General features: G+C 36.4%; 4 protein-coding genes and 1 long non-coding RNA gene across 17 annotated transcripts; 2 read left to right on the top strand and 3 right to left on the bottom strand.

Moving 5' to 3' along the window:
- The first annotated feature begins 24448 nt into the window (after nt 1-24448).
- Nucleotides 24449-25204, top strand: LOC110647319 (uncharacterized). Its single transcript, XM_021801090.2, has one exon. It carries the CDS (start codon nt 24785-24787, stop codon nt 25046-25048), a length of 264 nt encoding a protein of 87 aa, XP_021656782.1. The 5' UTR covers nt 24449-24784; the 3' UTR covers nt 25049-25204.
- Nucleotides 25205-26687: 1483 nt separating this feature from the next.
- On the top strand, nt 26688-43289 carry LOC110647327 (uncharacterized). 10 transcript variants are annotated; one of them, XR_009142058.1, is made up of 12 exons: nt 26688-27046; nt 27527-27615; nt 28410-28520; nt 31981-32181; nt 32312-32434; nt 32660-32697; nt 32773-32890; nt 34966-40332; nt 41083-41238; nt 41409-41507; nt 41586-41838; nt 42627-42765. XR_009142058.1 is itself a non-coding variant. In XM_058131307.1 (12 exons), exons 3-12 carry the CDS (start codon nt 28443-28445, stop codon nt 42907-42909), a joined length of 6606 nt encoding a protein of 2201 aa, XP_057987290.1. In that variant the 5' UTR covers nt 26692-27042; nt 27527-27615; nt 28441-28442; the 3' UTR covers nt 42910-43289. The 10 variants fall into 10 exon arrangements, 9 of the variants coding, with proteins under 9 accessions (XP_057987290.1, XP_021656808.2, XP_021656800.2 ...); XM_058131307.1 differs by having other exon boundaries at nt 26692-27042; nt 28441-28520; nt 41586-41728; nt 42627-43289; XM_021801116.2 differs by having other exon boundaries at nt 26692-27042; nt 41586-41728; nt 42627-43289.
- Nucleotides 43290-44206: 917 nt separating this feature from the next.
- LOC110647359 (membrane-anchored ubiquitin-fold protein 6) lies at nt 44207-47282 on the bottom strand. 2 transcript variants are annotated; one of them, XM_021801157.2, is made up of 3 exons: nt 46576-47282; nt 45432-45602; nt 44207-44456 (listed from the first exon to the last, which is right to left on the bottom strand). In XM_021801157.2, exons 1-3 carry the CDS (start codon nt 46703-46705, stop codon nt 44434-44436), a joined length of 324 nt encoding a protein of 107 aa, XP_021656849.2. In that variant the 5' UTR covers nt 46706-47282; the 3' UTR covers nt 44207-44433. The 2 variants fall into 2 exon arrangements, with proteins under 2 accessions (XP_021656849.2, XP_021656841.1); XM_021801149.2 differs by having other exon boundaries at nt 44207-45020; nt 46576-47267.
- A 3249-nt stretch (nt 47283-50531) lies between these two features.
- Nucleotides 50532-53042, bottom strand: LOC131171081 (uncharacterized). 3 transcript variants are annotated; one of them, XR_009141822.1, is made up of 4 exons: nt 52893-53042; nt 52350-52450; nt 52169-52257; nt 50532-51381 (listed from the first exon to the last, which is right to left on the bottom strand). It is a non-coding gene; the product is annotated as an uncharacterized LOC131171081 (long non-coding RNA). The 3 variants fall into 3 exon arrangements; XR_009141821.1 differs by having other exon boundaries at nt 50532-50784; XR_009141820.1 differs by having other exon boundaries at nt 50532-52257.
- A 2357-nt stretch (nt 53043-55399) lies between these two features.
- On the bottom strand, nt 55400-56363 carry LOC110645831 (uncharacterized). Its single transcript, XM_021799093.2, has one exon. The coding sequence runs from the start codon at nt 56199-56201 to the stop codon at nt 55527-55529; it is 675 nt and encodes a 224-aa protein (XP_021654785.2). The 5' UTR covers nt 56202-56363; the 3' UTR covers nt 55400-55526.
- Nucleotides 56364-71910: the final 15547 nt, after the last annotated feature.

Here is a 71910-nt window from a genome sequence, read left to right as displayed (position 1 = left end):
CTTCAAAGTTGGCTTGGTCATGCTGCCAGCAGCATGACCATTTACCCTACGAATTTGACTTCCATTCTAACAATTCCCACACATCTCCTTTGGTCATTATTGACCATTTTTCTCTTTACAATAGGTCAAAGTCATCATTTATGCATTTCTCCAAAATTTGCCTCAAACCCTAGGCCTCTAAACCCTAATCACACTAAAATGTTTCATTTATTCACATTTATGCATTTCCATCTTACTACCATTCTCATGCAAGTTTACTAACACATTTAAATCTATCAAACCATACAAAATCATACTCCCCTTCAACAGGCAAAAATTTCAGTTTGGTCTATCCACATATTTTCATTTCATTTTATTAGTTTCTAAGCTCATTTCAACAACTAATTATGCACTTAATTAACTAATTGATAGTTAAGAGACTAACCTTTGCTTAGATCCTCAAATCTCAATCTTTTGTGCTCCTTTCTTCTTTCAATCTTCTTCTTAAGTTGCAATAGTAAGCTCTAGTAAGGTTTTTAGGGGAGTTGTTAAGGTTGAGTGGAGGAATTAAAGCTTAAGTGTAAGCTTAAATGGATGAATTCTCATGGAGGGTTTTGGGAAAAAATGGGGCGGCAACAAAGGGAGAAGAAGGGTTTTTATTTTTTTTTTCTTTTCTTTCTTTTTATCTATTTTGCTTATGGAAGACCACAAAATCTAATTTAATAAATAAATTAATTAATTAATTTATGGCATCATGCATGAGGTCATGCATGATGTCATCACCTTTTTACTTTTTCATTTTCCTCTCTTTTTTTTTTCTATTAGTTCTTTAATTTAATTCTCGATTTCAAAATTTTTTTTTCCGTTTTTATTTGACAGTTAGGTCAGAAGTCAGCTCTCGGGGTCAATTGACCAAATTGCCCCTTGCCGGTTCATCCCGGTTTGCAATTAATTCCATATTTCTTCCGGCTCCCTGACCTAATTAGTTGACTGGCTTAACAATTCTTTTTCGTGATTTTCTCTTTTCCACTGTGTTCATAAGGGTCCTAAGGACCGCAGCGTCACATTTTACGGTTCGAAATTTGAGTTTAAAATGACTTCGCAGTTCTTCCCGAGAAGATCACCCATCGCTGTGACTCTCGGCTCGTTTAACTTCTTATGTTCTGTTTTTCTTATTTATACTTAACTAATTGAACATTACTAATTATTTGTGTTTATGGCTTCTCTAATTGACTTAAGTGTGGTTCTAATCTCTTTAATTGTTCGAACCGACACCGGTCACTGGAACAGTGAAATCTACCAGGCTATGCAAACGGGGGTGTTACAATTCTCCCCCCCTTAAATAAATTTCGTCTCGAAATTTTATCTGGTATCAATCTCTGAACAGCTGTGGGTGCTGTCTCCTCATGTCCTCTTCTCGTTCCCAAGTAGCCTCCTAGCTCGAATGATGGTTCCACAACACTTTTACCAACGGTATCTGCTTATTTTGTAGCTGCTTCACCTCATAAGCCAGAATCTCTATGGATTCTTCTTCATATGTGAGGTCTGGATTTACTTTAATTTCCTCTACTGGTAGTACATGAGATGGGTCTGATCGATACCTCCTCAACATAGACACATGGAAGACATTATGTATCTTTTCCAACTCTGGAGGTAGTGCCAACCGATATGCCAAAGGACCCACTCTTTCCAGAACCTCATATGGCCCAATGAAACGAGGACTCAGTTTCCCCTTTCTGCCGAATCTCATAATTCTCTTCCAAGGAGAAACCTTGAGGAATACTTTCTCACCCACTTCATACTCAATATCACTTCTTTTCAGATCAATGTAGGACTTCTGACGGTCTGATGCAGTCTTAAATCGATCTCGAATTACCCTGATTTTCTCTTCAGTTTGTTGAACAATTTTGGGTCCATTCATTTTTCTTTCACCCACGTCATCCCAACACAATGGGGTTCTACATTTTCTGCCATACAAAGCTTCATATGGAGGCATCCCAATACTTGATTGATAGCTGTTGTTATAAGCAAACACAATCAAAGGCAAGTGTGTATCCCAACTGCCCTCAAACTCAATCACACAAGCTCGTAGCATATCCTCCAAGATCTGAATTACCCTCTCGCATGGCCATCCATGCGTGGATGGAATGCGATCGAAGTTCAATCTAGTTCCTAGGGCTCTCTGAAGACTACCCCAGAATCTAGAAGTGAACCTAGGATCTATGTCTGACACGATGGATACTGGCACTCCATGCAGTCTCACAATCTCATCGATGTATAACTTGGCCAATCTTTCTAAACTGTAGCCCATCCGAACTGGCAGAAAATGAGCAGATTTAGTCAGTCTGTTAACAATGACCCAAACTGCATCATGACTCTTCTATGTCCTCGGAAGTCCCATCACAAAATCCATCGTTTTTCTCTCCCATTTCCACTCTGGTACTGGTAGTGGATGTAACAACCCAGCGGGTACTTGATGCTCTGCCTTTACTTGCTGACAAGTTAGGCATTTAGAAATAAACTCTGCCACATCTCTTTTCATACCCATCCACCAGTAATGCTCCTTTAGCCCTCTATACATTTTTGTACCACCAAGGTGCATGGCAAAAGGAGACTCATGTGCTTCCTTCAAAATGATCTTCCTCAATTCAACATCATTAGGAACACATATTCTGCCCTGGTGTAGCAGTAGACCATCACCTCTGATTGAGAATTATGGTTTCTTGCCCTGCCTGACTTCTTTCAACGACCGATACTTCGATCATTACGGCGACCATTCTAATATGATCAATCAACACTGGCTGTACATGCCATGCAACTGTTGTCTATCCATCATCATTAATCTCTAAGCTGGCATGCAATGATCTCAATTCATGTACCAAAGACAAAGGAGTAACCCGTAGACTTGCCATAGTCTTGCGACTTAAGGCAACAGCCACAACATTAGCTTTCCTTGGCTGATAGTCTATCAGACAATCATAATCTTTGATCAACTCTAACCATCTCCTCTGTCTCAAATTCAACTCTTTCTGGGTGCCCAAATACTTCAAACTCTTATGATCTGTATAGATGTAGCACTTTTCCCCATACAAATAGTGTCTCCAGATCTTAAGAGCAAACACAATAGCTGCAAGCTCCAAATCATGTGTTGGATAGTTCCTCTCATGCGGTTTTAGCTGGCGTGATGCATAGGCAATGACATTTCGATCTTGCATCAACACACAACCTAACCCATTGTGAGAAGCATCACTATATACTGTATATTCTTTACCCGGAGTAGGTAAAGTCAGGACTGGAGCTTCAGTCAAACATCTCTTCAATTCATCAAAACTCTGCTGGCATTTGTCTGTCCACTGAAATTTCACATCTTTTCTAAGCAGCTTGGTCATTGGAGATGCCAACATGGAGAATCCCTTCACAAATCTACGGTAGTATCCAGCTAAACCCAGAAAACTACGAATCTCTGTGACATTTCTGGGTGGCCTCCAATTAAGGACAGCTTCAATCTTACTTGGATCTACTTTAATGCCCTCTTCTGAAACTACATGCCCCAAGAAAGATATTTTCTTCAGCCAAAATTCACACTTCGACAATTTGGCATATAGTTGTTTCTCCCTTAAAGTCTGCAGTACAATCCGTAGATGTCTATCATGCTCTTCTGCATTCCTCGAATAGACCAATATATCATCTATGAATACCACAACAAACTGGTCGAGGTATGGTCTGAAGATAGTGTTCATCAGATCTATAAAAGCAGCCGGAGCATTAGTTAGCCAGAATGGCATAACTAGGAACTCATAATGGCTATAGCGGGTTCTGAAGGCAGTTTTAGGAATACTCTGCTCTTGTACTTTCAGCTGATAATAACCTGATCTCAGGTCAATTTTGGAGAACACAGCTGCACCCCTCAACTGATCAAACAAGTCATTAATGCGGGGCAATGGATATCTATTCTTTATTGTCACCTTGTTCAACTGCCGATAATCAATACACAAGCGGAGAATGCCATCTTTCTTCTTTACAAACAATACTGGCGCTCCCCAAGGTGACACACTAGGGCGGATAAAGCCCTTGTCAAGCAGTTTTTGCAACTGCACTTTCAACTCTTTCAATTCTGCAGGTGCCATTCTATATGGTGTTACGGAGATTGGATCCACACCAGGCATAACATCAATCTCAAACTGCACCTCTCTTTCTGGAGGTAATCCTGGCAATTAATCAGGAAACACATCCGGAAAGTCACATACCGTAGGGATGTCCCTCAGTGTTGGACTCCCTACTTGGGTGTTTATCACATGTGCCAAGTATGCTTCACACCCCTTTCTGATCATCCTTTTGGCTAGTGCAGCCGAAATGATGTTTGATGGCAGTAAATGCCTCTCCCCGTGTATTACCACATCACCGTACAGAGGGAGAACAAAAGTGACTGTCTTCAGTCTACAGTCAATCATGGCGTGATGCCTGGCTAACCAATCCATGCCCAAGATAATATCATACTCTCTGAAGGGCATTTCAATCAAGTCTGACAGGAAAACATACCTTGGATCACCAAAGGACAGTCCCTATAAATTTTGTTGACCCGGACCTCTTGTCCTAACGGACTAGTTACTAGCACTTCAAAATCCATTTGCACACATGGAACAGCAAGTGAACTGACTATGCTAGCACTAACATATGAATGGGTTGAACCCGGATCAAACAACACAAATACTTCTTGATCAGAGATAGAGAATGTACCAGCTACCACATCAGAAGTCTCAGCCTCTTCTCGCTGTCTCATTGTGTAGATTCTGGTTGAAGCACTTCCTTGTCTGATCGACCAAGCGTGCCACATTGCTGAGCGGTGCCTCTACCTCTACCTCTTCCTCTCGCTAACCGACGGTGAACCTGCAGGAGTAGGACTCGAATAGATTCCTCGGTGAGTAGGAGTGGACCATATCTCGAAGACGGAGCACTAGTGCGATCTCTTGCTAAATGACCCTTGCCTCATGATTAAAGCGAGCTCGGTGGCCCAATAGCACTCCCCTCCATGAACCTTGCCATAAGTCTCACAAGGGCAGGCAGAATATGAATCCCTGCTCGACTGCTGACCAGACCTAGGGGGTCTCTGTCCAGAAAATCTGCCTCTACCAAATCTTCCACCTCGACCCCTGCTGGGTCCACTAAACTTCTTTTTCTTTCTAGAGGTAGCACCAGAACTGCATTCAACTGATTTTTCCCCTTGTCTTTTTCGATTTCTCGGCTTTTTACGATTTTTCTTTCATGGGGTTGCTTCGATTCAATTCTCTCGGTTCAAGTGCTTGAGACATAAGCTCGAGAAGTTCTTGTGTCGAAATCCCACAACTTGCATCCTTATCTGGACTTCAAACCCGTCTCAAATCTCTTGCATCTTGCCTTCTTTGGTAGTAAGGAGGCTCCCGATAATGACTTAGCGGGAGAACTCCCTCTCATACCACCAATGATCGATTTCCTTGTTTCAAACTCAAAAATTCTTGCGCTTCGATCAACATATGCATCCGGGATGTATTTGCATGCGAACTCTCTGATGAAGTCATCCAGTCGACCGTGGTTCAACCAAGCTGTGGGAGATGGTCTTCCACCAATCATACGCATCCCCTTGCAGTAGCGACACAGAGTATTCAAACTTCAGCTCATCTGGGCAGTGCAGTTTCTTAAACACTCTGTCCATTCTTTCAAGCCATTGCTCTGCCTCTAAAGGGTCTACTGTACCCTTAAATTCTGCAGCCTCATACTTCAATAACTTGTCATACTGTCTGGCTGGAGGCAATGGTTGTGCCACAGGTGGTTGTGGTGGAGTTTGAACAGGCATACCCCCAGCCATTTGTTGAAACATTATCGCCATCTGCTGTGCAAACTGTGCAGGAAACTGCGGCATTTGCGGGGCTGGTGTTACTGACCTACTGACATTCGGTAAAGCTGGGGCTTCCTCTTGTGCCTCAGCTTCAACAGACTGCTCAACTAAGCGATCCCCTTCTTCCATAACAGTCTGGAGTAGGGTATCTCCTGAACAAATAACAGATGGAGATTTCCCCCCGTTAGTTTATATTCATGATGTAATGCACTATATGTAACAATTATGGACATTAAGCAGTTGTACTTAACAAAGAAATGACACAAATTCATAGGTTAAAACATACTTCAAAAATTTGCTCTGATACCACTAAAACATGTCACACCTTACCCCTCTGTAAGGCATAACATGATCCCGTAGAATACCAAATGAACTACCGAACTTCACCCACCGATAACTCATTAAGTGCCCCACTAGGGATTTTAAACAATTTTCTTACTTTTGACAAGTGGTGAGCATTTTCTAATAGGTATTTAAAACATATGATTACAAGTAAATCTAATTAATATTTTTGGTCCATTTTAGTTTTCCGCAAATTTTATAAAAATTTTGACAGAGTTCTGTCTGTATTTTGAGAAACCAGTTCTTCAAATACCTGTAAAAAGCACTTCTAAAAGTTTTTCTCAACCACTCTTCGATTTCACAATCAAACTCAAGAATTCTCACAATCATTTCAATAAATTTCTTAAGTTCAAAATTCAATAATCCTCAGCATACTAGCAATACATTTCATTTAAATTAAATAAAATAGTTATACTTATATTTCATTAGAGACAATACAATTTATCTACATTCTTACAAAATTTACATCAAAAGAAATACAAACTAAACTTTATTATAAACTTCATACAAATTTTTATACAATCTGCTCAAGACCCATTTGTATGTCCATACATTTATATGCAATACATACATGAAAAGAAATATTTACAATTAGGGTATAAATTATACCCGAAGACTTTAAGCTGATAGCTCCTCACACCTCAAGACTCGATCCATCGCTCCTCTAGTCTCTGATCTGCATGACAATAGAAGCCATCGCTGAGTACTAGGACTCAGTGGTGCACAACATACTAAAATAATCTTTATGCAGAATATAATCACATTTATTCAAAAATTTGACTAAACACAAGCATTAAACGCAAAACATGAATTATGAAATTTTAATGCAAACCAAGTTCATTTCGAAGTATCAAAATACATTTTATAAAACCCACAGTTAGATCATGCCATTCGAAACAAATAGAATCTCAATAGCCAGAGGCTAAAGAGAAATCACATCACAAGGCTAGCTAGCTCAAATATATGGATATCCATTCACATCCTCTTCTATTGGCACACCTCAACACTTCTCCAGAGAAGGAATCAAAATTCGAAACTAATTACCCCCACTAGTCGTGCTAGTGAGGTGTTTAAATATATGGTCATGACATTGTGGTTTCAAAACTTATCTTAACAATTTGCTAAACTTTGTCATTTCAAATATACACAATAACTTTTACAATTTAAATCAAACATCATAAATAAGGTTACAATAAAATTTTAACAATTCAAAGCAAAAGTAAAATGCATATTTCATTCACTTTATCAATGAATTTTAAAGCATAGTGATGTTGTGCACAAACCTCAAGCGAGTCGCCTCTTGGCCTTGACTCGGTTCCTCGGGTTTTTTCCCGGTATTCTTTTCAACTGAAACACACAATTTTACAATGTTTCAGTACTAGAACTTAACATAAATCCCAAAATAAATTTACCTTCACATTTACCTAGTTCTAACGTGTTAAATTCGACGTTCTCGAAATTTTTGTGTTTTGGGTTACTATTCACTATACTATTCAAGTCAAATAATTGACTTTCTAAGGCTTAATAGGTATGGGAACTCCAACTTCACCCACATACCACATTTTGGTCACTAAACTAGTTGGTTTTGGTTGTTTACTCAAATCCTAAGTCTTTTAGGCAAATTTGGTAAATTTCAGTTTTGGAGTCCTAAGTTGCACTGTTCCATTAGTCACTTTATTGTTAGAATTTGGAAAAATTTTCTTCATAGAAAATGTTCCCCATTGTCTTAAGTTTATTCTCCTTTTTGAATCACCCCAATTGGAGTTTTGTAGCTCAAGTTATAGCCAAAATACAATTACTGTTCACGTGCACTGTTCATGTTGCAATTTTGGTTCTGGCAGATTTTTTATCCAACTTCGTTCAATAATTTGATCAAGTTAAGTCCGTAATTTGGTCTAATTTCCTTCATAAGAAATGTTCTACTATATCTAAGGTTTCCATCGGTTCAAGATTCACCTAAATCGGAGTTTTCTAGAGAGAGTTATAGCCATTGAAACCTTACTGTTCAAATGGAAATCCTACAGTTTTGCAGGTTCAGTAACTCAACTTTGCTCAATAATTTGATTAGGTTAATGGCATAATTTGGGTTGGTGTTCTTCATGAAAGTTTATACCTATATCTTATCTAATTACTGGTAAAATTTCAGGTCATTTTGACCTTCCTAGCTAGAGTTATGACCAAATGAACAAATACTATTCATTTAGTCAGTTTGTGCAGTGGCAGACTGCTCTTAACCAACTTTGGTCAATTGGTTCACTAGGTTTTGGTCAGTTTTTGGGCATGGTTCCTTAATGAAAATTGTGTCATTTTATGTCTATTTTCATCCTCAATTGGTGGCATATCAATTGGACTTGTAAAATTTCCATTTTGGTCCTTCAAAGTTGGCTTGGTCATGCTGCCAGTAGCATGACCATTTACCCTACGAATTTGACTTCCATTCTAACAATTCCCACACATCTCCTTTGGTCATTATTGACCATTTTTCTCTTTACAATAGGTCAAAGTTATTATTTATGCATTTCTCCAAAATTTGCCTCAAACACTAGGCCTCCATACCCTAATCACACTAAAATGTTTCATTTATTCACATTTATGCATTTCCATCTTACTACCATTCTCATGCAAGTTTACTAACACATTTAAATCTATCAAACCATACAAAATCATACTCCCCTTCAACAGGCCAAAATTTCAGTTTGGTCTATCCACATATTTTCATTTCATTTTATTAGTTTCTAAGCTCATTTCAACAACTAATTATGCACTTAATTAACTAATTGATAGTTAAGAGACTAACCTTTGCTTAGATCCTCAAATCTCAATCTTTTGTGCTCCTTTCTTCTTTCAATCTTCTTCTTAAGTTGCAATAGTAAGCTCTAGTAAGGTTTTTAGGGGAGTTGTTAAGGTTGAGTGGAGGAATTAAAGCTTAAGTGTAAGCTTAAATGGAGGAATTCTCATGGAGGGTTTTGGGAGAAAATGGGGCGGCAACAAAGGGAGAAGAAGGGTTTTTATTTTTTTTTTTTCTTTCTTTTTATCTATTTTGCTTATGGAAGACCACAAAATCTAATTTAATAAATAAATTAATTAATTAATTTATGGCATCATGCATGAGGTCATGCATGATGTCATCACCTTTTTACTTTTTTATTTTCCTCTTTTTTTTTATTTTTCTATTAGTTCTTTAATTTAATTCTCGATTCTGAAATTTTTTTTTCTCCGTTTTTATTTGACAGTTAGGTCAGAAGTCAGCTCTCGGGGTCAATTGACCAAATTGCCCCTCGCCGGTTCATCCCGATTTGCAATTAATTCCATATTTCTTCTAGCTCCCTGACCTAATTATTTGACTGGCTTAACAGTTCTTTTTCGTGATTTTCTCTTTTCCACTGTGTTCATAAGGGTCCTAAGGACCGCAGCGTCACATTTTACGGTTCGAAATTTGAGTTTAAAACGACTTCGTAGTCCTTCCCGAGAAGGTCACCCATCGCTGTGACTCTCGGCTCGTTTAACTTCTTATGTTCTGTTTTTCTTATTTATACTTAACTAATTGAACATTACTAATTATTTGTGTTTATGGCTTCTCTAATTGACTTAAGTGTGGTTCTAATCTCCTTAATTGTCCGGACCGACACCGGTCACCAGAATAGTAAAATCTACCAGGCTATGCAAACGGGGGTGTTACAACTCTAAGGTGACATTCACAATAATTTTATTAATTAAAATGCAATACAAGGTGTGCCTAATATTTAACTACATACATATATATATAAGTGATGCATAGACATGCTTTAAATCATAAAAATATATTGAAATTATAAAAAGAATCAATATCTACTCACAGTACACTAAAAGCCATTGTGGCAACTGGGTGGAGGAGGAAGGTTGACCCGGCTTGTAATACCCCTAATTTTTTAAATTAATTATTTTATGAGTAAATATTAATATTTTATTTTATTTAAATTTTGAGGAATTATTTAAATTTTTCAAATTTTTTAAATCGGGTTCGATTTTTAGAAAACATAAAACTTTGATGAATTTTAAAATTTTATTTAAAGACCACGTGGCAAAACTAAAAATATATTTAGACTCTAAGAATTTTTTTTAGTTTTCTGAAATCTTTTTGGAATTTTTGGGCCTCGTTTTCGGTCCCAAGGCAGAGTAAAAATTTAATTTTGGGTATCTCGAATCGAACTGGCCGAATAGAACTGGACCGGATCAGACTGGTCGAATTGAACCGACCCTTTCTTCTTCTTTTCTTCTTCCTCCCATGCGTCCCGACGCTCTCTCTCCCCCTCGTTTTCTCTCTCCTGCCTCCCCCTCTGCGTCGACCACCACTTCCCCACCTCTCCCCGCATCGTCGCCGACCTTCCCCTCCTTTCTCCCTTTGCCGGCATGAAATCTCTCTCCGGGAAAATCTCACCAAACTCCTCCCCTACACGCGCGTGACACTTCGACTTCCAGGGCCGATTTCGGCCTATCCGGCCACCAATCAGCCTAGTCTTGTTCCAAAACACATCTACACCTCGAGAGCTTTCCATAAACACCAAGAACACAAAAATTCATAGAGCTGTTTGTCCAATTTTTGCTCGAGAAGTTTTAGCCCATTTTCACTTTCGGGCTACATTTCTCGAAAACTGTAAATCCCACAAAAAATCCGAGAGTACCAGAGTGCTCCACTCGTCAAGAGTTTCGCGGCAATACCCATTTAAAATTTTTCCAATACCATTTTTCTGGTGGGTCCCGCAAAACTTCACAGTATTTTTTTGAGCATTAAATGAGTTTAGAAAATTCCTTAAAAATTATATACTAACCCCCCGTGTTATGGGCTTCGCGTAGGTATATTCAATTCGCGAAAATTCGACAGTTGCTCAGGTCTGCAATTTTGAGCCGGACAGACAGACTACCGAAAAAGCTTCAGAACTTAGTTAAGAGTATAGGCTACCCCACCATTTTTAGACGTCCCGGACGCATCTCCAGGGTCGGAATTGGCATAGGTAAATCCCAACCCTACTTTTTCTTAATTATCTAGTGCCTGATTTCGATTAAAAATCTATAAAATATTATTGGTAGGTTAGAAAAATATAATTCCTTTTGCATTAGCTTAATAATATTGCTAAGGACCACAGGGCAAAGTTTTAGAATTTTTAGAGCTCATTTGGGCAATTTTTGCCAAAAGAGGTAATTGTATGGACTAAATTATAATTTTTCAAATTGTGGTTGCTGACTGTTGGATGGGCCCAGGAGGGGCCATGTGATGTGATTGAGTTGTGGATGTGTGACATGTGGATATAGAAGTGCATTTTGAACCCTTTTGCAGGTTGGGTAGATCTTAGGTATAGGAGGGACTCTGCCGGATTTTTGGTACGATTTAGGATATTTTTGGTCTTTTCCAAACTTATATTGAGTCAAATACATTAAATAATTGCAATGAAATTTGTCAAGCGAGCCGAGACAGCCTTCCTCCTCCGCCCAGCTGCCATAGTGGTGTCGATTTGAGTCTGTGAGTAAAATATTAATTTTAATTATAATTTCAATATTATTATATGTTTAAGCATGCCTATACATCACTTATAAATATGTATCTATGTATTTAAACACTAGGCACATTTTATAATGCATTCTTAATTGATGAAGTACCATGGTTGTTGTTTATGATAATTTGGAGTAATGTGCGCGCGTTGGTGTGCGTGTGGTGTGTGGTATTGGGTATGGATAGGACGGGTAGACGCAGCTTGAGAGACACTCGCTGGAACCCAGTCCTTTATGGATAAGTAGGGGTAGGCACGGCTTGAGAGACACTCGCTGGCCCCCACATTTGATTTATTAAGCGAAAGTCCGGCTTCAGAGACACTCGCTGGCAGAAGTTGGATTAAGAGAGTTGTATAGGGGATCAGCTACCATATATGTACTGTTTGAACATTATTGGGTGTGTGACTAATCCAAATTGCCTTTTTACTGTTATGATGTGATTTGTATGAAATTTATGATGATGTTGCATTCCACTCCTTATGATGCATTAGCTTTAGATAGCTATAGAAATTGTGCTTAAAATTAGTATTTTACTCTCTGAGTCAAACGCTCACTCCTGTTCATCTTATTTTTCCAGGCTACAGGAGGATTACTTGTTGTGACTAACCTGGGTCTTTTTCTTCGCAGGTCAATTAGTAATATCTAATGTATTTTGTACAATTTAATCAAATTTTAGACTCCGCATGTGTTAGGAGAATTTTAATTAGTTTGGGACTGTAATATATTATTATATTAAATCTGTAAACTTATTAAATGCATGCATGACTGGATTGGATGAGGGAGCTGAGCTCCCATTGAATTTTATGATATTATGAGTATATGGAGGGTGAGTTGAGCTCCCCAAATTATTATATATTGTGTTTACAGGTCGGATGAATTAAAAACTCTCCGTTGTATGGTCCATTTTATGGCCGGACTCTATCTGAATGAATTCTTGAAATTGGACCCAAATGGGCCTTAGGATTGGGTTAAGGAATAGTTAGGTTTACTACGGGCCTTGGGAGCTTTAGGCTGACCCAGGTCTTAGTGCCGGTCTAGCCCATAGGTTGGGTCATGACAAATGTGGTATCAGAGCTTAGGCTCCAGATTCATAGGGAGTATATGTCTAAAGTTTTGGAAAGAATCTAATAGGAGTCACATGCAGAGAATAGGGTCCCTATTCGTCCTTGCATTGTCATCTTTGCTTCTAATTTTTGCTTTATATAATTGTGTGTAAATATGAGTCTATAGAGTTGTGTAATATGTTGTTTTGAATTTTTGTGGGCTAATGCTATTGAATTTCAGGAAAATGCATAGAAGTAGAAGAGCTGCCACTGCACCAGAACGGGATGTGCCAGATAAGGTGTCAGCACAAAATGAGGTGCCTGCCCCGAGGAGGCAGGGCAGGAGACCTAGAGCTGCTCAAGTAGAAGAGCAGTCGCCACCAGTTTAGGAATAGTCTTTTGTGGCCCAGGGTCCCATGGATCCAATGGCAACTACTCTAGCCGGATTGCAGAGAACCATCGATATGATGGCATAATATATGGTCCACCCTCCATAACAGCAGCAGCCCACTGCACCAAGAGGGGAGCCTTACAAACAAATAATTAATTTCAAGAAGTTGGTGCCTGGTACTAATGATGTGTCAGATGATGCCTATCAGTTTTTGGACTCCTACAAATAGGTAGGGATGGAGTTGCAGTTGACTGATAGGAGACTTATAGAGTGTGTAAAGCATGTATTAGGGCCAGTGCCAAGGCAGCGGATGACAGGCTACGTACTACCTCGTATTGAGGGATTATCTTGGACCCAGTTTGTGAAACTGTTCATCTATAGGTTTGTGCCAGAAAGCTTCAGAGATCAAAAGCAGTGGACCTTTGAGGCCATAAGGCAGAATGGTAGATCCGTAGATGAATATACTGCAGAATTTTTTGAACTGAGTAGGTATGCCCTCACAGCAGTGGCTACAGAAAGTATGAAGGTAAAGAGGTTCCTAAAGGGATTGAACAGAAGGTATGCAAACCTGGCCATAATGTTTAATCAGTCTTTTGATGTGGTAGTTGATCGAGTAGAGTAGAGGGTTCTTCAGGTGTTCCCTACATGAGTATCATAGACAGTGGAGGCCAAAGTTACTACAGAGGAAGGAGTAGAAACAATAAGAAGGGTGGTTTTAAACACAAATCTCGAGGATTCATACTAGGGTATGGATCCAGCAGTGGTCACAGTTTGGGTTACAATAGTTTTGGGTCTAGTTCAGGATCCTCCTTGACACCTTGCACGCAGTGTGAAAGAGGACATTCAGGACCTTGTATGATGGGCTCAGGAGTATGTTTCCAGTATGGCCAGCAGGGTCACTTTTCTAGAGAATGTTTCGCGTTCAGCGAGCCATAGATGGGGTCACAGGGTTCTATTGCAAATGTTCGTCGTCAATTATATCCTGATGCTTCTAGCATGGCAGACAGTCAGTTCAATGACCAACAAGGCTGAGGACAAGGAGGACATGGATTTGGAGGTAGGTCAGGAGGTAGAAGTCAATTTCAGGGTTCTGCAATGCAGGGTGGGGGTTAGGCTCGGGGTTTCACCTTGACGCACCAAGATGCTCAAGCTTCCAATGCAGTTGTGGCGGGTATTCTTCTAGTCTATTCCTATGAGGCTCGTGTTTTGATAGATCTGGGAGCTACGCACTCATTTGTCTCCCCTGTTTTTGTCATGAGATTGGGTTGGAATCCTACAACTTTAGAATGCTCATTGTCTGTAGCTACCCCTCTTAGTGACAATATAGATGTGGATATGATTTTTCTGGGTAGCCTAGTGGTAGTGGATGGAAGGGTCCTCCCAGCAGACTTGGTTCCTTTACCAGTAATGGATTTCAATCAAATTTTGGGAATAGATTGGTTAGTAACTCCTTATGCCATTTTAGACTACAGGAACAAAAGGGTGTACTTTCATATACTTGGTGTGAAAGAGTTTAGCTTTGATGGTGATAGGATCGTGGCTCCATATAACTTGGTGTCAGTAATTAGTGTTAGAAAAATGTTGAGGCATGGGTGTCAAGGGTATTTAGAATTGATGAGAGATATATCTGTAGAAGGTGTTAATATTGAGAATATTCCTATTGTCAGAGAATTTATGGATGTCTTCCCTAAGGAGCTTCAAGGGTTACCACCAGGAAGGGAAATAGAGTTCTGCATTGACATTTTACTAGGTACGAATCCCGTATCAATGCCGCCTTACAGGATGGCCCCAGCAAAATTGAAGGAACTGAAGGAGCAACTACAAGAGCTTCTGGACAAAGGGTTTTATCCGTCCAAGTACCTCCCCCTGGGGCGCTCCTGTTCTATTTGTGAGAAAGAAAGATAGGTCCTGACAGTTGAACAAGGTGACTGTGAAGAACAAGTATTCACTTCCTCGGATCGATGATATGTTTGATCAGCTCCAAGGGGCTAGATTCTTTTCCAAAATAGACCTACGATCAGGCTACCATCAATTGAGAATCAGGAATGAGGATGTGTCCAAGATAGCATTCAGGACAAGATATGGTCATTATGAGTTCTTGGTGATATCTTTTGGACTCACTAATATGCCAGCGGCCTTCATGGACTTGATGAATAGGGTGTTCAGGCCATTCCTAGACCGTTTTGTTATCGTATTAATAGATGACATTTTGGTATCCTCTCGGACCGAGGAAGAATATGTGTGGCATTTGAGGATGGTGTTGCAGACTTTGAGGGAGCACCAGCTATATGCCAAATTTTCAAAATGTGAATTTTGGCTAGAAGGCATCTCATTCTTGGGACACGTGGTTTCTAGTGAAGGCATTCAAATGGATCCCAAGAAAATTGAGGCTGTAACTTATTGGCTTAGGCCTACAACAGTCACTGAGGTGCCAAGTTTTCTGGGCCTAGCTAGCTACTATAGGCATTTTGTGGAGAATTTCTCCAGGATAGCAGCTCCCCTAACTAAGTTAACTCGAAAGAATGTTCCGTTCATTTGGACAGATGATTGTGAGGAGAGCTTCCAGAAGCTTAAGGAATGTCTAACTACGGCCCCTGTGTTGACATTACCGATGAGTGGTGAAGGATAGACAGTGTACTGTGATGCCTCCAGAGTTGACTTAGAGTGTGTTTTGGTGTAGCATGGAAAAGTAGTGACTTATGCCTCAAGGCAGCTAAAGAGGCAGAACTACCCTACCCATGATTTGGAAATGGCGGGCTGTAGTTTTTGCACTAAAGATTTGGAGATATTACATGTATGGTAAAGTATGCAAGATATACACCGACCACAAGAGTTTGAAGTACATCTTCCAACAGAGAGATTTAAACTTGAAATAGAGGAGATGGATGGAGCTTCTAAACGACTATGATTGTACCATCTAGTACCATCCTGAGAAGGCCGATGTAGTAGCAAATGCTTTGAGTATAAAATCTTCTGATAGCTTGGCCCACATATCAACGGAGAAGAGACCATTGATTCAGGAAGTACATGAGTTGATGGATTAATGTTTGATCTTAGATATTTCAGATGAGGGGGTATTATTGGCCCATTTTTCAGTGAGACCAGATCTGCGAGACAGAATCAGAGTTTCCTAGTACAGAGACCCACAATTAATGAAGATTATAGAAAAAGTACAGCAGGGTGAAGGTGGTGAGTTTGGATTTGCCAATGATGGCGCTCTTATGCAAGGTTTCAGGATATGTGTGCCCGACGTGGACAATCTCAGGAATTAAATCATGCGAGAGGCATACTATACACTATACAATATCCACCTAGGCTCCACCAAGATGTACCATGATGTGAAAGATAGCTACTAGTAAAATGGCATGAAGAGAGACATAGCAGACTTTGTGTCTAAGTACTTGACTTGTTAGAAGGTGAAGTTTGAACACCAGAGGCCGTCATGGAAGCTGCAAGAGCTCCCTATCCCATAATGGAAGTGGGAAATGATCACTATGAATTTTGTAAGTGGGTTGCCTCGTACCATGTGGGGATATAATTTGATATGGATAATTGTAGATCATTTGACTAAATCAGCTCATTTCTTGTCTGTGAGAACCACCTATTCTGTTGCACAATATGCCAGGCTCTATGTTCCTGCTTCTATAATATCTGACAGAGGGCCCCAGTTCACTTCTAAGTTTTGGAGAAAGCTACAAGAGGCACTTAGCATGCAGTTAAACTTTAGTACTGCCTTCCACCCTCAGACAGACGAGCAGTTCAAAAGGACAATTCAAACACTGGAAGACATGCTTCGTATGTGTGTTTTGGATTTTGGAGGTCAATGGGATGATCAGCTATCCTTGGTGGAGTTTGCCTACAACAACAGTTATCATTCTAGTATCGGGATGGCACCCTATGAGGCGCTATATGGCAGAAAGTGTAAATCTCCTCTGTGTTGGACGGAAATGGGAGAAGCAAAGGTGCATGATGTAGACCTAGTGCAGTACACTTCAGAGATGGTTCCTTTAATCAGGGAATGATTGAAAATAACTTTTAGTAGGCAGAAGAGTTATGCAGATCCCAGACGGAGGGATGTAGAGTTTGCAGTAGGCGATTACATATTCCTGAAGGTTTCTCCGATGAAGGGAGTCATGAGATTTGGAAAGAATGGCAAGTTGGCACCTCAGTATATTGGACCTTATGAGGTTACTGATAGAGTTGGAGCAATTTCCTATCGGTTGGAGTTACCACCTAACCTTTCTCATGTTCATCCTGTATTCCACATCTCCATGCTCAAGAAATACATACCAGATCCCTCTCATGTGCTACAACCAGATACAGTAGAGCTGAAAGAAGACTTGACATTTGAGAAGCAGCCAATAGCCATAGTGGACTACCAAGTGAGGCAACTAAGGTCGAAACAGATCCCTATAGTTAAGGTGTTGTGGAGGAGCCAATCAGTAGAAGAATGCACCTGGGAGTCAGAGCGAGATATGGTAGCAAGTACCCGTATTTGTTTAATATGTAATTCTATTCTTTTATTCTGCCTTGTGTAAAAATTCGAGGATGAATTTTCTGTAAAGGAGAAAGAATGTAATACCCCTAATTTTTTAAATTAATTATTTTATAAGTAGATATTAATATTTTATTTTATTTTATTTTATTTAAATTTTGGAGAATTATTTGAAATTTTCAAATTTTTGAAATCGAGTTCAATTTTCTGAAAATATAAAACTTTGATGATTTTTAAAAATTTATTTAAAGACCACGTGAAAAAACTAAAAATATATTTAGATTCTACTAATTTTTTTGAGTTTTCTAAAATTTTTTCAGAATTTTTGGTTCTCGTTTTCGATCTCAAGGCAGAGTAAAAATTTAATTTTGGGTATCTTAAATCGAACCGGCTCAATCGAACTGGACCGAATGGGACCGGTCGAATCAGACCGGCCCTTTCTTCTTCTTTTCTTCTTCCTCCTGTGCGTCTCGATGCTTTCTCTCTCTCCCTTGTTTTCTCTCTCCTCCCTCCCCTTCCCCGTCGACCACCACTCCCCTACCCCTCCTCGCGCTATCTCCGACCTCCCCCGCCCTTCCCCCACTGCTGGCAGGCCTCCAGGCCGACGAAAAATCGCCCCAAACTCCTCCCCTATGCGCGCACGATGCTTCGACTTCTCAAGCCGATTCCCATCGATCCGGCCATCAATCGGACCCAGTCTTATCCCAAAACACATCTACACCTCGAGAGCTTTCCATAGATACCAACAACACAAAAATCCATTAAGCGGTTTATCCAATTTTTGCTCAGGAAGTTTTACCCCATTTTGACTTTCGGGGTAGATTTCTTGAAAACTGTAAACCCCACCAAAAATCTGAGAGTACCGGAGTGCTCCACTCGTCGAGAGCTTCGCAACAATACCCATTTCAAATTTTTTCGATGCCATTTTTCGGTAGGTCCTGCGAAACTTCGCAGTATTTTTTTCGAGCATTAAATGAGTTTAGAAATTTTGTTAAAATTATATACTAACCCCCGTATTGTGGGCTTCGCATAGGTACATTCAATTCGCGAAAATTTGACGGTTGCTCGGGTCTGCAATTTCAGGCCCAGCAAACAGACTACTAGGAAAGCTTCAGAACTGTATTGAGAGTATAGGCTACCCTACTGTTTTCATATGTCCCGGACGCATCTCCATGGTCAGAATTGGCATAGATAAATCCAAACCCTACTTTTTCTGAATTATCTAGTGTCGGATTTTGATTAAAAATCTATAAAATATTTGTGATAGGTTAGAAAAATATGATTTCTTTTGCATTAGCTTAATAATATTGCTAAGGACAGCAATGCAAAGTTTTAGAATTTTTAGAGCTCATTTGGGCAGTTTTTGCAAAAAGGGGTAATTATAGAGACTAAATTATAATTTTTCAAATTGTGATTGTTGTTTGACTTTCGGGGTAGATTTCTCGAAAACTGTAAACCCCACCAAAAATCTGAGAGTACCGGAGTGCTCGACTCATCGAGAGCTTCGCAACAATACCCATTTCAAATTTTTTCGATGCCATTTTTCGGTGGGTCCCGCGAAACTTCGCAGTATTTTTTCGAGCATTAAATAAGTTTAGAAATTTTGTAAAAATTATATACTAACCCCCGTATTGTGGGCTTCGCATAGGTACATTCAATTCGCGAAAATTTGATGGTTGCTCGGGTCTGCAATTTCAGGCCCGGCAAACAGACTACTAGGAAAGCTTCAGAACTGTATTGAGAGTATAGGCTACCCTACAGTTTTCATATGTCCCGGACGCATCTCCATGGTCAGAATTGGCATAGGTAAATCCAAACCCTACTTTTTCTTAATTATCTAGTGTCGGATTTTGATTAAAAATCTATAAAATATTTGTGATAGGTTAGAAAAATATAATTCCTTTTGCATTAGCTTAATAATATTGCTAAGGACAGCAAGGCAAAGTTTTAGAATTTTTAGAGCTCATTTGGGCAGTTTTTGCAAAAATGGGTAATTGTAGAGACTAAATTATAATTTTTCAAATTGTGATTGTTGACTGTTGGATGGGCCCAGGAGGGCCCATGTGATGTGATTGAGTTGTGGATGTGTGACTTATAGATATAGAAGTGCATTTTAAACCCTTTTGCAGGTTGAGTAAGTCCTAGGTATAGGGGAGGCTCTACTGGATTTTCGGCACGACTTAGGGTGTCTTTGGTCTTTTTTAAACTTGTATTGAGTCAAATATATTAAATAATTATAATGAAATTTATCAGGTGAGCCGGGACAGCCTTCCTCCTCTGCTCAGCCGCCACAGTGACCTCGGTTTAAGTCTGTGAGTAAAATATTAATTTTAATTATAATTTCAATATTATTATATGTTCAAGCATGCCCATGCATCACTTATAAATATGTATCTATATAGTTAAATACTAGGCACGTTTTATAATGCGTTCTTAATTGATAAAGTGCCATGATTGTTTTTTATGGTAATTTAGAGCAGTGTGCGTGCGTTAGCGTGCGTGTGGTGTATGGTATTGGGTATGGATAGGATAGGTAGACAAGGCTTAAGAGACATTTGCTGGGACTCGATCCTTTATGGATAAGTCGGGATAGGCACAGCTTGAGAGACACTCGCTGGCCCCCGCATTTGGTTTATTAAGCAAAAGTTTGGCTTGAGAGACACTCGCTGGCAGATGTTGGATTAAGAGAGCTGTATAGGGAATCAGCTCCCATATATATACTGTTTGAATATTATTGGGTGTGTGAGTGCTCCAAATTGCCTTTTTACTGTTATGATGTGATTTGTATGAAATTTATAATGATGTTGCATTCCACTCCTTAGGATGCATTAGCTTTAGATAGCTATAGAAATTTGGTTAAAATTGGTATTTTACTCTCTGAGTCAAATGCTCACTCCTGTTCATCTTATTTTTCTAGGCTACAGGAGGATTACTTGTTGTGATTAACCTGCTCTTCTTTTTCGCAGGTCAATTAGTAATATATAATGTATTTTGTACAATTTAATCAAATTTTAGACTCCGCATGTGTTAGGAGTGTTTTAATTAGTTTGGGACTGTAATATATTATTATATTAAATCTGTAAACCTATTAAATGCATGCATGATTGGATTAGATGAGGAAGTTAAGCTCTCATTGGATTTTATGATATTATGAGTATGTGGAGGGTGAGCTGAGCTCCTCAAATTATTATATATTGTGTTTACAGGTAGGCGCAAGTTAAAAACTCCCAGTTGTATGGTCCATTTTATGGCTAGACTTTGTCCTACTGAATTCTTAAAATTGGGCCCAAATGGGCCTTAGGATTGGGTTGAGGAATAGTTAGGCTTATTTCGGGCCTCAGGAGCTTTAGGTTGGCCCAGGTCCTAGTGCCGATCCAACCCATAAGTTGGGTCGTGACACGGCTCACCTAAACAATTATATTACAAATTTATCATCATCAACTCAAAACAAGACTTTAAAGAGCCAAACACATCCTAATTTATGCTGAAAATCTGACAGAGTTCCCTCTATGCTTAGGGCCTACCCAACCTGTAAAGTGATTCAAATAACATTTCTGAAATCACATATCTCAATAACATCATATGGCCCCTCCTGGGCCTGCTAAACCAAGCAAACTCATGCAAATCAGAAAATTCAGCTATAAATTTTAAAACTAATATTTTTCAAAAACCAACCAAATTAGCTCTAAAAATTCTAAGATTTTGTCCCCCGGTTCTTAACATTGCTATAAGGCTATTGCAAAAGGAATTATAATTTTCTATGCACCCACGAATATTTTACGAATTTTTATTCTAAACCTGGTACTAGGTAAATAAGGAAACTTAGGGTTTGGGTTTATCTATGCCAATTTTGACGCTTGAAATGCGTCCGGGGCCTCTGAAAATGGTGGCGAGGACAATTATTTTGACTCGTTTTTGAAGCAGGTCTCGTAGCTCGTCTGCTTGGTCTGAAAATACAGATCCGGGCATCGTTAAAATTTCTACGAAATGAAGGTACCTACGCGAAGCCCACAACACTAGGAGTTAGAATATAATTTTTATGAAATAAAATAAGCTCATTTAAGGATCAGAAAGAACATTGCGAAATCCGTGAGACCCATCGGATTTTCAGTATCGAAAAATTTTATAATTTATATCACCGTGAAACTCTTGCCAAGTGGAGTACGTTGGTACTCTCGAAATCTCTGTGGGGTTCTCGGTTTGGAAGAAATTTAGCCCAAAATTCAAAATGGGCTAAAACTTTCCGAACTTAAATCGGACAATCTGCTCAACGAAAATTCATGTTCTTGGTGTATTTGGAAATCTCTCGAGGAGTAGAACACCCTTGGGACTGGACCTGGTCCACTTTGTGGCCGGATAGGCCAGATTTTGGCCGAGAAGTTGAAAAGTCGCGTTGTGCGTATGAGGAAGTTTCAACGCATTTTCTGGTGTCCTGGGGCGACGGATAGGGGTGTGGAGGGTTGCTGGTCGGTCGCGGGTGAGTAGAGAAGTGAGGGAAGGCAATGGCCAGTGGTGGGGGTGGGGTTGGGGGGGGGGGGGGTGGGGAGAGAAGAAAGAAAATGAAGAGAGAGGGGGAGGAGGTACTGCCCGCGGGAGATAAGGGAGGAGAAAAAGGAAAGGCCGGTCCGATTCGACCAGTCTGATCCTATTCGGTTAGATTCAGGGTATTCGAAATTTATTTTTACTCTACCTTGTAACCCAAAACGAGACTCAAAAATTTCGAAAAAATTATAAAAAAAAATTATAAAAAAGATATTATAGAGTCTAAATATATTTTTAAATTTATCACGTGGTCCTTAAATTAATTTTTAAAAATAGATAAAATTTATTATCTTAAGAAAATTAAACCCGATTTTAAAAATCTATAAAAATTCAAATTTAATTTCCATAATATTTAATAAAGAAAAATATTATAATTTACATATAAAATAATTATTTAAAAATTCAGGGTGTTACAAGTAGTGTCTAGGTGATGTAGAGGTAACAGTGGCTAAATGGTGATAGTGGTGATCAAGTGATGGTGATGGTGTAATGGTGACGAGGTAAGGGTAATAGTGATAATAACAGTAGTGATAGTTATAATAGTATTGACAATAAATAAATAAAAAATCAAAACAAGTAATTATAATTATATATATTTTTATATATCATTGCGTTACTTTAAGTATAATTGATTACATTATATAATTATCATTTCATCACATCAAATTTTTTTGTGTTGTGTTATAAAATAATATAATAACATATGTATTGTAATCATGATTACATTACAACTTTGATTACACCATACCAAACATGACTTAATTTAATTTGCATTAGCAAACCAATTTTCTAAAAAATACAACATTCTACTTCTTTTGTATAAGTGACATGACTTATTTAAGTGAGATTTAGATAAATTACCCTTCTTATAGGTATAATGAATTTATCAAATAATTCTTTAATTTGTTATTCTTTAAATTATTTTTATAGACATTATTGTCTTTTACTATTTATTAAAAAGTTTATTTGTATACTAAATACATTTATATCATACTTTACAAAAATAATTTGTTTGATAGTGTATTTCATATGAAACGTACTTTTTAAAAAGTATGATATTTTAAATAAAACAAGGTCTTAGTTAAAAAAAAAAAAAACATAGCATAAAGCTAGGAATCCTTTGTGTTGAGCCATGGGCTCTGTAATGTTTGTTTCTGTCGATGGAAATTGGAAATTGTCCCTTCCAAAAAAAAAAAAAAAAAAAGGAAAGGAAGCAAGGTTCGTCGGAGATAGCTATTTCTTCTGTGGAGCAGGGGAATCCATGGCGGTTTAGACATTAACCAAGAGGCTAGTGGCGAAGTATTGGTTTTCAGGGGTTGTTTGTGATGAAGGAAATTAAGAATCTTCCATATTTAACATTACTAATTAAACGCAACTCAACTCAACTAAGCCTTTATCCCAAAAATTTGGGGTCGCCTATATGGATTCGTTTTCTCCACTCTGAACGATTTTAGATTAAATCCTCAGAAATGTGTAATGCTTCTAGGTCATGTTGTACTACTCTCCTCCAAGTCAATTTAGGTCTACCTCTTTTTTTCTTTCTATATTCTAACCTAATGTGCTCTACTTGTCTAACTGGAGTCTCATTTAACATTACTAATTAACTACTAATTATAAATTAATTTTTTTATTATTTTTATGATCACTAATAATTAAACAATTAAATAAATTTAAATTTTAAAAAGAAAAAAAAATATAATAAAATAAATTCAAATTAAGTTTGAATTTTTTTTCCTCCCTCTAATGCCAGCAAAATATGGAGAAGGTCTACACTTGCAGTGGTGCTTCCCTAGTCTATTCGGCTGAAAGTTCCAGGGCCCTTCGAGCACCAAACAAGACCTGGTCAACAGCCAATTTTGGTTTGGAATTGGCTCTAAATTGACTGTTCTTATATATTGGAGATAAAATTGGAATTGGTCTCAAATTCCCTCATGATTCTGATTCAAATTTTAGTTGAATTAGATTTAATTTGGTTTTGATAAAATCCAGCAGACCCTTTTTTAATAAAAAAAAATAAAAAATATCAAATTTTCACTCAAAATAAAATCCATCAATTCCAATTCAATTCAGTCAAGATTTAAGTGAACCATAATTTTGAGCAATTTTAATTTGATTCCATTTGAATTAGTCGGTCTGATTCTAATTTTAACCCGACCACTGACCAGGTCGATGCCAAACGCGCACCCCAGTAACACTGACAAATAGCTGATCTAGCCATGCTTGACTTCCAAGAAAATGTCATTTTCCTGGAGAAGAAGAAAAAATGTCCACAGAATGGGAGTCGAAGAAGGTGGCTAAAGTAGGATAACGATCAACCCCAAAATCTGCCACATCCTTGCTTACGCAATCCCACACTCTAAACCACCAAATCTCACACGTTTGATTGTTTGCTACACCGAGGAATCTGCCTTAAAAAGACCAATTAGACCCCACTAATATCTTGGTCACTAAGCCAGCCATCAACGAAGGCAAACTCTATTTGAATTCCCCATAAATTCTTGTCTAATTACACATTCTATAGAAGCCTATAAATTCAGTTCCTCCAAACCTCATCTTCTATCTTCAACGAGTTTGATTATTAGCTATATCGATCCATGGCAACAGGAGCTGCTTTTGGAGGGTCTACTCTGGCGGAAGCTTATACCATGAGAAAGCTGTACAAGGAAAAGATGAAGAGAGAAGCAGCAGAGAAAGGGTTTGTTTCTGCTGCTGATTTAAAGGAAAGCAAGAACTCCTCATCCAGTGGTTGCTTCTTCCGAAGAGTGTTCAAGAAGGGTCATTCTGCTAAAGTCTCGTCGTCCTTCGATTCTCAAGGAAATCACGTTCAAGAAAAAGAGAAATGGGATGATCAAAGTTAATTAGTCTCATGAAAAATTCAAAAAGAGATTTTGTAATTTGTATCTATGTTCTTTTACACTGCCAGTGCTGTGTTGAAGACATGTAGTTTAACTTTAATTAGTATTAAAAAATAATTTTTTAAATATAATAAAATAATTTTATTTTATTTATAAAAATATGAGATTTTTATTTATAAGAGAAAAAATATATATATATTGAGTACATTTAATAATCTTCTTAACTTTAAGCCTACTCATGCATGAAGAATAAGAATCATTGGGCCTAAGGTCAGCCTATCAACCATTGGGCCTAAGATAATGAACAAAAAGAAATCTTTAACATAATATATTTTTTTAATTTTTTGAATACTAAAGTTGGTTTTTAATTAAAAAAATCTCATCCATACACAATAGAAACTAAGATAAAAAAGGGTACTTATGAGTAATTAATTTATTTTTGGAGGGTCTTAAAGTGGAGTTGTTGAATGATTAGTTCACTTTCTTTATGCTTGGATTGCTTAAGCAATGGGTTGGACCCATAAGATCATCATATGGAATATCAAAAACACAAATATTAAAAAAAATGATGAAATTTTATGAGAGACAACCTTAATTAGTAAATTGCCTTTTCTCTTTCTTTTGCTTTGTGTAATTTTCTCCTTTTATTCATTGATCTTCACAAACTCATTTGCTTAATCACAAATTCAATAAAATTAATTTAGTTGATAAAAATACAAGTTTCAAAATTTTCATTAATTAAAGTTTGATTTTATTTAAATTATTTAAAAATTATGAATAGGCCATGAAAATTGGAAAAAAATTAATTTGAGTGAGCATAAATTAATAAAAAATGTTTTTTTTTTTATGGTAAGTAGAAAGAAAATATTAACAATGAATTTTAACTTTTAGATAATGGGATATTGAGTTAAAATCTTAGTCAGATTCAGTTATTAGAAAAAAAATATTGGTGTCACGTGATAAGAAAAGTGAACAAAGGTGAGCTGTGACAAATCATGGCAATCTGACTGTAATAGAAATCACTAGATAAAGATAATGACTCTCTATCGCTACCAGACCAAACCCATGTGATTAGGCCAATCCAAGTAGACCCCATGATCTCAATTTTCCACATCCAAATCCCCATTTCTTCAATTCTTGAAACACTCTACAAATTAAAATAAAAAAAAAAGAGATTCCAAAAAGAGAAGCTAGACCTCATCATTAAGTAATGCTGTTGTAAAATTGCTCTTTCCCTTTGCTGGAAGGAAAAGAAAACTCTATGATTAATTTATATATTTAGATTTTAAATCTTATATGCTAAGTATGAAAATCCAATTAGCCTCTCTGATAAAGATTCTGCAACAGTCACAAAAATCCAACTGCTAAGTCTGGTCCAAAACTTGTCAAAAATCTTCCAAGTGGAAGCCAGTCAGTCCCCTCCTCCCCCACCTCTTTCTGCTCTGTGGTGGTCCTCCTGTAGCCCAAATGAATAACCCAAATGCCCATTTTACTAAATTTTAATTTTTTTTATTAAACTCCAATTAAAATTTGAATTTAAGAAGTTTGAAGGCCACTTTAATGAAATTCATCATTATAAATTGAATTATTTAATAATAATAATAACAATAATAGTAATAATAATAAAATCATGATTAATCAAGAATGAGAAGGAGAAGCTGACAAGAACAGGGTTCCAGGCTTTGGCGGGATGTCTCTTTTCTTCTAATACTATATTAATCTTCTCTAATGTTAAAAGTCATTCCTATTTCTAGTCTTCATTACCCTGAAAGCTGAAGTTTCACCTTCAATCTCACCTTATTTATTTAATTCCCATATTCAAATAAATCTCTTAATTATTCCATAATCTCTTCTCTAATTTAAGCAACAAGCGTCACTCTCTCTCAGAAAAAGCTATCATAAACACTAAACGGGCACTCCCTCTCTCTGAAGCTTGACAAGGAGAGAAGACACAGTCTCTGCTTTCGCTTCCACCTTAAGCACCTGCAGATCCGCCAGTTGGTATCTACCCTCATCTATTATTTGTTTCAAACGCTAAAATATGGTTCTTTTCTCAAGTTGTGATTTTTTTTTTTTCCCGTAACATAAGATTCCTGTGATCTAAATCTCAAAACTTTCAATCGGATTTCTCTGTTTGCTATCCTGCATTTTTTTAGGTTCTGCATTTCTTTTCTTGTTTTGGCGTTTTCTCCATTTTTCTGAGCTCTTGAAAGTTATAATCTGGTAAATGCATACTGCTCTTTGGCTTTTCTTTAGTTTCTTTACTCATTCGGTGGTTGTATTTTCTTTTGAAAAAAAAGAGTTTTCCTGTAATAGACTTTATAGGGTGCATTTTTTTCCACATTTAGCTAAACATTTGGTTTTTGGTTTCTCTCACTCCTTGCTCTTTTGTGTCAGTCTTTTTGACCTCTTGTGCCTTTTTCGGTGCTTGTCTGTCAATTATGGAGTTTAAAATTTTGAAAAATCACTATTTTCTTGTAGGGTTTGGATCGGGCCGTTTTCTTTGGCGTGCATTTCGATATCGTTTCTGGGTCTGGCGTTTTAGGGAGGTTTCTGCCTCATTGAAGCAGGTATGAGCCACAAGTCGCTTTGTTTCTGTTTTTTTTGTTCTTCTTTCGCTTAAAATTTGACTTGCATTCTTTCATCATATGTTTGGTATGGAAAGTGAACGAAACTTACGAAAGGAATGGAATATGTTCTAGTTTGAGTGCGGGTCAGTGATAGTGGCTGGCTTGACGATTATCTGTTTGCATTTTGGTTTGCTTCTTCTTGCTTTTGTATTTTGTGGTTTGTGCTAGTTCTTTCCTGATTGCTATATAATTCAAGTTAAGAGATTTGAAAGATATTAGAGCTGGGTGGCACTTTCATATATGATTTTTTTCTCTTTTTTTTTTTTTTTCAAACGTTCTCATGCATTGTTCCTTTGCTGCTGTATTAGCTTATAACACTGCTAGTGCCTGAGACCTTGGTGGTTGCAGTTACATGTGTATTTTTGTGTAGTTTACTGGTTCTTATACTGCCCCATTACTGTGATCTGCTTTGTATTGCTAATAACACAGTTAAATTTTCTGAATGAAATTTTGGCTATCCATTTGCAAATAGTGAATCTCTGATAGTAAATCATCGTCCAGTCTTCATTAGTTGATTGCTACAAGTTCACGTCAAGTTCTCTTTCCTTTTTTTCATTTTCAAAATTTTTCTTGAATAACCTGTTTGATGAGAGTCTTTTGAATCATCACAATTCTTCATGAAACTTGTTGATAGTTGCTTCCTAAATAGAATATCATTCTATTTAAAGCATCAATTCTTCTTTCTTTGAGTGGTCATTCTGGAGGATCTTATTGGATTCCAAACTTCTATGCAGCTGAATAGCTGATGATAGATTGATTTTTCAGTAATGTCAAGGATCACGAAATGGAAGCTGGAGAAAACAAAATTAAAAGTGGTCTTCCGGCTACAATTTCATGCTACACATGTAAGTGAACTCCTTGGCAGTGTTAAAATCTTGTGTACAGCTGAGCGTTGCCGTCTTGATGGATGTGATTGTATATTATTACTATTATTGTTATTTTTATTTAATTTGCTCAAAGAGCTTCACTAGATTCCTTTGCTAACCTCATTTCATTTATAAACTTATGGTTTGATTAACCTAGTGGAAAGAGTGTGAACGTCCATAGGACAGATAGTAGAACAAATAGTGGAACAGAACACAAGATAGACATAGAAAATAATAGAAGATATCATAGAAGGAGACCAATTAAGAAGGAGCAGGATAGGAGGAGGATCAGGGTTGGTACTTGGAATGTTGGATCACTTACAGGAAAATTAATAGAGCTTGTGGATACCTTGGAAAGGAGAAGGGTGAATATTGCTTGCATTCAGGAGACTAAATGGGTAGGAGAGAAAAGTAAGGAAGTGGGTAATTCAGGGTACAAACTGTGGTTTACCGGAAAGGAGAGAAACAAGAACGGAGTGGGTATAATCATAGACAGAACATTGAAAGACGCAGCAGTAGCTGTGAAAAGAGTAGGAGATAGAATTATACTAGTAAAGCTAGTACTAGAAGGAGAAACAATAAATATAGTTAGTGCTTATGCCCCACAAATAGGACTAGACAGTGAGAGTAAACAAAGGTTTTGGGAAGATATGGATGATTTAATGCAAAGCATACCGAATGAAGAGAATGTTTTCATTGGTGGAGATTTGAATGGACATGTAGGAAGTGATAGTCAAAGTTATGAGAATGTTCATGGAGGTTTTGGTTTTGGCAGTCGAAATGAGGAGGGAAAAAACATCCTGGATTTTGCTATGGCATACGACCTAATACTAGCAAATACCTACTTTATAAAAAGAGAGTCACATTTATTGACTTTCAAAAGTGGGCAACATAGAAGCCAAATCGACTTCCTCTTAACCAGGAAGACAAATAGAGCTCTATGCAAAGATTGCAAGGTCATTCCAGGAGAGGCTTTAACAAGTCAACATAGGTTGGTGGTCTTGGATGTCAAGTTTAGGAACAATTCAAGTAAGGTCAGAAGAAATAGTGTAGCTCGAACAAATTGGTGGGAGTTCAAAGGAGTAAAGCAAGTGAAGTTCAAAAATGAGCTTCTCGAGTCCGAAGTATGGAAGCTAGATATGGAGGCCAATGATATGTGGATACAGATGGCATCAAAGATTAGAGAAGTAGCTAGAAAAGTACTTGGAGAGTCTAAAAGACATGGACCACCCTCAAAAGAGAGATGGTGGTGGAATGAGGAAGTACAAAATGTATTGAAGATAAAAATGGAATTGTTTAAGAATTTACCTAAATGTTTTAATAATGAGGCATATGAACAAGACAAGATAGCAAAGAAAGAGGCAAAAAGGCGGTTAGTCAAGCAAGAGCACGTGCCTTTGAAAAGTTATATGAGAAACTTGGAACTAAAGAAGGGGAGAAAGATATTTATAGATTAGCAAGGAGTAGAGAAAGGAAATGTCAAGATCTCAATCAAGTTAGGTGCATTAAGGATAAAGAAGGAAAAGTGTTGGTGAAAGATGAGGACATTAAAGAAAGATGGAGAAATTATTTTAATGATCTCTTTAATAATAGTCAAAATGGAAATAGCGTGAATATAGATTATAGAACAATAGAAAAGAATGTAAATTATACTAGAAGGATTAGATCTTTAGAAGTAAAGGAAGCACTTAAGAGAATGAAAGTGGGTAAAGCCAGTGGACCCGATGAAATACCAATTGAAGTGTGGAAGTATTTGGGAGATATGGGAGTGGCATGATTAACTAAATTATTTAATAAGATTCTAAACTCAAAGAAAATGCCTGATGAATGGAGGAAGAGTATTTTAGTACCTATTTTTAAAAATAAGGGAGACATACAGAGTTGCTCAAACTATAGGGGAATTAAACTCATGAGCCATACTATGAAGTTGTGGGAGAGAGTTGTAGAACATTGACTACATCATGATACTTCTATCTCTCCCAATCAATTTGGCTTCATGGCTCGTCTTTCAACTATGGAAGCGTTCTTTCTCATTAGTAGCTTGATGGAGAAATATAGAGATGTAAAGAAAGATCTACACATGGTTTTTATTGATTTGGAAAAGGCATATGATAGTGTTCCAAGAGAGGTCTTATGGAATGTATTAGAACAAAAGAGGGTATCTATTAGGTACATACAAGTATTAAAAGATATGTATGAAGGAGCAACTACTATTGTGCGCACAGTGGGAGGGGACACAAGAGATTTTCCGATCTCAATTGGATTACACCAAGGATCAGCCATAAGCCCTTACCTTTTTACATTAGTTTTAGATGAACTGACAAAACATATACAAGAGAGTATTCCTTGGTGCATGATGTTTGCGGATGATATTGTTCTGATAGATGAGACACGAGAAGGAGTCAATAGGAAGCTAGAACTTTGGAGAAGTACTCTAGAGTCAAAGGGTTTTAAGTTAAGTAGAACGAAGACAGAATACATGCATTGCAAGTTCAGTGAAGGCCAAACTGGTGATAGGGAAGGAGTTAGTTTGAATGGAGTGGTACTGTTCCAAAGTAATCACTTTAAATATCTAGGCTCAGTCCTTCAAGTAGATGGGGGATGTGAGGAGGATGTTAGTCATAGGATTAAAGCCGGATGGTTGAAGTGGAGACGTGCCACGGGAGTTTTATGTGATCGTAAGATTCCCAATAAATTAAAAGGAAAATTTTACCGTACAGCCATACGACCGGCTATGTTATATGGTAGTGAGTGTTGGGCACTGAAAGAGTCGTATGCATCTAAGTTAAGAGTTGCAGAGATGAGAATGTTAAGGTGGATGAGTGGCCATACTAGACTAGATAAAGTCCGTAATGAAAGTATTAGAGAAAAGGTAGGAGTGGTGCCAATTGAAGATAAGTTGAGAGAAGGGAGATTAAGGTGGTTTGGTCATGTGAAGCGTAGACATACGGAGGCTCCAGTTAGACAAGTAGAGCACATTAGGTTAGAGGATAGAAAGAAAAAAAGGGGTAGACCTAAATTGACTTGGAGGAGAGTAGTACAACATGACTTAGAAGTATTACACATTTCTGAGGATTTAACCCAAAATCGTTCAGAGTGGAAAAAGCGAATCCATATAGCCGACCCCAAATTTTTGGGATAAAGGCTTAGTTGAGTTGAGTTGAGTTGAATTGTATTTTATCTTTTGCTGCTAATTTTAATACTCATAATTAGACTCTGTATGCAAAACCCACTATATACAGCAAAGGGTTTAATTTTGATGTTTCACAAAAATGCTGAAGCATGAATCTCATATTGTTGGCATGATATTCAATTTGAGCTTATTATGACAGAAATTTTAAGCATGGTTTCCTACTTGATTGTTGGTATTTTGTGTATGCATTTAGTGTTTGTGATCTCTACAATGACTTAGTGTCATATTTCTTTTTGTGGGATACAGATTCCACAATCAGGATGGGATAAGATTTTTATATCTTTCATTCCTACTGATTCTGGAAAAGCAACGGCAAAGACAACCAAAGCCAATGTGAGAAATGGGACCTGTAAATGGGCAGATCCCATCTATGAGACAACCAGACTTCTCCAAGATATCAAAACCAAGCAATATGATGAAAAACTCTATAAGCTTGTTATGGCAATGGTAATGCCTCAACTTCCTGGTTTGCAGAAAACTTTTTCCATGGTTCCTTGTCATATTTGCAACCATGTTTTATTGTCATCTAATTCTCAGTAAGGTAAGTCTTTATTTGAATCTGATTAACATGCATCAGGGTTCATCACGATCTAGTATACTTGGTGAGGCTATCATCAACCTTGCTGATTATGCTGATGCATTAAATCCTTCTGTCATTGCTCTGCCTCTTCATGGATGTGACTCTGGCACTATTTTACATGTAAGCATTGAATCTCTTTTTTTTTTTTTTTTTTTTTTCCACATCATGCTTCAGCAAGTTATTTTATCAATACTGCTATATTGGCTATTTTACCAATAATATTTAATGAACATATTCGTGGTTTCCGATATGCCATTCTTGCTTGTTTCAACAATTTTCAATAGTTATAGGGATTTATATCATATTACTTCCATACATGTAGTGATGGTTGTCATCCACTCTCAGGTCACTGTGCAGCTGCTTACTTCTAAAACTGGTTTTAGGTATTGCCTCAAAACAAATGAATATTGTGTTTCATCCATTTCTACCTACTTATATGTAGTTATAATTCTTTTCAGAGAGTTTGAGCAGCAGAGAGAAATTAGAGAAAGGGGATTACAGACTGACCAAAATAGTCCTGATGAATCTTCTGGCCCAAAAGTATCATCTTCAGAAGTCAGTGAACAGATAGATAAGGTTTGATTACATTTTTTCTTTGGATGTAACTTCCTATTGCATGTGATAATCATTTCGTCTAAATTTACATTGGATTTAAATGTACTGTCTCTGACATAATAAGCTTTAACTAATAGATTATTGTATATGTGTGCATTTAGAAAAACACACTTTTATGTGATATTCATCTACTTAATCATAAGCAACTTTAAATTTCTCTTATGTTTACTAGCCTTATTTTGGTTACTCATTTGATTTTAATAAGATCAATTTTAATGCAATCAAATTTTTAGATATGTACAGAAACTTGACTAGTAGGGGTGTAAATGAACCAAACTGTTTGCGAGCTGCTCGAGGCTTGGATTGATAAAAGATTAGTTTGGTTCGGCTTGTTTTCTAAAAGAGTCGAGATTGAGCTCGATTTTTAGGCTTTTTTAATAAACGAGTTGAGCTTCAGTTTAGCAATATTTGGCTCATTAAGGCTTGCGAGCCTGTTCATTTACATCACAAGTAGGATCGTTTACAAAACATTTATAATAATTATTGTATTTTATTATATTATAAATATTTATTATTTTATTTATAAATGTTCTAACAATAATATATTATTAAAAACTATAACATAATCAATATATAAACTATATTTATAAAATATAGTTTATTTGTAATTTAAATTTCATTTTTTATGAAAATTAAGTTATTTTTAATATGAGAGCTAATAAAAACTATGTAGTTTGAATTTCGTAACCCTAAACTTAAAACTGACTAGGGCTGTAAATGAGTCGAGTCACTCTCAAAGCTTGGTTCGATAAAAGCTCAACTTGGCTTGCTCGTTTTCTGAACGAGCCAAGATTGAGCTTATTGATATTTGGCTCGAGCTCGAAAAAATTTTAATAAACCAAGTTTGAGCTCTTCAAAGTTTGGCTCGACTTGGTTTGTTTACACCCTTATTGACTAGGATGGAAGTTTTACTCTTCAATAGTCACCTTTGTCTTCCTATGTATATGTGTTATATAAGAAAGAATAAATCATAATTAGGCTCTTGGTTATTCAGAATTGCCAAAAACAATGTATCATATCACATGAAATACTTCATCTCAGAACTATAGTGGAATTCTTTGTTTTGTCTGATGAAGAAGGTCATCCTTTTATTTGTTCTTCTTCCACAATCCAAAGCAGCAAATTCCTGTTAGATATTTTCTGTGAAATTTGATCTTTTCAAAATTGTCAAACAAATGTGCTTGCTGTTGTAGGATTTACTATTTTGTTTTTATGTTTGCTGTACGTTTACTGAAAGGCAATTTACTAATGAATGAAAAGACATGCCAAATAGAGGTGTGTAGAGAGTAGTGATCTCAGCCATGTCAAAACAAAGGCAAAGATGAACTACAAATACAACTAAGAGCAGGGGATGGGTAGGAAAATTTAAAGGATTATCAAAGACCAATATGACTATGGGACATGCTTATGTTCCTTGAACTTTGTTTCTGATCTAGCCACAAAAAAAAAAAAAAAAAAAAAAAAAGAAAGAAGGGAAAAAGCAGGGTTGAACCTGAATCTGTCTCTTTTTTCTTTTGCAAGAATGTGTCATTGTTTGATCCAGGGTAAATCTCAATACAGTTAAACTAAAAGATTCCCTCGAAATGAAAGACCATGGGAATTTGATTTGTAATGATTATCAATAACCTCTCTCTCTCTCCCATGCCCCGCACCACACCCCCCCAGCCAAATAGTTTTTGTTGGTGAATTAGATTATTACTTAGAATAAAATGAAAAGACTAAGTGACAACTTGATTTTGAATCTTCGTATTTTTGCTCATCATATTATTATGTTGCTTTCCAGTGATCTAAATAATTGGGTGCTTGTTACTTCTTTTCATTTAAAAATTTTAGTAATGTAGAAAGGTATTTTTGGAAATTTTGAATTTCTTAAACGATGGATGTACATGATATATATGACTTGAGATTTACTTTTAAAGACCAGTGCTGCAGACACTTAAGTTTCTCTGTCATAAATAATTGCTCTTGTCATCCAACAAATAGAGAATTAATTTTTCTTGCTCTCACTATTTTTTCTTTTTTTTTCCTGATTACAGGTAAATAAAAGAGTTAGATTCAAAGAAAAATCTAAAGATCTTGCTTCAGTTGAGGAAGAGGTGGGGCCAAATGAAGAATGTGCAGATTCAGCTGTAGGATTTGATGGCTCTTCCAATACTGCAGAAAGTTTATACGCTGAGAAGCATGAAACCTCCAGCACACATGAAATTGACAGCCTTAGGAGTATTGTCTCTGGTGATTTAGCTGGATTTTCCCTGGGTCAAAGTCCTCAGCTGGAGAAGGGGGATCCTTCTGATCATCGGTTTTCTGTGCAGGGAACCAATGACTGGGTTCATGGCTGGAGTTCAGACTATTCTGTCGACGGTGACTTGGCAGCAGCTTATGAAGAGAATAGTAGGCTTAGAGGAAGCTTGGAAGTAGCTCAGTCATCTATTCATGAGCTTAAATTGGAGGTAAGCTCATTACAGAGTCATGCTGATGACATAGGTCATGAAGCACAGAAATTTGCTAAGCAACTTGCTGCTGAGATTGTTTCTGGAGAGGAGCTGGTAAAAGAGGTATCTGTGCTGAAATCAGAGTGTTCAAAGTTGAAAGGTGATCTTGAACAGCTAAAGATTTCTAAATTATGCCCTCCATTTAGCAGCAGGGGAGCTTCTGAGCCAGAACAGGATCACATATTTCAAGATTTACAGCTCAGATGGCTAAAGGGGCTTTTGGACATGGAGGATAAAATAAGAGAGCTTCAAAATAAGACATGCTTTGGCTATGACAAAAAGGACTTCATATTCGTTCATTCAGGCATGGAGACATTGCTTGGTATCTTGAATAATCTCAAACAAGCAAGTGGACTAGCAGTTTCCAGTCTCAACTTGAAACCCTCAGAAGAAGTGAGCATGGAGGAGATTAAAGAAATGAGTTCACATAAAAATGGCCAGTTTGCAACAGGTACAGGGTTTGATGTGGACTTATATCAACCGGAGCTCGGTATGCTTCATTGTCTTAACATACCTGGCCTGATTTCTCATGAAGCTGATGCTGTAGATACAATCAATGCAATGAAAAGCAAGATTTTTGAGCTTTTGAGAGAGTTGGATGAGTCAAAAGCAGAATGGGAGAGCCTTGCCAAGAAAATGGACCAGATGGAGTGCTACTATGAAGCCCTTGTCCGGGAACTCGAGGAAAATCAGAGTCAGATGCTGCATGAGTTGCAAAGTCTCAGAAATGAGCACTCAACTTGCTTGTATACAGTTTCGTCCGCTAAGGCTGAGATGGAGTCTACTTGCCAAGACCTGAATAATCAGATATTAAGACTTGCTGAAGACAAACATGATATAGATTCCCTCAACAAAGAGCTTGAAAGAAGGGCTGTGACTGCAGAAGCAGCACTCAAACGGGCACGTTTGAACTACTCTATCGCTGTGGACCAGTTACAGAAGGACCTTGAACTGCTTTCTTTCCAGGTTTTGTCTATGTATGAGACTAATGAGAATCTCATAAGGCAAGCCTTTGTATATTCTTCACAAGAAAGTGTTCAAGGATTTGATTCGGGGGAATATGGAGCAAAACTCTTGCAATTTCAAAATCAATCTGATGGCTTAAGGAAACAGCAGTTGGGTGGAGATTCTCTTCTAGATGACTTGAAGAGATCACTCCACTTACGGGAAGGTCTTTACCAGAAGGTTGAAGAAGAAGTTTGTGAAATGCATTTTGTGAATATCTACTTGGATGTGCTTTCAAGGGCTCTCCAGGAAACTTTGCTCTGTTCAAATGAAGATGTAAAGCTTATGAATGAGGAAGTAAATGAGCTTAAGCAGCAGCTAGTGCTTTCAGCTGAGTCAAAGGCATTACTGATGCAAAAGTTGCAGACTGCAATGGATGATGTTCACTTTCTCAATGAGTACAAGGCTAATTGCATTGCTAAGTGTGATGATATAACTCAACAAAAACAATGTTTGGAGGTGAGTTTACAAAATGTGACCCATGACAATCATCATCTTGTGCAGAAGATTACTCAATTGGAAGCTCAGGTGATTCAATACAGAGGCTTTGAGAGCAAGTATGAGGCGTGTTCTTCAGAGAATGCAGATTTGGCATGCTTGTTGGAAAAGAAAACCCTAGAAAATGGGATTCTTCAACGTGAGAACTTCTCTTTGCAGGATGAGTTGAAAACTATCAAAACTGAGTTTGATGAGCTGGCTTCTCAGAAGCAAAACCTGCAGAATTTTGTCAATTTTATGCAATGTAAATTGCAGAACTTACTGGCATCCAATGACAACAAAAATATCACTGGATTGCCTCCCTTGAGTGAATCTGACAATCCGGATTTGCTGTCCAGGGACTTAATTGGTGTTGTAATGCAATTGGAAGAGCTTCAGCATAATGCATGTGAAAGGATTCTCCAACTTGTAGAAGAGAAGAAATGTCTAATGCATGAAAGAGATGTTGCACAACTGTCCACTATTGCAGCTGAATCTGAGATTACAATGTTGAAGCAGAAGTTTGAACATGAAATAATGAAGATGGTGGATAAATTAGATGTGTCGAATGCGTTGCTGCAGAAGCTTCAATTATATATTGACACTTTTGCTAACAGACTTGAGGTTAGCTCCAAAATTGAAGAAAGATTCACAGAGCAGCACAATGAGCTTTTCTCTGATCTTGATCGTCTAGAAGTTGGGCTAGAAGAACTTACTTCTAAGAATAGGGACCTTGCTCATGAAATCTTAGTATTAGAGACCGTGACGGCAACAGAACTCACCAAGGAAAACCATGCTTTAACAGCATCTTTGCAGGATAAAAATGAGGAATGCATCAAGCTTGCATCAGAACTGAAGATCTTGAAAGAAAGTTTGCAATCTCTGTATGATGAAAATCAGGCTTTGATGGCATCTTCAAGGGATAAAACAGAGGAGTCTGTATGGCTTGCATCAGGGTTAAGCAATATAGGAAATAACTTGCAATCTCTAATTGATGAAAACCAAGCTTTGAGTATATCTTCACTTGATAAAGCTGCAGAAGCTGCCAACCTTGATGAAAATCAGGCTTTGATGATGCCTTCACTGGATAAAACTGAGGAATCTGTCAAACTTGCATTGGAGCTTGGCAGTTTGAAGCAAAGCTTGCAGTCTCTACATAATGAAAAGAAAACTTGGATTGCGTCAATGGAAGAATCTGCCAGGCTTGCAACAGAACTAAACCATTTGAAAGAAAGTTTGCAGTCTCTGCATCATGAAAATCAAGCTTTGGTGGCATCTTCACAGGATAAAACTGAAGAATCTGCCAAACTTGCATTGGAGCTTAGCTGTTTAAAAGAAAGTTTGCGGTGTCTAAATGACGAGAAACAAACTTTGATTACATCTTTACAAAATAAAATCGAGGAATCTGCTAATCTTGCATTGGAGCTAAACCATTTTAAAGAAGCTTTGAAATCTCTGGATGATGAAAAACAAGCTCTGATGGCTACTTTACAGGATAAAACTGAGGAAACTTCCAAGCTTGCATCAGAGCTTAACAGTTTGAAAGAGAGTTTGCAGACTCTGCATGATGAAAATGAAGTTTTGGTGGCGTACTCACTGGGCAAATCTGAGGAATCAGCCAAGATTGAATCAGAGTTAAATAGTTTGAAAGAATGTCTTCAATCTCTGCACAATGAAAACCAAGCTTTGATGCTGTCTTCACGGGATAAAACTAATGAGTGTGTTCAGCTTGCGTCAGAGCTGAACAGGCTGGGAGAGAGTTTGCAATCTATTCATGATCAATTGGAAGAAGAGAGGAGCTTGAGAGAGAGTTTAGAGGGTAAAATTACAGATCAAACTTCCAAATTAAATGAGAAGGAATTTCAGTTGCTCCATCTCAAGAAATTGGTGTCAGATCTAGAATTGGATAAATTGAGAGTTTGCAATCTTTTGTCTCACTATGATGACAGCCTCAAAAGTACTCGTGAAGAATGTTCTTCTCTTGCTGGTCTTGAATCTGAGTTAAGTGAAATGCATGAACTGTTAATAGCAGCAGATGTCAAACTAATTTTCACAAAAACTCAGTGTGAATGGAGGGCTGGAGAGCTGGTTTTGCTGCTTTCCACCTCGGATAGGCATCTTGCTGAACTTCAGAAGAAGCATATTGATGTAGAAACAACCCTAAATCGATGTCTTGCCAGTGAAGCCCAATACATTGAAGAGAATGCAAATCTGTTGACAAGTCTCAACTCCATTAGATCTGCGATAGAGGCATATATTAATGAAAATAGGTTACTTCTTGAGGCAAACAGAGTTACAGCAGCTGAGCTTGAGGAATACAAGTATCGGGATCAAAATGTTGGGCTTAGAGATTTTGAGGATAAAAGTCAGCATTGCCTAGAGGTTGAAAGGCTGAAGCATGCATTGTTGAGTTCTGAAGAAGAGATTGACAGTCTGATGTTCTCCAAGGAAGAACTGGAAGTCAAAGTTCTTGTACTCAAAGCCAAATTAGATGAGCAGCAAGATCAGATAATTTCAATGGAAGGATACAGTGATGAACTTATGATGCTGAGGAAACAGTGTAATGAACTCACCAGGAGGCTCACAGAACAGATTTTGAAGACAGAAGAGTTTAGAAACTTGTCTGTTCATTTGAAGGAGCTTAAAGACAAGGCTGATGCTGAGTGTATCCAGGCTCGTGCAAAAAGAGAACCTGAAGCTCTGCCAGTTGCTATGCAAGAGTCCTTGAGGATTGCATTTATCAAAGAGCAGTATGAAACAAGGCTGCAAGAACTGAAGCAGCAGCTGTCCATCTCCAGAAAGCATAGTGAAGAAATGTTGTGGAAATTGCAAGATGCCATTGATGAAATTGAGAACAGGAAGAAATCTGAAGCCTGCCATCTTAAGAAAAATGAAGAACTGGGAATGAAGATCTTGGAATTGGAGGCTGAATTACAATCATTGCTTTCTGACAAGCATGAAAGAATGAATGCTTATGACCTGATGAAAGCTGAGATGGAATGTTCATTAATAAGCCTAGAGTGCTGCAAAGAAGAAAAGCAAAAACTTCAGGCATGTTTGCAAGAATGCAATCAGGAAAAGTCTAAAATTGCAGTTGAACTTGCTCAGATGAAAGAATTGATGGAGAATTCGAAATTGGCCATGAATATTCAGGAGGAAAGAAATGATGGATTCTGCAAAGTGGATTGCATGTCTTCTGATGAGTCAGTTTTCAGAAATGTCTACCATGAGAATCCCATTGCTGATGCGTCAATCTTTGGAAGAAGAAGTGTAGATGCAGCTCCTACATATGGTCCAACTAGGGACGCAAGTCTCAAGTGCTTCAAACAGGATAGTTCAAGGAATTTTGAAGAAGCTGAATGTTCATCCCCAGCTTCCATTAACACAGTTGACCAAGCAAACACACTCATTAATATGCAACTGGACCAGGTAATAACAAATTTTTGACATTGTAAGTTCCAATTTGCTTTCATTAATTATTTATTATTTGTGCAAATTGGTGAAGACGTATATAGCAACGTATATGCACTTACTGTATCTTCAATTTACTTGTAGCATCTTAAATTTTGATTTTGTTGTAGCAAGAGGATATAAAATATGATAGATATCAAAATCTACAGATTATCAATTTATTGTAGAAATGTATTTCAAGTTCAATTTCTTAGATTGCGATATTGATACTTTAGTAACTAATGTGGCGCATCTACATGAGAATTTGTTTGATTTGGCATTCATGCGTTAAGTGTTAAACGTTTCTACTTGTAACACCACTAAATGACTTATCATTATTAGTTAAAACCCATCCTTTACTTTCTGTCGTTGAAAATCTGAATGTTGCTCTTTCTTTCTAATCTTTTAGACCTTTCACAATGAGAAAACATAAAAAAACAAATGAAGCCAATAAATGACAGAAAACTATATCATCTTTCTGCAGTTACTTTCATACTCAGATCGATCAATATTTTCATATTTTTAGTGTCACCTCTGGTATCTGCCAGCCAAATGTTTCAACATGTTATCTGGTACTTTGAGCATTATTTGATTAGTCAACAATTTGTGATTAGCTGAAGCTTATCCCATGTTTGTGATCAGAACCATAAAATACTTGAGTTTCATTCTCTATTTATTGCATATTGAAGAGATTGGTCTCTAAGTATTTATTTGCATTATTATTACCAGGATGTTCTTGTATCTAGTGGTGTGAATGGAATTCAAAGTCCCATATTCCTAAATCAAGACAAGTTGCTGCATAGTGACATGAAGCATTTAGCTCTTATCAATGAACATTTCAGAGCCAAAAGTTTAAAGTCTAGCATGGACCACTTGAGTAATGAGGTATGCATATTTGTCCTCTCAAGGCAAGTAAGAAGATGCACACAGATCAGTCATCTTTCTAGAGTTTGGCATGACAAGGAAAGGCTCATTACAGCCTTTAGGTCCAGACATTAAAATTGCTAGGAATTAATCTAATGGCAAGCTAATCTTTTTTTCTGTTCTCCATGTAGTTGGAGAGGATGAAAAATGAGAATTCACTTCTGCAAGATGATCATGATTTTCACCAAAAATTTCCTACTATACGAAGAGAATTTATGCAGTTACAAAAGGTTGATAAACTTACATCTTTAGCTTCTTAATTAGTAATTCCCTTCATCTGGATTCTTAATTTTTTCATGTTTGCTCAGGCCAATGAAGAACTAGGAAGCATGTTCCCCTTGTTTAATGAATTTCCAGGGAGAGGCAATGCATTAGAAAGGGTTCTTGCTTTAGAAATTGAGCTTGCAGAAGCTCTGCAGGGAAAGAAGAGATCAAGCATTCATTTTCAGAGGTACGCGATCAAGTATAGCTATGAAAAGCCCTGGAAAACTTGAATCCTACTGGCAATATTCTTTTCAAAGTTGTGTCTTGCTTGCAAAATGCCTAACTATGCCTGAGCAGGCGAGTATTTTGGTGTTTTATAATAAAAAGGATTTTTTTTTTTTTTTTTTTTTTGTTGTAGGGGGTTTGGGTGTGGCGTGGGGGTGGCAAAATGAAAGAAAACTGTATCTGGAATTTAATTGGCCCAAGTTGCAGATGCTTTTGAGGATTGCATACCAGCATTTTAAGAATTTTCTTCTAGAATTCCCTAGTCACGGATTAGCATGATTTTGTGGCCTTGATTGTTGTTATTTTTAGCCTGGTGTTACCACTTGTGGGTAACTGTCATTTGTGTGCAAAATCTCAGTAGTATAGGTAAAATGATTTCATATTTCCATGCTTATGCTTTGCCTAGTCATTTTTTTTCCTTGCTGTGCCTTTTTTTTTTTTTTTAATAATTTGGTTTCACTTTCTTAAAAATGGGGCTTTCACCAAACTGACACTAGGTTCTTTTATGTTGATAGGTTGCAAAACCTTCTCATATTTTTAAAGCCTTTTGAAATGCTGTGAACTTGCTTGAATGACACAAATAAGCTAATTGATGTGTGAACTTTTTGTCAGCCATTTTCACCCCTTAACAACATATCAATTTGCCTTGCATTGATTTCATTAGGTAGATGTCTAAACTTTTTGAAGATATTTGATTGAAATCTTTTCACATTATGTTGGTAGGATCTTTCCAAATATTTGAAACCTTCTAGTATATGATGTTCTACAATTGTTTCAAACTTGTTGAACTTGTTCGCATAATCTAGAATCTTAACTGAACTAGCAAAAGGACTAATAAATATGAAATTCTCCTGCTTCAGTTCTTTCTTGAAACAACACAGTGATGAGGAAGCAGTATTCAAAAGCTTTAGAGATATAAATGAGCTGATTAAAGACATGCTGGAACTAAAGGGAAGGTATACAGCTGTGGAAACAGAACTAAAAGAGATGCATGATCGCTACTCTCAGCTAAGCCTTCAATTTGCAGAGGTTGAAGGGGAGAGACAGAAACTCTTGATGACACTTAAGAATGTCCGTGCATCCAATAAGGCCGTACACTTAAATCGGTCCTCATCAGCCTCAATTGGGGACCATTCCTTGTAGCCATTTAACAGGAGTTTGTTAGTGTCCTTTTTGCGAAGTCTCAAGAATCCCCATTTTACCCATTTAGAAGTTATCATCTTGCTTTGCCACTGGAATTAGTTATGTAGACTGTCTGGCGGTTATTCAAGGGGAACCTAGTTTTTCGAAATGCTATTTTCAGATGTTTACAAGCCTGGTAAGGATGTCACAAGATTAGACGTGTAAATAAAACTGTATTTACTGGGTGTTATCCCCCAGTTGTTACTATCATAAGGTATAGATACCTGTAACATTATGGCATTTTGGTCCCAGTGTTGTAATTAATTATACTGTACAGCAAATTCATTGAAAAATCAATTTGTTTAATCACAGCAACAAGTGAGAAAAAAGCATTTCCTTCATCCCTCTCTTTTCTTACGTTCCTTACCAATTCTTTGTGGCCGAATCTCATCGTTTGTGGCATTCTGCTATTCTAGTAATGCGTGCTTCTACATTTGCACATTTGCATATCTTTGCTGGGGTTTGGAGATTGGTTATTGCTACGGTGTTGCAGAGCAGCAGAAGATCTTTTAATTGAACAGGATTGAAGAGTTGGGAGTCAAATGGATGGAAAATGACTATACTCCCTTTTCCTCTACTCTTTAAAAATTTAAATGCTAAACAAGGTGAGAGGAGAATTTTTTTTGAAGTTGTCTCCTTCCTCCCCCTATTTTTGCCTTTGCCATGCATAGTGTATATCTTTTGCCTTTATTTATATATATATTTATTTTTTTTCTATTTTATGTTCCTTGAAGCCTTGTTTGACATGGGTTTTTTTTGGACTGATATAATTGCTTGGGAGATTGTTTGTCTCATAAATTTTGAGCCTTTTTGTTTTTGGGTTGCTGTACAATCTTTTTCCATTGATAAAAAATGGCAATAAAGACAAAAGGACTCGTTAAAGGTAATTTTCCCAGAAAAGCTGGAGAAAATCCTTCAATATGTGGCGTTTGAGTGGGGACATGTGGTAGATGTCGGGATGATATCGATATGGATTCTTTATGGGTTATACCCTTGAAGGAGCTATGATGGAGAGAGAGAGAGAGAGAGAGAGAGAGAGAGAGTATGAGGGGAAGATAAAGAAGAGACAAATACGAAGGCCACAGAGAGAGAGTGCAATACATGTAGAGAGAAAAGAGACAACTTGGATGGAAAAAGAAGTATTGGGAAAAAAGTATTTTTTAATCATTGAATTTCAAGGGAGAAGTGACATATTGATAATAGTGACCTTGTTATTAATGTTGGTGTAGCTCTGTGATAGAAATTACAACTCTTAAAATTGAGAAACAGTGATAAAATTAAGCATATCATCCATATTAAAGCTGGCTTCACGGTTTATTGTGGTACAGAGAATCTTGATCACTAAAAGACAATTCAGTTAACAGACAGGTTATGTAAAGTTCGAAAATATCATATGCCATATAGTATTCTTTGACCAGAGATTCTCCAGTTGCTGAAACAGCATCATCCAAATCAAGACCTCCCCGCAACCTTCAGCTCGCTTGATCAATCCAATTTGAGAAAAAACACTTTCCCAGAAAACAATAACGTTCGTCAGTATTTCAGAAGCAGCAATTGTGCGATCAAATGAAAATATGAAGTTAAAATCAACTTCATCTGTCAGATGAAAATTTATTCTGTAACTTTTCATAAGCTGTCAGATTACAGACAAATCAAATCAAAACTATCGGGTCTTTCTTTTTTTTCCCTCCCAATCAACTCAACTTCCAATTCACTAATATTAATTCCTTTTTTGCATTCACAACTAACAGAGGAGCTAAGGAGTAATTTTCCAAGGAAACCAAAGACTAAAGCAACAGAAGAGTCTCGGTCACAGTCTTTCATGCCTCAGGCTTTGAGGCCACTTGAAACTATAAGTTCCTGAAACATATAGTCCAAGCCTTTCTGAAGCCAAATGATGCAGAGTTCTGGAAAAATGACTGGCTTCTAAACTGCATATCAACTATCATCTACTGATATGCTTGAAAAGGAAACAACCCCAGAATAAGAAGCGTCAGCAATTTTGGTCAATTGCAACTACAAGAATGAGCATGAGCACCCTGTCTTTTTAGTAGAATCTTTCTGCAGCTTGTCTGAAAAAATAAAAAAAATAAAAAGAATTAACTCTTTCTTTGCGACATGCACTTTTCATGTGTTTCATTTTGTTTCTTGGTACATGTAGAATGCATATCCATGAAATCTAGTTTAATTGTTCAGTGTTCAAATACATGCTTCATGGTACTAGCAGACTATAATTTGAACCCTTGCTTCCCCATCACCATTCCTTAAAGAATGTACCCAAAAAGAAAAAAGTAACATTTTAGTCCCTCATCTTTTCACTTGTTTGAGTTTATGGGGTTGTTCCATTTGAAACTCAAATGACTAAAATGTTGTTATTTGATATTTTAAAGGAAGTATATTTTGACAACGTCTGCATGTTAAATGTTACAAACAAACATACATATATATATATCTTAGTAATTACAAAATGATGTGTGCATTACCACTGTTTTTGTCTGGCATGGGAGGACGCAGAACAACATGCATGGTGATGACACCTCCTGGAAGTTCACTGACTGGAAGTCTGGATTCAGCAAGTGTCCTGTTGTTTTCCAGTATCTTTCCAGCATTTATGAGTTTCACATCATTTAAAGTATTTGGACCATTTTCTTTATCTGCCAATTAAAAATGGTGACTCATTAGCAAAAGTAAAATTGTTAGATACCAAACGAGAGCTTTGTAATCACTAAACTATACAGAATTTCAGGAATTGGGGCTTCCTTCTGTTCTTTTTCTTTTTGTTGTTTGTGTGGGCATTGAAGCAAGCTATTGCCAATTCACCATCTAAAAGAAGGTTCAGACATAAAAGTACAAAATGCAGAATAAGAGCTGATGCACATCAGAATAAAGAAAAGCAACATTGATATATCAATGATGGATAAAGCCAAATTACTAATACAAATTTCAAAACTCAGCCTTGCAGCATTCTCATTCTTAATTGACGTACGCTGGAACAGTGGAGTGGGGGATCTTTTCAGCAAAAAATAGCTTGGACAAGGCACAAAGAGTGACAATTACAGCAACAGTGTTCATCTAGACATGAACATTTATTTTAGCAAACAAAGCGAACTATTTAAAGATAATGAATAATAATCACTTCTTCACCAAGTTTAATCAATTTAAGCATGCAATTTTTTTGTTTGGAAGAATTTAAGCATGTAATTTCATCTATATCTACTTGCAGGATTTTCATATCACAAAGAGCTTGCAGAACCGGATACAATGGATTGGTTGAAGGTCAGAAAAGGTCTAATAAGAACACCACCAACAAACATATGGAATAATTTGGAAACAATAAGAATATTTAAAGGCACACTGCAAAGAAGATAAAAATAAAAAAATAAAATAAATTTCAATATCTGCAAGGCAGAATAAGAAAAAACCAAAGCTTCCTACCAGACACCACAACTAATACGCAATAACAAATATTAAAGAACAAGAACAAAAGCTTCAGGCAAATATCCAGATTTTGAAGCAATGAATCAAAAACCAAGAAGTAAAGATATTGAACAGCAACCTGAAAGAGTCAACACACATGGTAATTCAAGGTTCATAAAAGTCAATACAGTAGATAAAAAGATTTTTAACCTTTTGGCCACTGTGCAATTATCTTTTCTTTGAGAGTTGCCACTGTTGTCGCGGGACTATATTTGCTTGGCCCAATATCAGTACCATCTGCCAGCCTGAATTTGAGTTCAATAAAATCTTCTCTTGCCATTGATAAATGAATTTACCAAAACCCCACCTCAAATTTTCATACTAACTCCAAACTCTCGAAAAGATCCAAGTAATCCTCTCTGTGAAGCCTCTCTTAACGAAAATTTTCAGCAGAGAATACCGAAAATAAACTATCTTCCAATCAATCGATCGAGAACAGAGAACCGAGAACCCAGACCAAATATATTGTGAATAGTGATCTTGACCTAAAAAATCCACAAAAGAAACAGATTCTCAACAGATTTTGATTAAAAACGTGTGCTTTTTTCACTTGAGAAATAGTTTTCTAAATCCCCAGATCCTATATCCCGATGCTATAACCAAGAGAGTGTATTGTGCCACTGATGAGAAATGAATGACGGGAACCCACGGCTTTATGTAGAGAGAGATAGAGGGTGGGGGGAAGAGAGGAAGGGAGTAGCCAATGGAAGTTTTCAAAGTGACGGTTTACCTGAATCTAACAGAAAAATCCAATGATAATTGAAAACGACCCTTTTCTTAAGATTTTTAACTTGGATATAATTGTTTCATTTACGAGACAACCACCGATTTTTTTTTTTAATTCAATTAATGTTGGTTTAATCATTGAAATGGGAAAAATAAATGATTTTCCTTCCCCAAATGAATTTTTTTTTAATAAAATGAATAGTTTTATTTTATTTTCTGTTAAGCCATCAAATTTTTTGCTTATTAAATTATTGTAAGATGAGTATATTTTATGAAATGAGATTTGTTGGTGGGCGTATGAGTTGATTCCACGCAACTTCAAAGGGCTCATTTCAATATGCCCGCTTCTGATCCAATATTATAAGAAACATTATTTTAAAATTATTAATTACGCATTTTTTAATTATAAAAAAAAATAAAAATAATTAACTTCATAAATAACTAGTGCCTTAATGGAGCCATAAAGGTGCCTTAAATTATTACCTATTTGGCTCTCACATTTAAAAAAAAAAAACACTTGTTATTTTAATCATGCTTTCTAAAACGGTTTACTCTTCATTAAAAATTGTTAAAACTATATTTATAAATATTAGACAATAATTTATAAGAATTTTTTAATTTAAAAAATTATTATTGTAGGTTAAGAATTTTTTATGAAATAAAATTAAAATTTAAGAATTTTTTTAATAATAAATTAAAATTAAAAGGGTAGATGTGAAATATAGATAAAATTCAAAGGAGGACTATAAAAATTGTTAAACCTACTAATTAATTGAGCTAAACCTTCGAATTTACTCAACAATTTAATTGTATTAAAGATTGAAAAATGATACACTAGCTCTGCGGGTGATTTTTTCAACGCCACACCAAAGCATCATCTAATTTGCCCAAAGGACCACAAATCATCAATAGGAGAGGTGGACCTATTCAATCGAGTCCCCCTCTTTCCCCTACCTACAAATGCCCTCAACAACGTATTATTTCAACAAAAAGATACTATTTTTCCAAGCAGAATTTGTATTAGAATCAAACATGCAAGGACAAGATATAGCCAAATAAATGATATGATGAATCATCAAGATATAATTAGCATAACACGAAAGCATCCTTTATGATTTAATTAAATAATCAAATGTTTAGTACACTTTCTGGCTTCTAGTTTGGAACTGGACCCTCACATCGTAAGACTTAGAAGAGAACATGAATACACCTAATAGACCATTTTCCCAGCCATCTAACAATGTTAATGACCAAAAGAATCAGTCACCTAGCTGGAGTTGATGAAGGAGCGGAAGCATGAAAAATATAAGTTTATATCATTCAATTCAAAAATTTTCACCTAGGATCACATGCATCATGCAAGATTTATTTTTATCTATTTGATTTTAATGATAAACAACATATTAAAACTCTTTTAATATGTTTTTGGATCTGTATTTGCCATTTAAGATTTTAGAAGTATTAAATTAATTTTAGAACCCTAGATTAAATCAAAAATAAATACACTAACCTCTTGATGCACTGCAACATATTTGTACCTTTGGGATGTGTCTTTAGGACACCAGATGTTGTTCCTCTATCTTGTCCACACCAAGATCGCTTATGGCAGCCCTTGAATAGCTTTTAAAGCTTTTTCTATTAATTACAAAATCAAATTTTGCCTTTTAAGAGATTAAAGATGTAAAAAATATACTAGAAACAATTTCTAGTATTTTTAATTCAAGAGATTGTTTGCTAATCTCTTGGAATTGATGAGAGATGAAGAAGAGAAAATGGGAGCCTTAAGGGTGGCGGCATAAGGGAGACAGCAGCTGGTTGTATTTTTTCTTTTCATAGCTTATATAGGTAGGTCACCACTTAAAACCCTTACCACATGTCACCTTTTGATTGGCTTTAAATTTAATTGACCCAATCACATTGTGCCAAGTGTCAAACCTATATTTAATCTTGACTTTGATCATCTTAAATGATTAAAAGACATTTTGCAAGCTTATGTGTAGTGCCATGTGTCACTATCTCATAGTGCCATGTGTCACCCTGTGAAATGATCAAAATACCCTGTGTCTTAATTTTGAGTTCTCAACCCAAAATAATTATTTATCTTCTTCTAATCAATTTATATCAAATATAAATTAATTAATTAATCTCTATTAATTAATTTTTCATTAATTAAATTCATATTTAAACACTTTAAGTATAAATTTAACTTATACTATATATTCAATAACCTAGATTTGGTTTCAAGTCATGCTAGGGACTTTGCAATCTAATTACAAACCAAACCTATTTAATTAATCAATTAAACTCTTTAATTAATTAATTAAATCATATTTAATTTGGTGATTACTTGTGTATGTGTGTGACTTATTAGGCTCATCACTAATTGGCAATGAGATATGATATCAATTCTTAATATCATCAGAACTCTTTTTTATGATTTTTCTAAATCATTTTATGCACCTCATAGATCATGATTAACACCTAGCATAGTATGCCATGGCCACCCAATTAGTAATAAGGTTTACCTTAAATGAACCTATAATCATACGTTACCATGCACTAGAATCTCTCGGTTACAAAATCCCAACTCAAGCTGAAGTCATGGTTTATGTCAAACCCTATTTGCTATGAATATTATGTTCTCTTTTAATTCCAGTTCTTGATTAAAAGATTTTCTCATCAAAAACTCTTTTCTGATTAGATTTATCTGTCCTGGTCAGGAACTTAAAAAATCAAGAACAATTAAATGAATATAGGATTTTATCCCTATTTACTAAGAGGAACAGATTCCATCTTGATCAACACCTACCTCCATATATAACTAGTAGGAGCCAACACATACCTATATACCCATACATAGTAAATGAAAGCAGTATCAAACTCAAACCACCTATATACAAGATAACTGTGCTATCTCAAGTTTAAAGATTATATGCATTAACATGATTTGTGACAATACATTGACAAGAGTAAACTCTATGTGCTTGTCATAAGTGTCACTGGTTCAGCCTACTTATCATGTATAAGTACCTATCATGTTTGTTATATGGTATGAGACTCACCGTTCTATCTTATTTATATCTCATATAAATAACTTGGGAATAAATATGAATACAATCTTTCTGGATAAGGCATGTCCTTATTATGAAGTATCCTCAATTGTGAACCTATTTATAATAGTTTGTACTAAAAATACTGTCACTCATATTCTTAATAACTTAAGAATAGAATTTCTAACAAAATATCAATAGATCTTTTCTATTACACATAAATATATTATGTAAACAAAAAAGTGAAAATATCTTTTATTAATAAAATATATAAAATACATATTAAATAATATGCTTTAGAACATATAACTCACAGTTGAGGGGAAAAAAAGAAGCTGCTAATGGAAGTTATATGTCCAATTCAAATCTTCTGAATCAGCAATATTTTTCCCCACCCCACTTTTTATTCATCTCTATCAATGTCACTTCTTGAAAGTTGCTCAGAAACCACATCCTTATAGCCGTTGAAAAAGTTTCATTAATTGGAAGATGATAAATACAAAGTGGCTGCTTTCAGCTTTCAACATCAATTCCCCACTATTGCCACGGTACCACCCAGCCATCACCCCACCAACAGATTAAACTGCAACAAACAGATCTAGCTAAGCACTAATAGCTCCACACACCACATTCATCGTGCAAATGAGAACCGTTCAGTGCAAAATACATTTACCAATAAAATACAATTTAACTTGTCCCAACTAAACCTTGGTTCTAGAACTAGTTGAGGCAGCTACATGAATCTTTTTCTTCTCTTTATAGGCTAAAATAATTATTATTAGTACTACTCTTTTTTCTTTTACTTGGGTAACTTAAACCTCCTCAATTTTCCACATGGACACATTATGATCAAATTATCTTAAATTCCCTTAACTTTATCCTTAGTGGGTGAAATCTCCACCTTCCTAAAACTACACAGTATTTCCTTTTATTCTTTCTTAAACTTCCACACGTCCTTCTTTACCCATCTACAGATTAGGGACAAGGTGCTTCTTCACAGCCCAACATTCACTACTATAAAGCACAGCAAGAATAATTGTGTTATGTGATATTTATCATGTAGCCTAACAGCAACTTTCTGATCATCTAGTACTGTAATTGAACTCTGTTTCAACGACCAGCCTGCTTTGAATCCATCGGTAAAATCCTCTTTCATTTCCTTCCCTTTACAAGGCGGAATCTGGATTGAAAATGAACACACAACAATATTGTTCTCCACATTGCCGGAGGCCACCAATAAGAAAAGGAGAGCTCATTGGAATAAAGGGTCTAAGAATCATCTTAACTATAATAATGTTTTAAGTGAATAACTAAGAAAATCTGACCAATATATTTTTCAGGTCCTAAATCTATGAAAATAATCGTCAAGGATCAGAGTTTAAGAAGTGCCAACTCGAACAAGAAGCTCAATAGGTTCCTTTTTCATTTACCTTTTCAAAATGTTGAAAACCCAACAGCATTTAAAGCTCCAACCATATCAAATTCCTTCCTAAGAGCACTAAAAATGACAAACAAATCTTAAGCACCTAATAAAGTAACATGGCTCCATAAATCATGTATATAACTCAACTCAACTAAATTTTTATCTCAAAAATTTATTGAGGCCTATTATATGGATCTATATCATGCAAATAATGAGTGAAGAACCCACAAGCATAGCAGAAGGAATCTGACCCAGATATTGGCAGGTCATAGATTTATGGACCAGAAAAGAAAATAACTAGTGAGACAATGAATGCATTCTGACTATTGATCATGGTGGGAACCATGGTCAGAATAAAACCATTGGCCGTATAATGGTTGCACTAAATAATTTTTAGATGGTGAGACAAGTGTTTTATTGTCCTTTTAGAAATTATAAAATATAAACATGTGATCCATGATGCTGGTAAAACATATGAACATTAAAAAACTACAACAGTGATAACAATCAGTGACTCTAATCACAACCAGATTAAAATGCTCACCTGATATTTTGTTCAGATTGTTCCCACGCTGTTATTGAATCTTAAAGCCAAAGAATAGACAAAATGTCCACTCCTTGTGCCTTCTTCATCTTCAAGACAACAATGATTCCATGTAAAATTCAATCAGTCAAAATTCAAGGGATTTACAGCTAGACAACTAATACAGAAATCTCACTATTACCATTTTCATTCCTGCAAGACATAAAATGATGTGATATTCTCCTCTAGATAACACTAACCAGGAAAATTTCCCAACAGAATAGCTGCCCCAAGTTGCTGCATCTAAAGTAAACGTATCAAATGAGGAAAATGAACTCATGGTATATATATTATAGAAAAACAGGCACTGAAACAAATACCCACCCACCTAGTACCATTTTCAAGTTTCATTCAACCACAAGAATAAACAATCACAAAAATCTACGATCCTCAAAAATTAAGATATTTGTCCCACCGACACAGCGCGTGTACTTCATTTCACTCAGACTAAAGAACACCACTGATCAGAAAATTTTTATCAGATCAATACAAAATCATCACGAAACTCAAATTAGCCAACAAAACGCCAACTCTGCATTAACCCAAAAAAAAAAAACTAACAATTTAAACTAAAACCACATATTTAGCAGATTCACAAACAGAACTAGAGCTTTTATATTTACACTTCATGGATCCTTGAATCGAAAGAAAGAAAGAAAGAAAGTTTGGATTGAAGACTCTTTACCTGCAGGTTGAAGCTCAGTGTAGGTGTAGGTACGTGTCCTAGCAGCATTTTTTTTGGTTCTCTTTATTGGATAAAAATTTTATTATCTGATCTAGCAAGGAAAATCCATCGATCACTGTTCAATTTATAGAAGGTATTTTCAAGATGGGGACTCGGTCAAACACTGATCCAATACGTCCACTCAGACATGTAACAAAACTTCCTCTTGCACGTCGCATAAATTTGTTCATTCCACTATTTCTATTTTTTTTTAAAATCATTTCTCCTTTCATTTTATGTGGTGCTTTAAAAAAAAATATATATCTCATTTTATTATTTTTTAAGAAATTAAAAAATTATTAATTATTTTTTCAATTTTACATTTACCTATTATAATTTTTAATATATTTATCATTTTTTTATCTTAATTAAATATAAAAAAATTAAATCAATCATTAGTATTTTTATGAAAATAAGTTATTTAATTATTTTTTTATCTTTGTAAAAAAAGAAAAAATATTTGAAATGTAACATAATGAGTAATTCTTTTTAATTTGGGAAAATTTTTATTTAAAAGAAATAAGAATAGGTGCGATTGTAAAAAAATTCGAGTATTAGATTAAATATTTATATATATTTATTATATATAATTTAATATACAATTTAGTTAATTTTATAACATTTTTTATATAAATATTTAATTTAATAATTATTAAATTTTATTTCATATAAAATCAAATTTATATTAAATATATTAAATTAATAAAAAAAGTATAATTTTTAAAAATTTAATTAAATTTTTTTTATAAATAATTTATGACAAATGAAGCCTTTCTCCTCCTAATCTCTTATTCTTGAATTAATTTTCTTTTATCTCTCTTCACTTGTCATGGCCATTTAAAGAATGGAAGATCACATGCACAAAGAGCTTCAATTCCCAAAATTTCAAAATCGTGCTCTGTTCAAGTTAAAGTAGAAACCCTAGAATTTTGACAGGGTGAGGAGACAATGTCACAAAGCATTGAAGAGATGGGTGGCAATGATGCCTTTTCTAACTTCCAGGCTGAATTGCACAACTTCGGTAATGGCGGCCAGCGTTTTCTTAGCTGCAGAAATTATTAAGTGAATGTGTATATTGCATTTCCCTTTCATTAAATTGTTATATAATATTTAGTTCATAATCAATAGGTCTCTATTTCTCTTCTAATTTTCTGTAAACGCATTCTTATTTCTTAATGAAAGAAGTCAAATATTCTTTCATTTGCTTCATTTTCTCTCTTCCCAATCATAGTTTTAAGAATTTCTCGTTAAAAGTTGGAGTGCAGTGCATGCACCCCATCTGTTTTGTAATTATTGCACGTTCAGTTTCCAAGGATTCACCAGCCACCATGCACCGAAGCAACATCTGCGATTCAAACTTGAACATATGAATTTGAGCTTGATCGGAGTACATCTGCAAAATGCATGGGTAGACCCGGAAGCCGGAACGCAGACGGGTGCACCTAGGGCCAGGAAAGGGCAAGAAAATAATTATAGAGTTTAATGTTGTCGAAAAAAAATTAAATATGTTAATTAAAAAGTATTAAAATTAAATTAACCATAAAATTTAGTTTTGAGAAAAATAAAAAAATAAAATAAACTGTTAAATTTAACTAATTTGATATTCTAATTTAATTTAATATTTTTAAATTTTAAATTAAAATGGTGGATTGGAATATGGCTGCAGGTTGGCCATATGTACATGGAGATACATCGGGAGGTAGCCGTACTACATCACCACTCTTATAATTATTATTATCCCAACATCAATTGAGTTGGCTACCTCGGGAATTGTTCACTGTACTTGATGCTGCCAGTCCACCTTATACTCCCTCCCTCTGCAATTTTTCCGAGGACTCGGCTGCTTAAGGAAGATGGCACCAAGCAACCGGAGTGTGTAATTCTTGTTTTGGTTTGGATTGGAAATTGATCCGGAATCGGAATTAAATTAAAATTTTAGTATAATTTTAATTTAATTTTTATTATTTTAATTTAATATAATTTTTAATTTTAATTTTAATTTAATTTTTAAAATAATTTTATATAATTATTTTAATAAAAAATTATATTTTAATTAATATTTAAAATTTAAAATATATTACTAATTATATAATATTTAATTATAAGATATATATACAATTATAAATTAAGTAGACATATATCTTTATAATTAAGAATTATAAAGTTATTTAATATATTTATACTAAATTATTATGAAAAAATAGAAAAATAAAATATAATATAAGTGTGTTTAGTACATAATTATATATATATATAATTATATTGAAAATATAAAATATATTTAAAAAATTATAAAAAAAATAAATATATATTTTCAATACAAGTTCACTTCAATCCTTAGTAAAGAATTTAAAATTGAATTAAAATATCAAAATAAATTTAAATTGAAACAACTTTTTCGATTGGGTTTAGGACACCAAGACTGTGCACATTTTTAGACAGAAAATAAGGATTAGAAAAAATAGACAGAAAATAAGGATTAATTCCTACTCACTTCAATCTTGACTCGGTACTACAGCCTCCTGGAGCATGAAAGGAATAAACTAAATCTAAACAAAGCTCAAACCTAAACCACCCACATTACAATTGCATTTTCTAACCATGAACAGGCCTCATAGCTGGTACTGGCACCCCAAGTATGCGATTGGAGCCTGGTCTCACACTGTTGTAAATATTCAAGCACTTGAATGCACTCAAATTTCCACCAATCCCACTATTCCCCGTCTCCAGAGAAGGTACTCTCTGATCTTCATACAGAACCTCCTTCGCTATAATGCCATTGCTACTATGAAAATAATCGACACCACCATCACAACATTCATCCACTTTTTCATTGTCATTCACTTGTGTGTCTTTACCTTGATCTGCTTCATCTTTGTTTTCCTTTTCTTCTTCACTCTGACAGTTCTCACTGCAACAGTTCTCAAGCTCATTTGTTTCATCTTCTTGTTCAATGCGACAGTTCTCAAGCTCATTTTTTACTTCTTCCTCTTCTTCTTGACAATACTCGAATTCATTCTCATTGTCATCTCCCTCATCAGCGAAACCATGGGGATAAGGGGGATGAACTTCATCGTCTAAGGGAACAAGTCGCAAGGTAAGACGGCCATTGCATCTGTGAGCCTGGAAATACTCATGATGTTTCACCCTCTCTTCTCTAAGAATCAATCTTCCATCATCTGTGTAGAATCGCCTCAAAACCCAAGGCATATGGGAAGGTAAGTTCCCAGTGCGTGCGAGCAATGGTATTGGTGGTGGAAACCCATTCATTGCGCACCTTTGATCCCTCTTACTACGTTGTGCACTCAAACACTGATTCTCTACTACAATCGATGATGATGTGAAGATGTCATCATTGTTTTTCAGATCAAGACAGCTCTCAACGCCAATGTAGTCCCCAATAAGACCAGAAGAAGGTGGGAATGGAGTGATCGACCCATATCATGGTCAGGCTTTTTCCTTTGGAGGAGGAATTGTCAGGCCTGTTCAAGATGTTGGGTCAATCTTGTGGGTCTGTGTTGTCAATGTTTGTTTTTTAGATCAAAAGTTTAATGTAAGAAGATGAGAGCTGTGGGTATCAATCGTTTTGAGAGTGGTGCATTTGGGTGTGAGGCGTAGTAATTGTAGCAGTGAGGCACAGTGAGGCTACTCAATTAATACTAGCAGTTTGAAACAGAGGAGGGAGGAAAAGGTTGTAGGTATAGATAAGAATTGTGTGGCAGAGATGTATAGGAGGAAGATTGTCGAAAGCACTTAAGACCAAGATTTGTTGGAGATATTCCAATATGTGGATTGGAGATATTCACAATCTGATGACATTATAATCTAACCTGCAACAATTCATTGGCACCATACACTACTAAAACAAATTCCATACTATAAGATGTCTTTTTTTTCTTTCACAAAGAAATTCAGAAGCAAAATAGAAATACATTTAAAAAAAATTTACTCGAAAATTTCATTAAATAAACTTGCTTCTAGCTAGCTGTTACTGGTGTGTATGTGTTATACAATTACAAAGAATAATAAAGAATTATAAAACTCAAATAAATTAATTCTCTTCTAATTCAATTTTTGCAAAACTAATTTTTGCAACAAAAATTTGTAACAAAAATACATGTAATGTTGAGTCGGAACAATCTATCTACTCTCTTTTCTATCTTCATTCTTTTCTCTTCTTTCACCAACCCATCCATGGACTATCTATCCCAACCCATCAAGGTGAGACTCCCTCCGTATCGCGGAGTCCCATCCGAACAGATGTGTCCCATCCACAAGTGGTATCATAAGGGTTCTTTTAAAAGAGGTCACGGAAATGTGTCTCGACGATGTCTGCACGCACATGACGAAGCGTGGTGATTGATTGCTCGGCGACAACATGTGCAATGGGATTACATGGTAATCCCAGGTGCTTACTTGATTAGCTGGAGGAAGATCGGCCACTGTATATCGCAATGGAGTCGTTATCGTGATGCGATGATGGGATGGAGATGGAGAGGTAATTCAATTCAGTAAATAGAGTCATTTTAGTTTTTAAGTCACAATACTTCAAATATGCTTTTATCTTTCCTACTATTAGTATGGGCTTTGGCTTTCCAGCTTTTTGGCTTTCGGAGAGATTAACAAAAATCCCAAATGATTTTTCTTCAATATAATTTTGACATAGATTTGCATCGTGCGTGTATCGCGCCTAACAAGTCGCTTTTTTTTTCTTTGAATAAGCTAGAAGGGGCAGGGGAAGGTTGATTGGCATTTATTGATAGGGATGATCCCATCAGGTGGTTTGCGAGGAGTTGCATAGGAGCTCGCTTCCGAGTCTGCCCACTTTCCGAAGAGCATCAGAAGTCCTGGGTATATATATTTTCCTATGCCTTCTCTCTGCCACGTGTTGCTCTGGTCCGCTATCAATTGTCCATTTTCATTATCTAGCTTCAATCCTTTTGGCATAGGATAGGCTTGTTTTGGCATTTTGTAATCCCATGTCTTGGATTATATCCAAGATGTATTTGTTGCTCAGAACATGCCATTTTGACTTGGCTAGTCAAGACCTAAATGTATAGTGGCATAGCCTAGGTCTTTCATTATGAATTGGTCATCTAGGAATTTCTTAACTTTTATAATCGATTCGGTATCACTTTGCAATTAGTAAATCATCTACATAAACAATTAGCGAAATAAAATTGATACCAGATCCTTTAATAAACAAGTAATGATCAAATGCTGACTGATGTAATCCAAATGCTTGTAGCTTCCCTGTTAATTCTTTGTTCCATTGTCTTCCTCGCTTGCACCATAAAGGCTTCTTACTAATTTGCATACTTGTCCAAAATGCGCTTTTGTATAACCTTATAGTGGTGCATATATACATCTTCATCCAAATAACAATTTAAATATGAATTTTTGATATCTTATTGATGATTTGGCTTATTGAATGTAGTAGCTATAGTTTAAAACTATCTCACAGTATCTAATTTAGCTACAGTTGAGAAATTGACATGATAATCAATTCCCACCAATTGATTGTACCCTTGGCAACTAACCTTGCCTTATACTTGTCCACAGTACCATTTGGTTTGTATTTAATTGTACACCCATTTTGAAGCTATAGCCTTTTTGCCTCAGGAAGGGTAGTGAGAACCCATGTGTTGTTCTTCTCTAAAGCCTCTCAGCTTTTCATAGCAAGAGACCACCATTGTCCTCACTAGCTTGATGGTAATTTTGTGGTTCATGAATAGTAGATACATTTGCCATAAATTGTATGTAATCATGATTATATTGAGGTATGGAGGGAAAATGTGATATGAAAGGTGAGAAAGAGATACCTGCAGATTTTGTGGTAGTACTAGCAAGTGTGATTGCATTAGAACTATTGGCACTGACTTGAGTTACAAAATCATTTAACCACAAAGGTTTTGTTGTCATCCTTGTGCTTCTTCTGACTGGTGCAAGACTGTGTGATGGCTGAATATGGTTTGAGGAGGATGGAAGAGGTGAATCTAGTTCTGCAGCAGGTGATATGTCAATGGTTTCTAAATTATCATTGGATTCATTTAACAAGGTGGGTTCAAAATGTGAGTGAATTGGATCGGTGTCAGGTATGGCTAAAGGAATGACACTTTTGTGTTTGGCATGCTCACTTGCACATGGAAAATAGTTTTCATAAAAAATCACATCTCTGGAGATTATGATTCTTTTATTTTGCAAATCATATAGTTTGTATGCCTTAAAACCTGAAGCATAACCTATGAAGATGCATTTGAAAGCTCTTTCTTCAAACTTGTGTTTTTGTGGCCTAATGTTAGTGGCATAACATAGGCAACCAAAAATTTTGAGGTAATTGTAATCAGGTTTTTTGTCAAACAAAATCTCATAAGGGGTTTTCCAATTTAAAACTTTGCTAGGCATTCTATTTATGAGGTATGTGGCAGTTAAAATGCTTTCCCCCCAAAAATATTTTGGCACTTTGGATGTAAACATTAAAGCCCTTGCCACTTGTAGTAAATGCTTGTGTTTCCTCTCCACAACTCCATTTTGTTGTGGAGTGTATGGGCAAGTTCTTTAATGTAAAATCCCTTTTGCTTTGAAAACTGTTGTAAGTTGCTGATTGATAAATTCAGTGCCATTATCTGACCTTACTGCCTTGACTTGTTTTTGAAATTGATTTTGAACCATATTTAAAAATTCCAATAAGGTATTGTAAACCCTGGTTTTGTCAGGCAGTAAATATGTCCATGTGACTCTTGAAAAATCATCAACAATAGTGAGAACATATTTTGAATGTGAAATTGAGTATTCTTGGTAAGGTCCCCATAAATCAATGTGAATTAAATTAAAAAGTTCTTTTGTAATAATTTTGCTTTTTTGAAAACTAAGTCTTTGTTGTTTAGTAAGTGGGCATACCTCACACATTTTATGGTTTTTAATTTCTGGTTTGATGACTGTGATATGAGATAACTTGGTATCTGAAATGTGTTCAAGTCTGTAATGCCATGATTCATAAGAATTGGGAGAAATAGAAGATTGTATGACTTCATTTGCTTGAAGTTTTGGCTGAACATGACTGAATTTAGGAGCAGAATTACAGTTACCCTTAAAGATCTCATGATTACTTTTGTTTGCTCTTATTACATATAGCCCTCCTTGCAATTCTCCTCTTGCTAGTACTGCCTCAGTCACTGGGTCCTGCAGGAGGCAATTGTAACACCCCTATTGGTATAGCCTGGTATATTTCACTGTTCCGGTGACCGGTGTCGGTTCGGATAATTATTAGGATTAGGGCCACACTTAAGACAACATGAGAAGTCATAAACACAAATAATTAGTAATATTTAATTAGTTAACTATAAATAAGAAAAATAGAACATAAGAGGTTAAACGAGCTGAGAGTCACAGCGATGAGTGACCTCCTCGGGAACGACTGCGAAGTCGTTTTAAACTCAAATTTTGAACCGTAAAAAGTGACGTTGCGGTCCTTAGGACCCTTATGAACACAGTGGAAAAGAGAAAATCACGAAAAAGAACTGTTAAGTCAGTCAAATAATTAGGTCAGGGAGCCGGAAGAAATATTGAATTATTTGCAAACCGGGATGAACCGGCGAGGGGCAATTTGGTCAATTGACCCCGAGAGCTGACTCCTGACCTAATTGTCAAATAAAATCGGAGAAAAAAAAATTCAGAATCGGGAACTAAATTAAAGAACTAATAGATAAATGAAAAAAAAAAAGAAAAGAAAAGAAAAGAAAAGAAAAGAAAAGAAAAAGCTAATTACATTACTTTATGACATCAAAATGATGTCACGATTGATTTTTAATTTTCCTACCATAATTGACCAAGTCAATTAAGTGAAAATACATATAAAACTAATAAATTAAAAGAAAAAAAAAAGTCATTTTGGCCTTCTTCCCTTCCATTGCCGTCTCCCTCTCTCCCAAGTTCTCTCTCTCAAATTTTCCTCCATGAAAGCTTATTTTTAAGCTTTCTAAACACTAATTCCACCATAAATCCTTTAAATTTCTTGAAGAAAAATTATAAGCAAGTCTTGAAAGGAAGATTAGAAGGAGAAGAATTGAAGAAAATTTGAAGAAAAGGAGGAAGAAAATTCTGCTTAAGGTTGGTAATACAAACCTCAATTTTGCTTTGTTTAATTAGTGTTTATATGGCATTAAGAGCTTGTAAATAACCTTTAAATGAAACAAACAAGGGAGAGGGACCAAATTGCATGAATTAAATGAGATAGAAGGAGTTTAAAAGTCTTAATTAGTTGATTGATTATAGTTTAAAGTTTTGAATTTAGTTAAATGTAACATATTAGTGTAATTAGGGTTTGAAGACCTAGGGTTTGAGGCAAATTTTGGAGAAATGTATAAATGACATGTTGGACCTATTGTGAAGTGAAATAATGGTCAATTATGACCAAATGAATTGTGTGGGAATGGTAGGAAATTAAACCAAATTCGTAGGTCAATGGTCATGTTCTTTGTGACAAGATGACCAAACCTACTTTGAAGGATCAAAACTCAAATTTTACAAGCCTAATGGATATGCCACCAATTGGAGATGAAAATAGACATAAAAGAGCACAATTTTCATTAAGGAACCATGGCCAAAAACTGACCAAAACTTGGTGAAACAATTGACCAAAGTGAAATGATAGCAGGCTGCCACTAAATCGACCAAATGAGCGAGAACTGTTCATTTGGTCATAACTCGAGTTAGACAGGTCAAATTGACCTGAAATTTGGCCAGGGGTTAGAGGGCATATAGATCTAAAACTTTCATGAAGTACATCACCCCAAATTATGCCATTAACCCATTCAGATTATTGAGCAAAGTTAGGTTACCAAACCTGCAACTCTGCAGAATTTTCATTGAGCAGCAATATTTGGATGGCTATAACTCCCTCTAGAAAACTCGGATTTAGGCGATTCTTGAACCGATGGAAATCTAAGACATAGTACAACATTTCATATGAAGAAAGTGAGACCAAATTATGAACTTAACTTGATCAAATTATTGACCAAAATTGGACCAAAATCTGCCAGAACCCAAAAGTGCAGCATGAATAGTGCACGTGAACAGTAAACTTATTTTAGCCATAACTTGAGCTACAAAACTCCGATTGAGGTGATCCAAAAATGAAAATACACTTAAGACAATAAGGAACATTTTCTATGAAGGAAGTTTTATCAAATTCCAACAGTAGATCGACCAATGGAACAGTGCAACTTCGGAGAACCAAAACCGAAAATTGGCAATTTTGCCAAAATGACCTAAGCTTTGAGAAAATGACCAAAATGTGGTGTGTGGGTGAAGTTGGAGTTCCCATACCTATTAAGCCTTAGAAAGTCAATAATTTGACTTGAATAGTGCAGTGAATAGTAACCCGAAACACAATTTCGAGAATGTCGAATTTAACACGTTAGAGATAGGTAAATGTGAAGCTAAGTTTATTTTGGATTTATTTTAAGTTTTAGTATTGAAACATTGGAAAATTTCGTGTTTCAGTGGAAAAGAATACCGGGACAGAACCCGAGGAGTCGAGTCAAGGCCAACAGGCGACTCGTTTGAGGTTTGTGCACAACATATACTTTTATAATCATCTTTTGCATATTGTTTTGAATAATGTGAAATATTGGATTTTAGCATTCTTATGATGTTTAATTTAAATTGTGAAAGTTATTGTGTATATTTGAAATGACAATGTTTAGCAAATTGTTAAGATAAGTTTTGAAACCACAGTGTCATGACCATATATTTGAACACCTCACTAGCACGACTAGTGGGGGTAATTAGTTTCGAATTTTGATTCCTTCTCTGGAGAAGTGTTGAGGTGTGCTAGTAGAGGAGGATGTGAATGGATATCCATATATTTGAGCTAGCTAGCCTGTGATATGATTTCTCTTTAGCCTCTGGCTATTGAGATTCTATTTGTTTCGAATGGCATGATCTAGCTGTGGGTTTTGTGAAATGTGTTTTGATACTTTGAAATGAACTTGGTTTACATTTAAAATCTCACGATGCATGATTTGTATTTAATTTTCATGTTTAGCCAAATCTTTGAATAAATGTGCTTTAAGTTTTGCATAAAGATTATTTTAGTATATTGTGCACCACTGAGTCCTAGTACTCAGCGATAGCTTTTATTGCCGTCGCAGATATAGAGATTAGAGGAGCAGCAGACTGAGCTGCTGAGGTGTGTGGAGTTATTAGCTTGAAGTCTTCGGGTATAATTTATACCCTAACTGTAAATACTTCTTTTGATGTATATATTGCACATAAATATATGGACATGTAAAAGTGGGTCTTGAGCAGTTTGTATAAAAATTGTATAAGTTGTAATATATATATTGTGGTTTTGAAACTCTCTTAATGTAAATGTTGTAATAATGTATCTAAATCGTTTTGTTTCAAATGAAATATGAATGATATTGATTGACAGTATTTTGAGAATTATTGAACTTGTGAATTTGAGAAATTTGTTGAGATTGAGTATGAATTTGAAGCAGTGGTTAGAAAATTATTGGAAGTGCTTTTATTTCAGGTATTTGAAGAACTGGTTTCTCAAAATACAGAGGGAACTCTGTCAAAATTTTTATAAAATTTGCGTAAAAATAAAATGGGCAAAAAATATTAACTAGTTTTAGTTTAACTACATGTTTTAAGTACTTATTAGAAAATGCTCACCACTTATCAAAAATAAGAAAAATTGTTTTAAAATCCCTTGTAGGGTACTTAATGAGTTATCGGTAGGTGAAGTGCGGCAGTTCATTAGGTATTCTATGGGATCATGTTATGCCTTACAAAGGGGTAAGGTGTGACATGTTTTAGTGGTATCAGAGCAAAATTTCGAAGTATGTTTTAAATTGTGAATTTGTGTTTTTCTTTGTTAAGTACAACTGCTCAATGTCCATAATTGTTACATACAGTGCATTACATCATGAATATGAACTAACGGAGGGAAATCTCCATGTGTTACTTGTTCAGGAGATACCCTAACTTCAGATTGAAATGGAAGAAGGGGATCGCTCAGTTGAGCAGTCTGTTGAAGCTGAGGCACAAGGGGAAGCCCCAGCTTTACCGAATGTCGATGACAGCACCACCACAAATGCCGCGATTCCACACGATTCGCACAATGCGATGGTCGATGTTTCAACAAATGGCTGGGGGTATGCCTGTTCAAGCTCCACCCCAACCACCTGTGGCACAATCACTGCCTCCAGCCAGACAGTATGATAAGTTATTGAAGTATGGGGCTACTGAATTTAAGGGTACAGTGGACCTTTTAGAGGCAGAGCAATGGCTTGAAAGAATGGACAGAGTATTTAAGAAGCTGCACTGCCAAGATGAGTTGAAGTTTGAGTATTCTGTGTCGCTACTGCAAGGGGATGCATATGATTGGTGGAAGACCATCACCCAACCATTTGAGCGCGATCTTGACACAGGATGACTTCATCAGAGAGTTCAGACAGAAATACATCCCAGACGCATATGTTGACCAGAAGTTGCAAGAATTTTTGAGTTTAAAACAAGGAAATCGATCAGTGGCAGAGTATGAGAGGGAGTTCTCCCGCCTGAGTCACTATGCGGAGAGTCTCCTTACTACCAGCAAAGCAAGATGCAAGAGATTTGAGACAAGTTTGAAGCCCAGCATAAGGATGCAAGTTGTGAGATTTCGACATAGTAACTTCTCAGAACTTATGTCCCAAGCACTTGAACTGGAAAGAGTTGAAGCAGAAGCAACCCCAGTGAAGGAAAAAGCTGAGAAATCAGAAAAAGACAAGGGGAAAAAATCAGTTGAACAGAGTTCTGGTGCTACCTCTGGAAGGAAAAAAAAGTTTAGTGGACCCAGCAGGGGTCGAGGTGGAAGATTTGGTAGAGGCAGATTTGGTAGAGGCAGATTTTCCGGACAGAGACCCCCTAGGTCTGGTCAGCAGTCGAGCAGGGGTTCACATTCTGCCCGCCCCTGTGAGACTTGTGGCAAGATTCATGGGGGGGAGTGTTATTGGGCCACTGGAGCCTGTTTTAACTGCGGAGGCAAGGGCCATATAGCTAAAGACTGTACTAGTGCTCCGAGATATGGTCCAGCTCCTACTACTGCCGAGGGATCTATTCAGAGTCTTGCTCCTAGAGGTTCACAGTCATTTGGCAGAGGAAGAGGCAGAGGTAGAGGCACTACTTCAGCGATCGAGGCGCTTGGTCAATCGGTACAAGGAAGTGCTTCAACAGAATCTACGCAATGAAACAATGAGAAGAGGTGAGACTTCGATGTGGTAGCCGGTACATTCTCTATCTCTGGTCAAGATGTATTTCTATTGTTTGATCCGGTTCAACCCATTCATATGTTAGTGCTAGCATAGTCGATTCACTTACATTCCATGTGTGCAAATGGGTTTTGAGGTGCTAGTAACTAGTCCATTAGGACAAGAGGTCCGGTCAACAATTTATAGAGATCCTTTGGTGATCCAAGGATATGTTTTCTGTCGAGACTTGATTGAAATGCCCTTCAGAGAGTATGATATCATTTTGGGCATGGATTGGTTAGCGGGCATCACGCCATGATTGATGTAGATCAAGACAGTCACTTTTGGTCTCCCTGCATGCGGTGATGTGGTAATACACGGGAGAGGCATTTACTGCCATCAAACATCATTTCGGCTGCACTAGCCAGAAGAATGATCAGAAAGGGGTGTGAAGTATACTTGGCACATGTAATAGACACCCAAATGGGGAGTCCAGCACTAACGGACATCACTACGGTATGTGACTTTCCGGATGTGTTTCCTGATGAATTGCCAGGATTACCTCCAGAAAGAGAGGTGCAGTTTGAAATTGATGTTATGCCTGGTGTTAACCCAATCTCCATAATGCCATATAGAATGGCACCTGCAGAATTGAAAGAGTTGAAAGTGCAGTTGCAAGAGTTGCTTGACAAGGGCTTCATTCGCCCTAGTATGTCACCTTGGGGAGCGCCAGTATTGTTTGTAAAGAAGAAAGATGGCACTCTCCGCTTGTGTATTGATTATCGGCAGTTGAATAAGGTGACAATAAAGAATAGATATCCATTGCCTCGCATTGATGACTTGTTTGATCAGTTAAGGGGTGCAGCTGTGTTCTCCAAAATTGACCTGAGATCAGGTTATTATCAGCTGAAGGTACAAGAGCAAAGTATTCCTAAAACTGCCTTCAGAACCCGCTATGGCCATTATGAGTTCCTAGTTATGCCGTTCGGGTTAACTAATGCTCCGGCTGCTTTTATGGATCTGATGAACACTATTTTCAGACCATACCTCGATCAGTTTGTTGTGGTATTCATAGATGATATATTGGTCTATTCGAGGAATGCAGAAGAGCATGATAGACATCTGTGGATTGTACTGCAGACTTTGAGGGAGAAACAACTATATGCCAAATTGTCGAAGTGTGAATTTCGGCTGAAGGAGATATCCTTTTTGGGGCATGTAGTATCAGAAAAGGGCATTAAGGTAGATCCAAGCAAGATTGAAGCTGTCCTTAATTGGAGGCCACCCAGAAATGTCACAGAGATTCATAGTTCTCTGGGTTTAGCTGGATACTACCGTAGATTTGTGAAGGGATTTTCCATGTTGGCATCTCCATTGACCAAGCTGCTTAGAAAAGATGTAAAATTTCAGTGGACGGATAAATGCCAGCAGAGTTTTGATGAATTGAAGAGATGTTTGACTGAAGCTCCAGTCCTAACTTTACCCACACTGGGTAAAGAATATACAGTTTACAACGATGCTTCTCACAACGGGTTAGGTTGTGTGTTGATGCAAGATCGAAATGTCATTGCCTATGCATCACGCCAGCTGAAACCGCATGAGAGGAATTATCCAACACATGATTTGGAGCTTGCAGCCATTGTGTTTGCTCTTAAGATCTGGAGACATTATTTGTATGGGGAAAAGTGTTACATTTACACAGATCATAAGAGTTTGAAGTATTTGGGCACCCAGAAAGAGTTGAATTTGAGACAGAGGAGATGGTTAGAGTTGATAAAAGACTATGATTGTCTGATAGACTATCAGCCAGGGAAAGCTAATGTTGTGGCTGATGCCTTAAGTCGCAAGACTATGGAAAGTCTACGGGTTACTCCTTTATCTTTGGTACATGAGTTAAGATCATTGCATGCCAGCTTAGAGATTAATGATGAGGGGCAGACAGCAGTTGCATGGCATGTACAACCAGTGTTGATTGATCAGATTAGAATGGCTGCTCAGAATGATCAGAAGTATCAGAAGTTGATGGAAGAAGTCCGACAGGGCAAGAAACCAGAATTCTCAATTAGAGATGATGGTCTATTGCTACACCAGGGCAGAATGTGTGTTCCTAATGATGTTGATTTGAGGCAAATTATTTTGAAGGAAGCACATGAGTCTCCTTTTGCCATGCACCCTGGTGGCACGAAAATGTATAGGGGGCTAAAGGAGCATTACTGGTGGATGGGTATGAAGAGAGATGTGGCAGAGTTTGTGACCAAATGCCTAACTTGTCAGCAAGTAAAGGCAGAGCATCAAGTACCCGCTGGGTTGTTACATCCACTACCAGTACCAGAGTGGAAATGGGAGAGAATAACGATGGATTTTGTGATGGGACTTCCGAGGACACAGAAGAGTCATGATGCAGTTTGGGTCATTGTTGACAGACTGACTAAATCTGCTCATTTTCTGCCAGTCCGGATGGACTACAGTTTAGAAAGATTGGCCAAGTTATACATCGATGAGATTGTGAGATTGCATGGAGTGCCAGTATCCATCGTGTCAGACAGAGATCCTAGGTTCACTTCTAGATTCTGGGGTAGTCTTCAGAGAGCCCTAGGAACTAGATTGAACTTCAGTACTGCATTCCACCCACAGACAGATGGCCAGTCTGAGAGGGTAATTCAGATCTTGGAGGACATGCTACGGGCTTGTGTGATTGAGTTTGAGGGTAGTTGGGATACACACTTGCCTTTGATTGAGTTTGCTTACAACAACAGCTACCAATCAAGCATTGGGATGCCTCCATATGAAGCTTTGTATGGCAGAAAATGTAGAACCCCGTTGTGTTGGGATGACGTGGGTGAAAGAAAAATGATTGGACCCGAAATTGTTCAACAAACTGAAGAGAAAATCAGGGTGATTCGAGATCGACTTAAGACTGCATCGCTAAGTCCTACATTGATCTGAAGAGAAGGGATATTGAGTATGCAGTGGGTGAGAAAGTTTTCCTCAAAGTTTCTCCTTGGAAGAGAATTATGAGATTCGACAGAAAGGGGAAACTGAGTCCTCGCTTCATTGGGCCATACGAGGTTCTGGAAAGAGTGGGTCCTTTGGCATATCGGTTGGCACTACCTCCAGAGTTGGAGAAAATACATAATGTCTTCCATGTGTCTATGTTAAGGAGGTATCGATCAGACCCATCTCATGTACTACCAGTAGAAGAAATAGAAGTGAATCCAGACCTCACATATGAAGAAGAACCCATAAAAATTCTGGCTTATGAGGTGAAGCAGCTACGGAATAAGCAGATACCATTGGTAAAAGTGTTGTGGAACCATCATTCAGGCCAAGAAGCTACTTGGGAACGAGAGGAGGACATGAGGAGACAACACCCACAGCTATTCAAAGATTGATACCAGGTAAAATTTCGAGACGAAATTTATTTAAGGGGGGGAGAATTGTAACACCCCTATTAGTATAGCCTGGTATATTTCATTGTTCCGGTGACCGGTGTCGGTTCGGATAATTATTGGGATTAGGGCCACACTTAAGACAACATGAGAAGCCATAAACACAAATAATTAGTAATGTTTAATTAGTTAACTATAAATAAGAAAAACAGAACATAAGAGGTTAAACGAGCTGAGAGTCACAGCGATGAGTGACCTCCTCGAGAACGACTGCGAAGTCGTTTTAAACTCAAATTTCGAACCGTAAAAAGTAACGCTGCGGTCCTTAGGACCCTTATGGACACAGTGGAAAAGAGAAAATCACGAAAAAGAACTGTTAAGTCAGTCAAATAATTAGGTCAGGGAGCCGGAAGAAATATTGGATTATTTGCAAACCGGGATGAACCGGCGAGGGGCAATTTGGTCAATTGACCCCGAGAGCTGACTCCTGACCTAACTGTCAAATAAAATCGGAGAAAAGAAAATTTCGGAATCGGGAACTAAATTAAAGAACTAATAGATAAATGAAAAAAAAAGAAAAGAAAAGAAAAGAAAAGAAAAAGCTAATTACATTACTTTATGACATCAAAATGATGTCACAATTGATTTTTAATTTTCCTACCATAATTGACCAAGTCAATTAAGTGAAAATACATATAAAACTAATAAATTAAAAGAAAAAAAAAAGTCATTTTGGCCTTCTTCCCTTCCATTGCCGTCTCCCTCTCTCCCAAGTTCTCTCTCTCAAATTTTCCTCCATGAAAGCTTATTTTTAAGCTTTCTAAACACTAATTCCACCATAAATCCTTTAAATTTCTTGAAGAAAAATTATAAGCAAGTCTTGAAAGGAAGATTAGAAGGAGAAGAATTGAAGAAAATTTGAAGAAAAGGAGGAAGAAAATTCTGCTTAAGGTTGGTAATACAAACCTCAATTTTGCTTTGTTTAATTAGTGTTTATATGGCATTAAGAGCTTGTAAATAACCTTTAAATGAAACAAACAAGGGAGAGGGACCAAACTAAATTTTTGACCTAGTTGAAGGGAGTATGAATTGCATGAATTAAATGAGATAGAAGGAGTTTAAAAGTCTTAATTAGTTGATTGATTATAGTTTAAAGTTTTGAATTTAGTTAAATGCAACATATTATTGTAATTAGGGTTTAAAGACCTAGGGTTTGAGGCAAATTTTGGAGAAATGTATAAATGACATGTTGGACCTATTGTGAAGTGAAATAATGGTCAATTATGACCAAATGAATTGTGTGGGAATGGTAGTAAATTAAACCAAATTCGTAGGTCAATGGTCATCTTCTTTGGCGACATGACCAAACCTACTGAAGGACCAAAACTCAAATTTTACAAACCTAATGGATATGCCACCAATTGGAGATGAAAATAGACATAAAAGAGCACAATTTTCATTAAGGAACCATGGCAAAAAAACTGACCAAAACTTGGTGAAACAATTGACCAAAGTGAAATGATAGCAGTGCCATCGCACTAAATCGACCAAATGAACGAATCGCTCATTTGGTCATAACTCGAGTTAGACAGGTCAAATTGACCTAAAATTTGGCCAGGGGTTAGCGGGCATATAGATCTAAAACTTTCATGAAGTACATCACCCCAAATTATGCCATTAACCCATTCAGATTATTGAGCAAAGTTAGGTTACCAAACCTGCAACTCTGCAGAATTTTCATTGAGCAGCAATATTGGATGGCTATAACTCCCTCTAGAAAACTCGGATTTAGGCGATTCTTGAACCGATGGAAACCTAAGACATAGTACAACATTTCATATGAAGAAAGTGAGACAAAATTATGAACTTAACTTGATCAAATTATTGACCAAAGTTGGACCAAAATCTGCCAGAACCCAAAAGTGCAGCATGAACAGTGCACGTGAACAGTAAACTTATTTTGGCCATAACTTGAGCTACAAGACTCCGATTGAGGTGATCCAAAAATGAGAATACACTTAAGACAATAAGGAACATTTTCTATGAAGGAAGTTTTATCAAATTCCAATAGTAGATTGACCAATGGAACAGTACAACTTCGAAGAACCAAAACCGAAAATTGGCAATTTTGCCAAAATGACCTAAGCTTTGAGAAAATGACCAAAACCAACAAGTTTAATGACCAAAATGTGGTGTGTGGGTGAAGTTGGAGTTCCCATACCTATTAAGCCTTAGAAAGTCAATAATTTGATTTGAATAGTGCAGTGAATAGTAACCCGAAACACAAAATTTCGAGAATGTCGAATTTAACACGTTAGAGCTAGGTAAATGTGAAGCTAAGTTTATTTTGGATTTATTTTAAGTTTTAGTACTGAAACATTGGAAAATTTCGTGTTTCAGTGGAAAAGAATACCGGGACAGAACCCGATGAGTCGAGTCAAGGCCAACAGGCGACTCGTTTGAGGTTTGTGCACAACATATACTTTTATAATCATCTTTTGCATATTATTTTGAATAATGTGAAATATTCGATTTTAGCACTCTTATGATGTTTGATTTAAATTGTGAAAGTTATTGTGTATATTTGAAATGACTATGTTTAGCAAATTGTTAAGATAAGTTTTGAAATCACAGTGTCATGACCATATATTTGAACACCTCACTAGCACGACTAGTGGGGGTAATTAGTTTCGAATTTTGATTCCTTCTCTGGAGAAGTGTTGAGGTGTGCCAGTAGAAGAGGATGTGAATGGATATCCATATATTTGAGCTAGCTAGCCTGTGATATGATTTCTCTTTAGCCTCTGGCTATTGAGATTCATGTGATTTCTCTTTAGCCTCTGGCTATTGAGATTCTATTTGTTTCGAATGGCATGATCTAGCTGTGGGTTTTGTGAAATGTGTTTTGATACTTTGAAATGAACTTGGTTTACATTTAAAATCTCACGATGCATGATTTGTATTTAATTTTCATGTTTAGCCAAATCTTTGAATAAATGTGCTTTAAGTTTTGCATAAAGATTATTTTAGTATATTGTGCACCACTGAGTCCTAGTACTCAGCGATAGCTTTATTCTTTATGCAGATATAGAGATTAGAGGAGCAGCGGTGAGTCTTGAGGTGTGTGGAGTTATCAGCTTGAAGTCTTCGGGTATAATTTATACCCTAACTGTAAATACTTCTTTTGATGTATATATTGCACATAAATGTATGGACATGTAAAAGTGGGTCTTGAGCAGTTTGTATAAAAATTGAATAAGTTGTAATATATATATTGTGGTTTTGAAACTCTCTTAATGTAAATGTTGTAATAATGTATCTAAATCGTTTTGTTTCAAATGAAATATGAAT

The sequence above is a fragment of the Hevea brasiliensis genome, chromosome 12, assembly GCF_030052815.1.
Source record: "Hevea brasiliensis isolate MT/VB/25A 57/8 chromosome 12, ASM3005281v1, whole genome shotgun sequence".
NCBI classification, from domain to species: Eukaryota; Viridiplantae; Streptophyta; class Magnoliopsida; order Malpighiales; family Euphorbiaceae; genus Hevea; species Hevea brasiliensis.
This window is presented reverse-complemented; position numbering and strand designations above follow the sequence as displayed.

Excerpts from the sequence above, each read along its gene's own strand:
- LOC110647359 (XM_021801149.2), bottom strand. The coding sequence starts at position 46,705 with ATGGCAAGAGAAGATTTTATTGAACTCAAATTCAGGCTGGCAGATGGT. Across the intron at positions 45,603-46,575 it reads AATTGCACAGTGGCCAAAAG|ATAAAGAAAATGGTCCAAAT; the intron begins GTTAAAAATCTT and ends TTTAATTGGCAG. Across the intron at positions 45,021-45,431 it reads CATGCCAGACAAAAACAGTG|ACAAGCTGCAGAAAGATTCT; the intron begins GTAATGCACACA and ends TTATTTTTTCAG.
- LOC110647327 (XM_058131307.1), top strand. The coding sequence starts at position 28,443 with ATGTCAAGGATCACGAAATGGAAGCTGGAGAAAACAAAATTAAAAGTG. Across the intron at positions 32,891-34,965 it reads TCAGTGAACAGATAGATAAG|GTAAATAAAAGAGTTAGATT; the intron begins GTTTGATTACAT and ends TCCTGATTACAG. Across the intron at positions 41,729-42,626 it reads TCAAGCATTCATTTTCAGAG|TTCTTTCTTGAAACAACACA; the intron begins GTACGCGATCAA and ends CTCCTGCTTCAG.
- LOC110647319 (XM_021801090.2), top strand. The coding sequence starts at position 24,785 with ATGGCAACAGGAGCTGCTTTTGGAGGGTCTACTCTGGCGGAAGCTTAT.
- LOC110645831 (XM_021799093.2), bottom strand. The coding sequence starts at position 56,201 with ATGAATGGGTTTCCACCACCAATACCATTGCTCGCACGCACTGGGAAC.